Source organism: Gopherus evgoodei, chromosome 2 (assembly GCF_007399415.2).
Source record: "Gopherus evgoodei ecotype Sinaloan lineage chromosome 2, rGopEvg1_v1.p, whole genome shotgun sequence".
In the NCBI taxonomy this organism is placed as follows: Eukaryota; Metazoa; Chordata; order Testudines; family Testudinidae; genus Gopherus; species Gopherus evgoodei.
In genome coordinates, this window is record NC_044323.1 from 233,984,091 (window position 1) to 234,056,179 (window position 72,089).

Below are 72,089 nucleotides of genomic sequence, written 5' to 3' on the forward strand. Positions count from 1 at the left end.
TGAAAGGATCCTCACTGGTACACCTATCCCCAGCAGCAGAGTCTAAGTTAGATTGACAATGAAAAGGACAACAGGGCATGGCACTTAGAAGGAAATGGGACAAAAGAGGAAACAAAGAGAGGGCAAGTATTGTTTCTAAGAGGAACTGATCACGCAAGTTATGTATTGCACGTCTTGATTGTTACAGTTTGTTTGTCTCTGAGGGGTTGTGTTCACCACAACTGTACACAGCGGGTCCTTGTTCCTCTGGCCAGAAAGAAAAGGGTTGTTGCCCCTTTAAGAGGTCCCTGTGCAACTGATAGCAGAGCAGGAGGAAGGGGAAATTTACCAGATAGAGCAGGGAAGAGCAGAAAGCAGCTGGAAGAGTTATGGGGGGCATGGCCCTGCCAGCTGAATAGAAGAGTGAGCTGCAGCTCTGAAGAAGCCCTCTCTGACCTGGATTGGGCTGGCAGCACCCACTCCCCCATCCAGGAAATCTAAGAGAGGAGCGGGTCCCTTCATAATCATCTGTGGACTTTACGCTAATCACCCCTATTACTTTGGTGACTGAGAAGGAATTTTTCCTTCACTGCCAGATTAGCCAAGGCAGGGCCTGTTTTTTCACCTTCCCCACAGCATGTGTGGGACCATGTGGAGTGTGGCAGAAGATTAGGTTATAATGTTGCAACTTAATATATAAAACTTGTGGCAGATGTCCAGTGAATGTATTTTGTGTGGAAGGGGTCTGGTTATCGGATAAAAGGATTGGCAGAGGATTTAAGGGAAAGCATCCTTTAAGGGAGCTGCAGAATGGGGATTGGGGCTCCTACATGTGTTAAAGCAAGGAGCCAACCCCCTCCTTTTATTGCCCCTTTAGCCCTCAGAAGTGGGGTTGGTAGTGGGGTCCCAGCAGCAGGATGGCTGGGACCTGATCAGGGATTACTTGGAAATAATTAAGAAGAGGCTGGTGACCTGCACTGTACAATTTATTGTCAGGTGCTCACAGGTATTCTAAGTTAATAAAGTTGTGGTCTAATTAAACCACATCCATTGCCTGTTATATTTCTTCCAGCATGGCTAGACAACAGTTTAGAATACGTATTTCTTACTTTAGGAGAAGTTATCACTTGCATGTGTTCACAGAGAATGTGTTCTAAGGGAGAATTTGAATGACAAGAAGATGGCTGGCTGGCACCTAGGAAGCGGAAGGCTGCTCCAAGCATAAGGGAGAGTTTAGGAGAAGGCACAAAGAGAAGAATGGGAGAAGATTATCAGTGGAGGACTTAAGTAACAGCAAGTGAGGAAAATTATGTTAGCAACCAGATTTTGGATGTATTCCAGGGAAGTGAGAAGAAGCAGCAAGGAGGGTAGAGAGGAGGACATTACAGAAATTAAATCAAAATGACCCAGGCACAGACAGGAATTTCGAAGTCATGATGAAAAGGAAGGACAGATATTAGAGATGTTTTAATGGAAGAACAAATAGAGCAGGTCTGGCAACAGCTTTAATATAGGAAGAAAAGACAGAGGGGTTGAATATGATTCTCAGATTAGTTTAGGACCAAAAATTAGGTTTTGTAGAAACAGAGTTTTACAAAATCTAGGATCAACAAAAACATTGTGATTTTTTAAAAATTTCAATTAAAAAGTTTGTGAGGATTCAGTCCTAATGAGAAGCATCATAAAAATATATATAAATGCATCTAGAACATTCCTCTGCAATGTTTGCAACATAAAAAATGCAACATTGCCCTAATGCCAGCAAGTAAAATTGATTAGAAACTGATTATAAACAAAAGTGAAACTGGCTAATATGTTTTCATTGACCAAGTAGTGTGAAGTGTACACACACACACACAAAATCAAGTATTCGATAGCCCAGCCAGTGCTAAAGAAACCATCACTCAGTGCAGGTGACCTTCCTTCCCCAAAGCAGCTAAGCAAAATAAACTAACCAAAGGGGGGGAAAAAAGGGCCTCCAAATCATTTGAGTACAGGTTCAGGCTGAAACATGGTACTACGCCTGGGGAATTCTGCACAGGGCTGCCCGGGGGTGGGGGGGCAAGTGGGGCAATTTGCCCCAAGCCCCGCAGGAGCCCCCACGAGAGTTTTTCGGGGCCCCTGGAGAGGGGTCCTTCACTCACTCCGAGGGCCCCAGAAAACTCTCGCAGGGCCCGGACCCCCGGAGCTTCTTCCGCTCTGGGTCTTTGGCGGTGGGGGGTCCTTCCGCCCTGGGGCGGACGGACCCCTCGCCGCTGAATTACTGCCAAAGCAGGACCCACCACCGAAGTGCCGGGTCCCGCTTCGGTGGTAACTTGGTGGTGGGGTTCCTCCGCCGCGGGTCTTCGGGGCACTTCAGCGGCAGGTCCCAGAGCAAAAGGAGCCCCCCACTGCTGAAGTACCTCTGAAGCGGGGGCTCCCTGCCGCCGAAGACCCCAGGCCCCCTGAATCCTCAGGGCAGCCCTGATTCTGCACCAAAAAATTAGAAATTCTGGACACAATATTTTAAAATTCTACATATTTTATTCATCAAAGTAACACAATATAATCATGCCAGTTTCAGTTATTTTGGTAATTTATTTCAAAATACCATCAGCAAGTACGTCTGTAACAATACAGACAACAGAAAAGATTCAGGAATTTTTTTTTTTTGACAAATAGATTTTTTATTAGGTATGTTAATATAGAACTTTGAGTAATGATTCATTTAAACTACAATACAAAAACAAGTTTCCCGCATCCTTTAGAAGCAATGCAAAGGCTTAGGGCACTCAGAGGAAACAGAGCTGAGGGAGAGGGAAGTAATTGCTGGGAAGAAGCCTGGGAGTGAACCAGGTTGTTGGGTGTGGGTAGAAGTATGGAACAGGATTTGGGAGGGGGGGACAGGGGAGACTGTTAGGGAATTGGAGAGCCTCCCTCAGGCAGACCCTGGTTGACCCCTAGCCTCTCCAATTCATACAGGCATAGCTGCCCTGTCCCCCTGTGTCCTGCAACCCCACTCTCATTCTGTCCCGACCCAATGTTATCCCCCCACTAGCCCTCAGCAGCCCTGTGTTCCATCTCTCCATATCTCGTGTCTCCTCACCTAACCGTGCAGGCAGAGTGCTGTGAGGAAGGGAGCCTCTGCCCCCTCCCTTTCCACAGCCAGATGCTCCAGCCGGTTAGTCAGCTGTCTTCTCTTCTGGCACCACATCAGCTCCTGGTGGCCGAAGGGTGTAATTGCAGCATGACCCCTCTCGTGGTTTTCCTTTGCCTCCCTGTCAGAATCAATTATTCTCTTGGGGGGGGGGCAGGAATCGGCGTGGGATGTTAATTCTGTGCTTGTGCAGTGGCGCAGACCTCCCCCAGGATTAAGGATACAGAGACAGAACTTGTTGCTCTAGTGTATGACCTTGTCCTGTGCACAGAGTGGCACAATACATCTATATTCATTCTTTGACCTGTCTTTAGTATTAGATAACCACAGTCTACACTCAGTTCTTCCTTTAAGAAACAACAGAGGTACATGGAAATATACTTAATGGCCCAATACAGTTCTCTTAAAACCAACTCAGAGGGCGAGACTCAAATATGAGACTCTTTGACAAATTCACTGAGTTCAATGCATTTATACCAATAATGAATTTGGCCCATAGAGGCAAATTTCTGCTATTGGAATCAGTGATTTATTTCAGAAAAATATATTTTAACAGTAGAAAATTAACACTGATTCAGATCTGAGATTCTTCTACTGACAAAACTATTGAAGTCAATGGGCGTTTAGCCAGAAGGACTGAGTAAAAACTGAAGGCCCAGGTTTTCCTAACACTTGGGAAAAATTCATGGTGGGGAGAGGACATTCTCTGAGTTTCAACTCATCAACTTCATCATTCTTCGGTTAGGGATGTTTTTTAGTATTGAGCTGTCTGTAAAAAAACTCTTGGATTCCCTAATAGCTTTGCGGATTCATACAAGGCAAGGGGCACCTCTGATTATTTTAAAAAGCCACTTCTAGTTATGCAGCTGGATGTTTCATTTTAAAGTGAGTTTGTTTACATATTAATTTAATATTTCAGCGGAAAGTTGTAAATTTGATTGTTGGTGTAAGCCAGGTGGACACTACTACTTTTTTTTCCCCATCTAGATGTAAAATCACCACAATCTGAGCAAGCTTCTCTCCCAAAATATGTTGGCTCTTCGGGCTTTTCCTTGAATGACCTATCTACCTAGCATTTTGTCCAGAAGAACTATTCTTCCTTGTTAAGCTCCTCATAAGCCCCTCCTAGTCTAGCTGACAGGATGAGTGAGCAGAATAACTCTGCACAGGACATAGAATCCTAGACTCTGGCTTCCTGTCACACTTTGTTTATAAAAGGAAATAGTATTTCAACTGGATTTTTCATTTTCGAGAAGGACGCTGCTGGGTAATAAGGTTTTGGTTGAGTCTAAACCATTTTTAAAAACTTCAGTTCACAATTGCACACAACAAAATGTCACCTCCCTCTAATAACTGATTAAGACAGGCAATGCTGAACTTCACATACAGTCTATCTGACAATCTTGCCCCATTAATACATGCTACAGAATCATCATCCAAACAACTAGACTAGCTGTCTCTATTAACATCTGCTCCTGCTTCAGTACATGAATTATCCTCTTGGGTTATCCCATCTTCAGCTGCTTCTGCACGATGGCATCTCACAATTTACCTACTCCAACATTTCATCTTTCTTTAGCAACTGCTGTTTCTGGAAATAATTTAATCAATAAAATAATATAAAAATAATAGCCAGAGCACCCTGAGTTGCTCTTTCCAGGATGGACTGTGTGTAAAATGGGAGAACAGAGGGTTGTGGGTTGACAGGGAATTCCTAAATTGACAATTTCTCTAAAATATAATGCTTAAAGCATTCGGTACTATTTAACTGTGGACAGATTACTTATTACTGTTACCCTAGCCTGTCCTCCTTCCCCTCATACTTTATATTGTTTCTCACTTGTTTCATCTTGACTTTAGTTAAATAGCATGCTTTCAGGGGCAGAATCTATGTCTGTTCTGGGCAATCCCAATGACAATCTTTGGGTTCTACTGCAATATGGTTAATAATTAAACCCCATCTACATCTGCTGCATTACCAGCACTGTAACTCTCCATTGGGCCATCTCCATTAACACCTGTCTCAAGGGTTCTTGAAAGCCAAGGTGTTTTGCTCCGCTTATGGGTACCACACTGCACGTTTGTTGTGCCTGACTCCATCAGCAGTGCTAGAGACATTACAGAAAACCACTATCTTCATCATGCTCATGATCAGTTGAACAGTGGAAATTTCTTCTGTTGTGTCATGATTCACAGAAGTTGGGATATTAGTGAAAAAAAAACCTTTAAAACCCATATACTCTCAGATCACAATAAAACAGTATATGATGAACAAGAACACAGTTGGCAAAGAACTCCCTGATAGACACTAATGGAGCATCTGATATTTTCAGTCACTTTAGCCAAATCAATCATAATGTGATTGAGAGAAATGGAAAGATCCCATATAAAATACTGACAACTCTTGTTCCTGGACATTGTAGACCAACATTTTGTGGAAGCTGGGATAACAGTCCTATCTTAGAGAATTGCTTTGCTCAGAATGATGGAATACTGCATAAGAGTGTTCATGCATTTGTTGATGTTGATAAGAAGGGGTTGTAAAATCTTTTAAAATATGGTTCCAAAATGACCAAAATAAAAAACCTATTCAAAATCAGATGACTAAGTGTTTGTCAAGAAATAACAATACACTTACTAAACTAATCATTTCAAAGTTTACAAGTGGATTGCAGACAAAACAACAAGCAGAGGGGATAAAGAAATAAATTACCCTTTGCTTAAGGCACTTGCACAATGCCAGAAAGAACTTTCAATCTATAAAGATATGTATTTTTGTAAGAGGCATAACAGAGAAGAGAGTAAGGCCATGTCTACATCTAAAATTTTGCAGCGCTGGTTGTTACAGCTGTATTAGTACAGCTGTACAGGGCCAGCGCTGCAGAGTGGCCACACTTACAGCAACCAGCGCTGCAAGTGGTGTTAGATGTGGCCACACTGCAGCGCTGTTGGGCGGCTTCAAGGGGGGTTCCGGGACCGAGAGAGCAAACCGGGAAAGGAAACCAGCTTCGCCGCGGTTTGCTCTCTCGGTCCCGGAGCCAGCCAGCAAACCGCAGGGAAGGAGACCTGCTTGCTCGGGGTTCCGGGACCGAGAGAGCAAACCGGGAACGCCGCGGTTTGCTCTCTCGGTCCCGGAGCCAGCCAGCAAACCGCGGGGAAGGAGACCTGCTTGCTCGGGGTTCCGGGACCGAGAGAGCAAACCGGGAACGCCGCGGTTTGCTCTCTCGGTCCCGGAGCCAGCCAGCAAACCGCAGGGAAGGAGACCTGCTTGCTCGGGGTTCCGGGACCGAGAGAGCAAACCGGGAACGCCGCGGTTTGCTCTCTCGGTCCCGGAACCCCGAGCAAGCAGGTCTCCTTCCCCGCGGTTTGCTGGCTGGCTCCGGGACCGAGAGAGCAAACCGCGGCGTTCCCGGTTTGCTCTCTCGGTCCCGGAACCCCGAGCAAGCAGGTCTCCTTCCCCGCGGTTTGCTGGCTGGCTCCGGGACCGAGAGAGCAAACCGCGGCGTTCCCGGTTTGCTCTCTCGGTCCCGGAACCCCGAGCAAGCAGGTCTCCTTCCCTGCGGTTTGCTGGCTGGCTCCGGGACCGAGAGAGCAAACCGCGGCGAAGCTGGTTTCCTTTCCCGGTTTGCTCTCTCGGTCCCGGAACCCCGAGCAAGCAGGTCTCCTTCCCTGCGGTTTGCTGGGTGGCTCCGGGACCGAGAGAGCAAACCGGGAAAGGAAACCAGCTTGATTACCAGAGGCTTCCTCCTTCCACGGAGGTCAAGAAAAGCGCTGGTAACTGTCTACATTGGATTACCAGCGCTGGATCACCAGCGCTGGATCCTCTACACCCGAGACAAAACGGGAGTACGGCCAGCGCTGCAAACAGGGAGTTGCAGCGCTGGTGGTGCCCTGCAGATGTGTACACCTTCAAAGTTGCAGCGCTGTAACTCCCTCACCAGCGCTGCAACTTTCTGATGTAGACAAGCCCTAACTGATCTGCATACTTTAGCAACGGTTCTCAGTGGACTGGTAAACTTAGGCTTTGTTGTCACTAGAGTTAATGTAATGGATGGATGCTCTTCTTGAGCTCAGGAACTCATTCACATGAGCACGCAGCTACTCTCAATGTCCACTGCATGAGTCAGTGTCTAACCTTGGTGATCAACAAATCTAATGAGGTTCTCGCAATTTGTGATTATTGGAGGACTATTGCAAACACCGTTACTCAGCAATAACTCAGCAAAAAGAGTGAGCTAGCTGGAATGTCATGTCAGAATGCTTCTAATCATATAGCAAATAAATTTATCTTCACATTTACTGACACTCAGTGGGTTGATTGATATGATGCTGTCATTTTTCCATATATTATAGATCAATAGAGTCTGGATACTCTGGAGAACATAAAAGGTTGGAATACATCTGGAGATGCAAATATTCACCTTCATGCTTTACAGGTTACAGAGTTTGTCTTCTCACTCAACATCCTTGAAGCAGCTTTGCAGGAGACAAAGAATGTCAGAATCACAACTGGCTGCTTTGTAGCCAACCACCATTCAGAGGCTAAAATAGGAAAAGAACTAGTTAAAAATTACTTAGACAAGTTAAATGTCTTCTAGTCCCCAGGGCCTGAAGAAATACATCTTAGAATACTCAAGGCACTGACTGAGGAGATATCTGAAACATTAGAGATTATCTTCAAAAAGTCATGGGAGATGGAAGAGATTCCAGAGGACTGGAAAAGGGCAAGTATAGTAACAATCTATAAAAAGGGGAATAAGAACAACCCGGGGAATTACAGACCAATCAGCTTAACTTCAATACCTGGAAAGATAATGGAGCAAATAATTAAGCAACCAATTTGCAAACACCTAGAAAATAATAAGATGATAAGTAACAGTCAACATAGATTTGTCAAGAATAAATTGTGTCAAACCAACCTAACAGCTTTCTTTGAAAGGGTAACAAGCCTTTTGAATAGAGGGAGGAGGTGGAAGTAGATGTGGTATATCTTGTCTTTAGTAAGGCTGTCATGGTATAATTCCCCACTCTGTACCTTAGTGTCCAAAAGATGGGGCACCAGCATGAATTCCTCTAAGCTCAATTACCAGCTTAGAACCTGTAGCACTGCTACCAACCAGGAATTCCAGTTCCTGGCACACTCTGGTCCCCCTAAAACCTTGCCCGGGGACCCCCAAGGCCCAGATCCTCTGGATCTTAACACAAGGAAAGTAAACCCTTTCCCCCACCTTTGCCTCTCCCAAGATTCCCCTCCCTGGGTTACCCTGGAAGATCACTGTGATTCAAACTCCTTGAATCTTAAACAGAGAGGAAAATCCACCTTCCTCCCTCCTTCTCTCTCTCCCTCCCAGACTCTCTCTGAGAGAGAAAGTAATCCTAACACAGAGAGAAATTAACCTTTCTCTCTCCCTTCCCTCTTTTCTCCCCACCAATTCCCTGGTGAATCCAGACCTAGTCCCCTGGGGTCTCACCAGAATAAAAAAACAATCAGGTTCTTAAACAAGAAAAACTTTTAATTAAAGAAAGAAAAAACAGTGAAAATTATCTTTGTAAATTTAAGATGGAATATGTTACAGGGTCTTTCAGCTATAGACACTGGGAATACCCTCCCAGCCTAAGTATACAAGTACAAAGTAAAATCCTTTCAGCAAAATACAAATTTGAACTCCTTCCAGCCAAATTCACATTTGCAAATAAAGAAAACAACCATAAGCCTAACTCGCTTTAACTACCTAGTACTCACTATTCTGAACTTATAAGAGCCTGTATCGGAGAGAAACCTGTTTGTATGTCTGGTCCCTCTGAGGCCCCAGAGTGAACCACAACCAAAACTAACAGCACACACACAAACTTCCCTCCCTCAAGATTTGAAAGTATCCTGTCCCCTGATTGGTCCTCTGGTCAGGTGACAGCCAGGCTCATTGGACTTGTTAACCCTTTACAGGCAAAAGAGACATGAAGTACTCCTGTTCTATTAACCCTTACTTATCTGTTTATGACAAAGGCTTTCGATACTATCTTGCAGACCTTCTTATAAACAAACTAGGGAAATATAACCTAGATGGAGCTACTTTAGATGGATGCATAACTGGTTGGAAAACCATTCCCAGAGAGTAGTTATCAATGGTTCACAGTCAAGCTGGAATGGCATATCAAGTGGGGTCCCGCAGGGATCAGTACTGGGTCTGTTCAATATCTTCATCAATGATTTAGATAATGGCATAGAGAGCACACCAAGCTGGGGGGGATTGCAAGTGCTTTGGAGGATAGGATTAAAATTCAAAATGATCTGGACAAACTGGAGAAATGGTCTGAAGTAAATAGGATGAAATTCAATGAGAACAAATACAAAGTACTCCACTTAGGAAGGAACAATTTGTTGAACACATACAAAATGGGAAATGAGTGCCTAGGAAGGAGTACTGCAGAAAGGGATCTGGCAGTCATAGAGGATCACAAGCTAAAGATGAGTCAACAGTGTAACACTTGCAAAAAAATGCAAACATCATTGTGGGATGTATTAGCAGGAGTGTTGAAAGCAAGACATGAGAAGTAATTCTTCCGCTCTACTCCATGCTAATTTGGCCTCAACTGAGGTATTGTGTCCAGTTCTGGGTGCCACACTTCAGGAAAGGTGTGGACAAATTGGAAAAAGTTCAGAGAAGAGCAATAAAAATTATTCAAGATCTAGAAAACATGACCTATAAGGTAAGACTGAAAAAAATGGGTTTGTTTAAAGACTGAGAGTGGACATGATCATAGTTTTCAAGTACATAAATGTTGTTACAGGGAGGGGTTAGAAAAATTGTTCTCCTTAACCTCTGAGGATAAGACAAAAAGCAATGGGTTTAAATTGCAGCAAGGGAGGTTTAGGTTGAGCATTAAGAAAAACTTCTTACCTGTCAGGGAAGTTAAACACTGGAATAAATTGCCTAGGGAGGTTGTGAAATCTCCATCATTAGAGATTTTTAAGAGCAGGTTAAACAATCACCTGTCAGGAATGGTCTAGATAATACTTAGTCCTACCATGACTGCAGGGGACTAGACTAGATGACCTGTCAAGGTCCTTTCCAGTCTTATGATTCTATTATTCTGAAATGGTGAAATGGAAATTCCAAGATCTCAGGATGAATTTAATAAACTGATTACAAAAGCAAAAGGAATGGAGTGATATTGGCTTAGAGTTTTCAGTGGTCAATATTGTCACATGACAGCAGCAGTACTGACATCTGTACAGCAACATTATAGACATTCACTATTTCTTTCCTTTGTGGATACTTTACTCATACAGCTAAATTACTGATTTGGAGCTTACAGTAAAGTTGCCTCCAATGTTATTGTTGTGCTGCCTGCGTATTCCAGCAAATATAACTGCAACAAACTTGAACAGTATGTTACACACATTAGATCCCTACTGAGTACCAGTAATGGAGGAGATGCTGGCAAGTAAAGGAGACCATACCAAATACATAGTTACTGAAACTCTAGCTACATATTGCTAAGGATGCTCTTCCTCTGAGTACAGTTACTTATTCACTAAGAGTGGACACAAGACATGAACAAACCAACAGAAGATATAATTGACCTGCTTTGCAAGGAGCCAGGATCACAAACACTATTGTTTGCATAGAGTACTAGGTATAACGGTGTGAAATTGTCTGTCTTTCACAAAGATATGGTTAATCTGTATAATATTTATTTATTTGCATGATGGCACCACCCAATCACCACACCCTCTCATTTCTAAAGCCAAGATCTGCTACTGTTCAGAACTCAACCTTTTGCCACCCATAAGGATTTAGCAAAATACGGAGAGTACAGCAGAGCAATACAATACTGTCTTTGGCAATTTGGGAAGTGGGTGAAGATTACTGTGAAGCCCAGCTGGCTCCCACACACAGTAACCTTCCAGGTCCATGAGTGAGACTATGGGTTTTGGTAGGAGGATGGAGATACCACATAGGCACAACTCCTTGCAGTTTTCTCTCTGCACAATAAGTTGGAGGAGAGCACAGAGCCTCAAGTAAGGGCTTTAGGATTTGGCACTCAATTTCCAGAGTAAAAAATGGACTTATCAGTTTTCTGAAATATTTCCATAGCATAGACTCTCAATGAGACAAGAAATCAAATTAGTAGCAATAGGCCAAAGTCACAGAGTGGATCTGGACTAACCCCAAGTTCAGAGATGTTTGTTTTGTGGGTTTTGGTTTGAGCCCATTTGCACTATTAGTTATTACTTGTACTTCAGTAACACTTACATACCTCAATAAAGAACTAGCACTACTTTGACATGCACTGGACAAACAACATGATGACTGCAAAATTCTTAGCAGAACAGCCACTAATATGAATGCAGACATCTTCTTTGTCTAAGGAAAACAGAAGAAAGCTTTTTGAGATGCAATCATACTCTTTCTCAGATGACAAAGAGATGATTTTGCTTTTTTGGCATTATCTTTGATTACATTAAAATGTAACAGTTACAATGCAAAACATCATACTGAATTTCCTTCCAAATATGTTACTTAGGGCTCATTTTTTCATATGGTAATTTGTGTTGTAGCTGATAGGATGGAGTCAACATTCTTGGGGCAAATCTCATAAAACAGAGTCACCAGAAATATGATATTATAAAGTATGCAAATTGTATTATTGTAAAAACATGACCGTGTGCATGTCCTAGATAACTAGGATTTTTGGAAGCAAAGTACCATTTAAGTGTAACAGAAATCTTTCAAACTCTTGGAAGCTAAGTGTCACAGTTCTGAACTTTTATTTGTTGATTGATTTATGCCTCAAACTGTTCCAGGGATGGCTAGGAACTCTGAAAATCTTTTACCTTGCCATCAATATTGAAATTGCCTCCAAAGCTTCAGTACAAATTAGGAATAAAAATACTCAAGAGAAAAATAGCAGCAAGCATAAGGTGCTCCAAACTGTGAAATTCAAACACATTTGAATAGCCAACTTGTTCATTGTTTACTCCTTAAAATATGGATAGCACAGTCAAGGGAAATAGAATAAAAAATGTTATTAAAGCTAATGTTAAAAAATGTATATAATACATAGGTTGAGAAAAGAGTGTTTGTACATCTGGGTATAGTGCTTAGATTAACCACAAATACAAAGTTTGCTTTTAAAATCATAAGATACATATAGTGCATAATCAGCAATAACCCAAATTTAGGTGAATTAATTTAAGAATACAGTTTAGATATCTAGCTTCCATGCATTCCATACATTACTCATGAAAAAAGTTATACAGAGGGATGGTGGCGGAAAGCAAAATATATCAGTGAGTGAAGACTGTCCCTCAGTAATTGAGAATTAGGTTGGTTGTCCATTTAGAAAATACAATCCATAAGGAAAGTATTTGCTGTACTACAACAGGTTAAGGTAGAAAGCAAGATAAGTTAAGCATCCTGGCCACATGAATAACTGAATTTCAGCACCATTATAAACATTTTTAATGAAAATCTCTCAGATACTCTGGTGGTGGGAGCTACCACGGAATCCTTAAGACAGATACTATAGTAAAATCAGTCTAAGCAGAATTAAGTTAATGAGCCCTATCCCTCAGCAGATGTAAATCATCCCATTACAAGGGAAGTTAGTATCGCTGTACCAACTTACCCCAGGCTGTGGATATAAACCTTACTGTTTACTTAAGTAAGCATTTTGCACTGGGTGCGCATGTGTAGGAAGGCACCCACCTTCTTTTCTACTTGTGCCAGGCCTTTCAGTGAGTCACACACACTTACAGGTCCTTTCATTCAGGGGAGCACAGAGACTTCTCTCACAGTACTCCCCAGGGCCCACTGTGCCCAGAAAGGGTAGATGCAGTGGGCAGATGCAGTAGCAGCGATGTGCACCCTGTGCAGTTTATATAATGCCTATAGTCTGAGCAATGTTAGTGAAAGGTAACGTTATCATTCCTAACAATCTGTCAGTCATTCATGCTGATTTCCACCTCATCTCCCGTATTAGAAAACTTGCTGCTATGGCATGGCGACATCAATTAATGGGATCAGCCCCACAATACTGTCACAAGCCCCAACAATAAAATGCTCCCTTTATTCCCCCCCCTTCTTTACAGCATAGTTAATCAGCTGAGTATTCCTGACACACCTTTATTATTACTTTCCCCCCGCAAGAACATAATTCCATCCCACACCAAGCACCCCTTACAGTGAGGAATAAGAGTACACCCAGAGCTACATAGTGTTTAAGAATGACGGCGGAAGTATTGCAGTCAAGTGTTTGATTTCACCAATCTGAATTTCAGGGAAAAAAAAGAGTGGGCATTGTCCAGTTAGTATTTCACACTAGAGAGAGGCAGTTTTGTGAGGCTTACAGACAATGTTTAATTCCACCCCTGGGCCAAACAACCTCATGAGGGGCTGAATCTCCTCTCTCTTCCCCAGGTGAAACTCAGGATTAACTCCAAAGGCATCAGTGGGATTATATTGGTACAGCTGGTCCAAATGAGATCAGAATCAAGCCCAAAAAATCTGTTTCCCATTAATATTTGTTCTTTCACCTATTCAGATTTATATTAGAATCATTCCATTCAGGTGAATGGGTAGCTTGGATCTATAGGAAGTGGTTATTTTCCCCTTGTTGAATATGCAGTACTATCCATAAGAATCATGTGTAGGGACTAAAGGGTGGGAGGGGTATAAACCCATAAAGGTACATGCAAACACTTTTTTTGTTGATACTCATGAACCTTTAATTCTGTTTAGGCCATTACCTGAAATCCTGAGTCACTTCACATTCACTCAGTATCAGGGAAAAGCTATACTGAAATCTATGAGATTTTTGCCTGAGTAAGGACTTCAAGATTTGGGCTCTTATGAGGTTTAGATGCTTCTCCTTTCACTCTACAGTTGTAAACACAGCGGTAGTGCACTGAAGTCCCCCTGGTATTATAATGTTCTTCTTGTGACAATTTTGCAATGTCTCTACAAGAAGCATTGTATATCTTTTTATTATGCTGATGGAATCTAGATTCAGGCACATCTGCACTAGGACTGGAGCCTGTTCCTGAGTTAAGTATCAGGGGGTAGCTGTGTTAGTCTGTATCCACAAAAACAACAAGGAGTCCAGTGGCACCCTAAAGACTAAGGGTATGGCTACACTTACAGTTTTGCAGCGCTGGTAGTTACAGCTGTGTTCGTACAGCTGTGTAGGGCCAGCGCTGCAGTGTGGCCACACTGACAGCTACCAGCGCTGCAGTGCTGGTTGGGAGTGGTGCATTGTGGGCAGCTATCCCACAGAGCACCTCGTCCCATTTTGACGCTGTGGCTTGTGGGAAGGGGAAGGAAGTGTGCGGGTCTTTCCGCTTCCTGTTCCAACGCCCCGTGGTGCTTTGCTACACATTCCGAGCAGTTTGCCGGCATTGTGATTCTGCAGCGCGAGTTCTGAGATTTTTGTTATAAATGGAGCCTGAGCTGCTGAGGACCTTGCTGATGAATGTTGCCAGCACATCACGCATGGCAGTGGAGCTATTCCTTCACCTGCAAAGTGACAGTGAGGAGTCAGACGATGATATTGAAACGCCTGATGCTGAAGACACTCAATTGCTTGTGGCAGTAACAGACGTGCTCAGCTCCGTGGACCAGCGCGTTTGGGCTCGGGAAACCAGCACTCAGTGGTGGGATCACATCGTCCTGCAATCCTGGGATGACGAGCAGTGGCTGCAGAACTTTCGGATGAGAAAAGCCACTTTCATATCACTGTGTGCTGAGCTCGCCCCTACCCTGCGGCGCAGGGACACGAGATTGAGAGCTGCCATGCCAGTGGAGAAGCGGGTGGCTATTGCAATCTGGAAGCTGGCAACTCCAGACAGCTTCCAATCGGTGGCGAACCAGTTTGGAGTGGGAAAGTCCACCGTTGGAATGGTGCTGATGCAAGTTTGCACAGCCATTAATCGCACCCTGCTAAGAAGAACTGTGACTCTTGGGAACGTGCAGGACATTGTGGATGGCTTTGCAGAAATGGGTTTCCCTAACTGTGGAGGGGCAATAGATGGGATGCATATTCCTATTCTGTCACCACCGCACCTGGCATCAGAGTACGTTAACCGCAAGGGGTATTTCTCCGTGGTTCTGCAAACGCTTGTGGATCACCGTGGGCGTTTCACTGACATTTACTCAGGATGGCCTGGAAAGGTGCACGATGCACGCATCTTTCGGAACAGCTCCCTGTTCAGGAGGCTGAGGGCCGGGACTTTTTTCCCAGACCGCAAGATCACAGTAGGGGACATTGAAATGCCCACTGTGATCCTTGGAGACCCCGCTTACCCCTTAATGCCATGGCTCATGAAAATGTATACAGGGAAGTTTGACAGGAGCAAGGACCGGTTCAACTACAGGCTGAGCCGGTGCAGAATGACTGTGGAGTGTGCTTTTGGCCATTTGAAAGCCCGCTGACGTTGTCTTTATGGGAAGCTAGATTTGGGGGAAAGCAGCATCTCCGCTGTTATATCCGCGTGCTGTACCCTCCATAATATTTGTGAAGGGAAGGGTGAAAGATTCAGTGAGGAATGGAGCTCCGAGGTTCGATGCCTAGAGGATGAATTTGCACAGCCAGAGAGGAGGGCTAATAGGGAGGCCCAGGAAAGGGCTTCAAGGATTAGGGATGCTTTAAGGGAGCAATTTGATGCTGAGAGCCAACAGTAATGTTTGGTGCCTTTGCTGTGCTTTGTTCTATCTTGGGGTACAAAATTTACCACTTCCTGCAATAATAAAACGTATTGAAAAAGACATAAAATTTTTCATTCAACATAGAGTACATAAAAGGCAAGGGGGGTTAGGGTGGTGGACTGTACATTCAGAGGTTTGAATATGTCCTATTTGGATTACTGTTCAATGTCTGCTGCACTTCAGGATTACTATGCTGCAGGTAATGGGGGTGGAGTGCACAGGGTAAGAATTATAGTTATCAGGGCTGGTAGGTGATCGTACAGGTGTTGGGGGCAGATTGGGGTAATAAGAAACTGGATGCTGGAGAAAGGTGTTTTGTGCAAATACTGGGGAACAAGAAAGAGAGCTTTGGGAGGGCTGTGGGTTACCACGGTACATATCTGCCTGCATGGCTACAAGAGACTCGAAAGACTCAGTTTGGCGAGCCAGGAGGCTTATCATCTGCTCTGAGGTTTTTTTGCTAGTCAATTCCTTTCTGTTTGCTTCCACTCATGCATTTTCTCTCTCCATTCAAACATTTTCTCTCTCCATTCCTGTGTCTTCCTACTTTCTCTGTTGTAGTGATTCATAACTGATTTGATCAATTCTTCTTTTGATTTTCTGGGATTTCTTCTCAAGTTCTGCAATCGACGTGAGACAGGTGATCCGGCTGCATTAGTCAAGGTCACTAGAAAAAAGAAAGATAGAACCATGTAATACACAGAGGCTACATTGTTTATTATCACACAGTGAAGGAGTTTTTAGACTTTTGGTAGCATCCTTCGCACATACCTCACATAACACAGAGAGGCCAGGGAAGCTAAGTCATGGCGAGCAATGGGGTGAGTGTTTTTCCCCCGAGTTCCCCTTGGGAGGGGGACTTGACCGATGGGTCACTGGAGTTTATCTGCACTGGGTACAGGACGTAGCTGGTGTCCTGCACAGGGGACAGTAGTGAACAGGAAGGTGGCGAGCTGCTGCTGGGGGGGGTGGGGCGTTAATGCCGTCCTGCTGGTGAGGGGGGGGGAAAGCACAGCTGTGCTGGCTGCCTGCTGGGAGGGGTGGGGGGAACACCGGAGCGCATCGCGGGGCTGGCTGCCTGCTGGGGGGGGGTGAACACCAGAGCGCACCGCGGGGCTACCAACGTGCTTGGAACACCGGATCGCACCGCGGGGCTGACTGCCTGCTAGGAGGGGTGGGGGAACACCGGAGCGCATCGTGGGGCTGGCTGCCTGCTGGGGGGGGGGTGAACACCAGAGCGCACTGCGGGGCTGGATGCCTGCTGGGGGGGGTGAACACCCGAGTGCACCGCGGGGCTGGATGCCTGCTGGGAAGGGGGAGGGGAGACCAGAGCGCACCGCAGGGATAGCTACGTGCTGGGAAAGGGTGGGGGTGACCGGAGTGCACTGCGGGGCTGGGGGGTGGGACCGCGAACCTGGCGCCCTGCACTCAAGTATCCCTAAATTCTCAACAGGGTTTCCTACTGCCAGATATATCACTGCTGCGTGTTACCTGGGAAGAGAGGGAGTGTCTTCTACAGCAATGTGGATTCCGCCCTGGCCCCTATGCAGCTTGCCTGTGTGCAGCCATGGTCCCCCCACCCCTCGCTGCACAGTGGATCGGACGAGTTAGCCTGACCGGGACAAGGACTACGGTGGCTCTCCCGATCAACTTGAGAAAGCAAATTGCAAACGCTCTGGCTGAAATTTTTCAAAAGATTACCGAGGCAGATTACAGAGACATGATAGAGCAAATCAATGGGCTATTCCACGTTTAGGCATGCATGCAGGCAGCCATAACCCAAACCCTCCTCTCCCAAAACATAAAAATCTACTTACCCCGAGCACACTCCTCAGTTTCTTCCTCACCAGCAACTTCCCGCTGCTGCGACTGGCTAGCCTCCTCCTGGCTTGAGAAGAGCTCCTGGCTGCATGCCTCCTGGGACTTCGGGATGTCTCCCTCCACGCCAGTAGCCTCACTGTCGGCTTCCTCTACACCCTCCCCCACTTCTCCCTGCTCTGAACTCTCCATCGTGGTCCTCGGATTGGCAGTGGGGTCACACCCAAGTATGGCATCCAGCTCCTTGTAAAAATGGCAGGTTGTGGGGGCAGCTCCTGAGCGGCAATTTCCCTCATGGGCTTTGCAATAAGCATTCCTCAGCTCTTTAATTTTGACCCTGCACTGCAACGCATCCCGTTCATGGCCCCTTGTCAGCAAGGACTGTGATATCTGCCCATAGGTAGCATAATTTCTCCTTCTGGAGAGCAGCTGTGCTTGCACAGCCTCCTCACCCCAAACACTGATGAGGTCCTGCAGCTCTGAATTGTTCCATGCTGGGGCTCGTTTGGGGCGTGGAGGCATGGTCGCTGATTGATTGACTGATTGATTGCACTCCACACCTGGCTGAGCAAACAGGAAGGGGATTTTTAAAATTCCCGGGGCATTTAAAGGAGGGGTCAGCTGAGCCCAGGGCACTGGAGTGTGCATGATTACCAGAGAGGCTTCTAAGGTATGCTGGGATACCTCCTTATGCCACGGAGGTCAATAAAAGCGCTGGTGGGTGTCCACACTTGCTGACCAGCGCTGGATCACCAGCACTGGATCCCCTACACCCGAGGCTCGACCGGGTGTACAGCCAGCGCTGCAACCAGGGAGTTGCAGTGCTGGCCGTGCTTTGCAAGTGTGGCCATATCCTAAGTTGCAGCGCTGTAACCCCCTCACCAGCGCTGCAACTCTATAGTGTAGCCAAGGCCTAACAAATTTATTTGGGCATAAGCTTTCGTAAGTAAAAAACCTCACTTCTTCAGATGCATAGAGTGAGTTAGTGAGCTGCATCTCACGATGAGCAGGGTTTAACTACCTCTGAAGTACTGTGGATTAAGTACTGCACTCATATGCTTTGCTAATAGGGTTGTTTCTTGAATTTGTCTGGTAAAATGGGTTCTAGTTCAAACCCTCTGTGACAATTTCTCATGAAGATACATCTCATCCCACTGAAATTACACTCTTTCAACTGAAATTTGTCATATTTTGTGACAATATTTAAACTGCAAGATCATTGTGGCAGGGTCATATCTTGTCTATCTAAGGCACTTACATCTCACCAAAAGCCAGGGAGCCCCTGTCAACCATCAACAAATACAAAGATAGATACATAATATAGCTATTGAGTCAAAGTGGTTCTAAATATGTTCTCACACTTAGATTGCTCTTATATCACTATAATGCCATTGTCTTTCCTAGAGCTATTCTTGATCTAACACTAGTGTAAATTAGAATTATGCTCATAATCTATATTGAATTTACAATATATGGAAATCATGTATCTATTTTATTTCCACCTGTCATTTACTTTACAAACTATATTGCATGTGAATATAGGCTTGTCATTCCCCCTCCCCCAAATATTAATCTAATTGTTTAGAAAACTTTCTATACAATATTTACATAAAATAGAAACATATGTATCTGGTTTTCAGTTTTTATTTTGTTTAAAATTTCCTGGGAATTTATCATGTTTATTACTAATATTTAAAAAATGTGTGAAAGTCAGTGCAAAAAATGAATTTCATATTTTTCTGGACATATATCAGGATTAATATTGGGGGACAGGAAGACAGAAAAAAAGCAACAATAGAAAAAGTGAGACTACTGAAAGCGCAAGCACTTAATGCTGTGGTTTATTTGATGAACTGCAAATTAACAGTACATCCACATGTGCTTATGTATGTATCTTCCACTACATTGCCTTACATCAGCAGTCACACATTTACACTTAGACTCATTTTTACAAACATAACCATATCTACCCAATGTAATGTATTGGGTTTTCTTGACATAATCAGTATTTTCACGCACTTAAGTGGTCCAAAATTCAGATGAAAATAAGTAAAAATTAAAGTTTTTGTAAAACCCAGGAATTTTTCAGTAAAAAAAAAAAAAGAAAATCAGTAAAAATTGAAAATGAAGGGCTTTATATTAGGATGTTAAGCAATTTTAAAAAGTTAATCACAATTAATCACACAAAAAATGAATTGTACTGTTAAACAATAATCGAATACCATTTATTTAAATATTTTTGGATGTTTTCCACATTTTCAAATATATTGATTTCAGTTACAATGCAGAATACAAAGTATACAGTGCTCACTTTATATTTTTTATTACAAATATTTGCACTGTAAAAAACGAAATAAATTGTATTTTTTCAATTCACCTAATACAAATCCTGCAGTGCAATCTCTTTATCATGAAAATTGAATTTACAAATGTAGAATTATGTACAAAAAAATCTGCATTCAATAAAACAATGTAAAACTTTAGAGCCAATAAGTCCAATTAGTCCTACTTCTTGTTCAGCCAATCACTCAGACAAACAAGTTTTTTTATATTTGCAGAAGATAATGCTGCCTGCTTTTTGTTTACAATGTCACCTGAAAGTGAGAACAGGTGTTCGCATGATGCTGTTGTAGATGGCATCACAAGATATTTACATGCCAAATGCGCTAAAGGCTGATTTTCTTTTTTGGTGATTTGGGTTCTGTAGTTTCTGCATCAGAGTGTTGCTCTTTTAAGACTTCTGAAAGCATGCTCAACACCTCATCCTCATGCTCATGCTCATGCTCAACACCTCTCAGATTTTGGAAGGCATTTCAGATTCTCAAATCTTGGGTCAAGTGCTGTAGCTATCTTTAGAAATTTCACATTGGTATCTTCTTTGCATTTTGTCAAATCTGCAAATTTGACAAAATCGTTTTAAGAAAGTGTTCTTAAAACAAACAATATGTGATGGATCATCAGCCGAGACTGCTATAACATGTAATATATGGCAGAATGCAGATAGAACAGAGCAGGACTTATACAATTCTCCCCCAAGGAGTTCAGTCACAAATTTAATTAACGCATTATTTTTTTAATGAGCGTCTTCAGCATGGAATCTTGTCCTTTGGAACGATGTCTGAAGCATGTGAGGCATATGAATCTTTAGCTCATCTGGCACATAAATATCTTGTGACACCAGCTACCACAGCGCCATGTGAATGCCTGTTCTCACTTTCAGGTGACATTGTAATTAAGAAGTGGGCAGCATTATCTCCCATAAATGTAAACAAATGTGTGATTGGTTGAATGAGAAGTAGGACTGAGTGGAGTTGTAGGCTCTAAAGTTTTATATTGTTTTGTTTTTGAGTGCAGTTATGTAACAAAAAAAACTACATTTGTAAGTTGCACTTTCATGATAAAGAGATTGCACTACAGTACTTGTATGAGGTGAATTGAAAAATACTTTCTTTGATAATTTTTATAGTGCAAATATTTGTAATGAAATAATATAAAGTGAGTACTACAACACAGAATAAAAAGTGTACAATTGAAATAGATACATTTGAAAATGTAGAAAAACATCCAAAATATTTAATAGATTTCAATTGGTATTCTATTAACAGTGCAATTAATCGCAATTAATTTTTTTAACTGTGATTTTTTTTGAGTTAATCCCATGAGTTAACAGCGATTAATCAACAGCCCTACTTTATATATTCTGTATGCTACTGATTTTAAATACTTTTTGATACATTTTGATAAGCTGATGTGTTTATCAATTTCATTTTTATATTAATGAAGGGCATTATTTTTCCATTACTGATATGATCTTAGGAATATGTTATTATAATAGAAAAGGGGGAAAAAATCTACAAAAGTTGTAATTTCTTAGACTAAAACTCTGCCTTCGGAAGGTTAATTATAATATTGTACTGTGTGTGACGTAGTGGCATAATGAAAATGCTTCAGTACTGGAGGATTACAGTACTGTACACAGTCCTAGCAAATAATGAATAATTGAAATCCAGTGTTTTTATGCCTCACTGGAAAAAAACAATGTTTAATGGCACATAAAAATGTATTCAGCTTATTTACATTAAGGTTGAATGATCAGCTGACCAAAGCAAAAATAGTGATTGTACCTTGATTTAAGTGGTGAAGAACATTCAAAAATATTCTTAGGAAGCAAGATGTACCTGCATTTAATCAGTACTTATTAAAATTTTATTCCCTATAGCTATTCAACAGGATCTGTGGTATAAAAACATAATTACAAAAGTCAGATTTGAGCTCATTTGACAACAGAAGGGTTTTATGGTGACCTATCTCCAAATGTTCCTATTTGTAATTAAATGCAGCGATCAGCAGTAAGGATTTTGAAGCTGTTTTAGTAGTTCCGCTATTCTGCTTAACATGTGGCACCCGTAATAATTAAAATGATACTAACACATGCACAATTTTATGGCCCTTATGGTGCAACCCATTATGCCAAATAAGGGCCTCTGTTTTCACAGCATACTGCACATGGTCTCATTACACCCACTTTTCTTTTCCTGTCTTCACACTAACAACTGTTAAAGTGAATCAACACACGAAACGTACTATAACAGCTTAGTGTTTATGATATGTGTGCTGTTAGTCAGTGAACAGGAAAATCTAAACATTTACTGTTTATGTAAAGAATAGCGTTAGTGTTAGCGAATTGCTTGGGTCTGCTTTCTTTATTATCTAAATCACAACGGTAATGATGGGTTTCATGGCATCTATGTTTTCCCTTTGTTTTGCTTTCCTATGCAGGTGTCTATAAATGTCAGAGGAACTTTGCATTTGCAGAACTTGGAATATTTCTTAGGAACCATTCCATTTTTCTTCATTAAAAGAGTATGAAAAATATTTCTAGTATAACCTCCTTTAAAAAAAATTTCAAATAATTTTTGCTTCCTCCTCAATGGATTGTGCTTGGACCAGTTTGGTTTATCCAAGGTATTAAAAAGTTCAACCGTTTTTATGTGGTGCCTCAGTAAAATTTATAAGAAACTGGGAATTCTAGATTAGTGCTTTTTCATCATGAATAATTTTGTAATTACGCAGCTACTCAAAGATCTCCTACACTCATTTTACAGCCATCAGTTCCGAATGACTTTCAGTCTCTTTGGTCTGGGATGCATTCCAAAGTAGGTCTCATAGGTGGAACCCCAATGGATTGGACTAAATCTATCCTCTACATTTTATATTGTAGCTTTGTGTGAACATTAGTTGAAAGTTCAGCTAAAGAGTAACAACCTGTCCTTTCATTTTCCTCCCCTTTTCCCCCTGTGGACTGCCACTTAATCCTAACAGTTTCAGGATTTTGCTCTGTTATTAGTGGTAGGCACTGAATGAGAATGGCATAACAACTCAATTGATTTCAGAGACATAAAACCAAAATCATCACAAAATTAAAGTGGTTGAACTCCAGATATCATGAACATGTCAACAGGAAAAAAAAAGGTGCATAATGTGTGAGAGCCATGCACTCATTAAAACATGCTTTTTAAAAAGAAAAAAAAGTGGAATTGTGAGATTTTGAACATACTAAAGAGGGTATAACATGTGAAAAGTGTGTGATAGGCAAGGAACATCCTAAAAAGTCAGAAGGTTTAAAGCAATCTGAACTACCTCATGACTGGAACATCAGACAGTGCTGTACTGTATTATTTCCATCATCACCCCTCACTCCAAAGTTTGGTGGCATGATATTGCCCAGGATACTTGAGATTTTGCTCATGGGGAGAAACTGAAAAGAAAGAGGAATGATTGTTTTTGCCCTGTTTGGCCTAAAACTATCTTGCTAAAAAGAGATGAACAACAATTAAGGAGTAAGAAAAAGAGATAATTACTTCTGCCTGAACTTGAGAAAAGTTGAGTTCCATGAGCCCTTTTCTTTGATTAAAATGAACGTTTGTGATCAGCATTACTTTTTACTACCCCATGATCAAAAACAAAATAACCCACTTTGTTTGTTTCTTGCTGCAAATGAATTAAATTAGACACCATTAGGAGCACTAGCTGTTTATATCCTTGTTTCAACAGTGGTAGTATTTGAAGTTTCCTGCGGTAAGTTCATTACTCGTATTTTGTCCAGAATTAGTGAAGCGTGCTGAAAATTGCTAATGACAGATGTTTCTCCACTCTGTCACACTTCTTGTATCATTTGATTTGGAAAGCAACATACGGTGTTCTGCTCTATCAGTATGTCACAGACTGTCTGTAAACAGCTGGTCATAACTCAGTTCAGTGAAAACCATTACTTTCCAATGAAGTGCTGGACACCCTCCAAATTGCATTTTGGCATGGCCTGGGCTGCATAATTCACAAAGTTCTTCTGTTCTGAGGTTACCTAAGGAAGGATTTTCCCCCTTCTACTTGTTTATTGTGTTTCAGGAAAACAAAGCACCTTTTAAAACAGTAGGCAGGAGATCAGCAGCATGAGGAATAAAAAAATCTTTTTCTTCTCTCAAGAGCCCATAGAAGCTGTGACTGGTGCTGTGTTAAAAAAAATAAAATAAAATAAAATAAATCTAATGCTACCTCACCATTTCTGTTTGTGTCTCAGGTTGAATGGGGTGTATTATCGGGGTCAGGGCACACAAGATGATGACAGATTGAAATGTCTCCTATCAAACAGTTGTCGCATTCTAACAGTGCTATGACTATGGGGCTATTCCCCGACTCCTAATCACAATGAATCCTATTAAAACATCTCCTTGCAGTTTATGCACTGGTCAGAGCCAAAGAAATGCATTTCATTTATGCATGTGAGAAGCACAAAAAATCAGACCCAACATTCATGTCAAATGTATTGACACATAAGGTGTGAGATTTATTTTTGCAAGTTGTAGGTTATTTTGGTTTTGTTTTTTGTTTTTTTTGTTTTTAACCACAGCTTGAATTATTTTAAGAGACCTTAATATTAGATTATTAATTTACAATTTAATTGAATAATCATCACATGTTCCATAAATACCAATACATTATTAGCTATCAGTTTCTGTGGCATAACAAGTATGCAATTATGATGAATTTATACAGCATGTCTTAATAATTCTATTTAATTTACAGTGATCACCACATATTTTAAATTTAAATCAAATCTCTATTTCAGCTGCTCGGTTTAAAGCATGATGGTAGACATAGGCACCAGCAACACCTGCAGCCTCTGGAGACCTCCACAGTAACTGGAGACCACCAAGCCAAGGGAATCCTTCCAGCTACTACAAATAGACAGATTGTTTCCATGTAGAAAATTAAAGTGATAAAACGAACATTTGTATTCAAGAGCCTTGAAACACAAACAAAGATCCCATTGGAAAGGGAAGAACAGAGAAGAGACAAAACTCATGTTGAGGTTTCTAACTGTACCCACAACACCAAAAATGTAACACATGAAAAGGCTGAAATAGCCACAGATTAGAACAACCCAATGTCATCTTATAACAATGGATTCTCCAGTGTATGCCTAGATAAAGCCCTGATCTGTCACAGGATGCCGCCAAATGTGGATCTGAGAAACAAACACACAGAATACAAGAATTTATAGAATACTCCTAGAAAACAATAGGTTGATGTCTCAGATTAGTAAGAAAAAAAACCACATTAAATCTTTTATATTTCTTTGAAATGCATCAATATGAAGAAAGAGCTCTTTACATTTGGTATAGTACAAATTCCTTATTTTCTCATTGTCTTGTTCAGCACTGCTGAACAGATTAACTTCATTGAGAAATACCCTGGCAGAAGTACTCCCAGAGTCTGGTTGATGATATCACAATTTCTTTATTGGTGTGAGATTTTTTTTACTCCCATTGGAGAATACAGCCAATTGGGATTATCACATTTGAGAGGATTCAAGGGAATCAATGAGGAGAAAAAAAGTAAAATTACAAGAGAAGGATCTTAGCTCCATTTTTGTCACGCTACAATTAGATTATTATTTGTGTAGCAGCAGGCAAAGCTCTCTATAGGCAGACAGGAACACAAGGTCCTTGTCCCAAAAAGCTTACATCTAACTAAACAACGTACAAATAGAGAGAAAGGAATGGGATTACTAAAATTCACTAATTTTAAAAAAATAGCCTCTCTTCATTTGATTCAACTAAATAGCAATAAATTTGATACTAAACTGCTCAAGATAGTTAAGACCAAAGCAGACTGTGAAGAACTTCAAAAAGATCTCACAAAACTAAGCGATTGGGCAACAAAATGGCAAATGAAATTTAATGTGGATAAACGTAAACTAATGCACATTGGAAAAATAACCCCAACTATACATACAATATGATGGGGGCTAATTTAGTTACAATGAGTCAGGAAAAAGATCTTGGAGTCATCGTGGATAGTTCTCTGAAGATATTCACGCAGTGTGCAGAGGCGGTCAAAAAAGCAAACAGGATGTTAGGAATCATTAAAAAGGAGATAGAGAATAAGACTGAGAATATTTTATTGCCCTTATATAAATCCATGGTATGCCCACATCTCAAATACTGTGTACAGATGTGGTCTCCTCATCTCAAAAAAGACATTCTAGCACTAGAAAAGATTCAGAAAAGGGCAACTAAAATTATTAGGGGTTTGGAGAGGGTCCCATATGAGGAAAGATTAAAGAGGCTAGCACTTTTCAGCTTGGAAAAGAGGAGACTAAGGGGGGATATGATAGAAGTATATAAAATCATGAGTGATATGGAGAAAGTGGATAAGGAAAAGTTATTTACTTATTCTCATAATACAAGAACTAGGGGTCACCAAATGAAATAAATAGGAAGCAGGTTTAAAACAAATAAAAGGAAGTTCTTCACGCAGTGCACAATCAACTTGTGGAAGTCCGTACCTGAGGAGGTTGTGAAGGGTAGGACTATAACAGCGTTTAAAGAGAACTGGATAAATTCATGGTGATTAGGTCCATAAATGGCTATTAGCCAGGAGAGGTAAGGAATGGTGTCCCTGGCCTCTGTTTGTCAGAGGATGGAGATGGATGGCAGGAGAGAGATCACTTGATCATTGCCTGTTAGGTTCACTCCCTCTGGGGCACCTGGTATTGGCCACTGTTGGTAGACAGATACTGGACTAGATGGACCTTTGGTCTGACCCGGTACGGCCGTTCTTATGTTCTTATGTTAAATAGCAAATATAAAGGAACGTTTACATTAAAATGGAAAAGGCTACCACTGAGTATCCTGTTACTCATAAGTATACATCATGCCTCCTTCAGATGAGGGAAGAGTAACATTATTCACTCCTTCAGTGAATCTCATTAGAAAAGTTTAGATGTCTTCTGCTTGGGTGGATATTCAAATCAAATACAAGTCAGAGATTTGCTGTCCTATATAAAAATCTTGTACAAATCAGGAACTCTGTAAAATCTTGCAGGAAAAAAACATTTTATAAAAACTTCGCTAATGAAGTCTCACAGGAGTTTGCCATCAATCAGGTGATGGTGCCTGGTCTACTTTCTGATAAGTAGCAGGAGAGGAGGGAAGAGAGATGGGCTTCAGTGACTTTCAACGGCAGCTCTGAAAAATATGGCTCATCTCAAATTATATCTGCTCAATAAAAAGGAAATGTAACTTCCTCCTCAGAGAAAGAGGTATTATTGGATAAAAAGAAAAAAGAAAATTAGATCAGACCAATTAACCTCTTTCAGAAGATACTAGAAAAAGAAAGAAACCACTGCTTGTACTACTTAATAGTGGTATAAACATGCGTGAAAGCCTTTTGCAGGCTATTTTAATGGATATTGTCATGTTAAAAATTCATATTAGAGTGTTTCTTATTTAGGTTACAAATACAAAAAACTTAAATTACAACAGTGAAAAAAAAAAGTAAAAGTCTAATTTATTCTTTCTTATTTGTGCTGTTTATTTTTTGCATTTATCTCAACTTGGACCCTGAAATTTAATTAGACATCTAATTTTTTACAGCTATTTTTCTTTCAGTTTCATACTATGCCCCTTCTGCCCTAGCACAATGCTACAGTGTTTGTAATCAAACAGTACAAGAGAATGTTTGTTGAAAAAAATCTATTTTTGTTTGATTTCTTTTTTGTTTGTTTTACAGCAAAATTATTAGTCATTATGTTTTGTGAAGAATTGTGCACAAAAGATAAACTATTGGCAACATTTGACCTGAAAGTATTTCATTGAACTATGCTGGTTGGTCATGCTGGCCTGCTCTGTTATTAGTACAAATGGAATCCTAAAAATCCTACAAAATCCAACGGAAGATCCCTCATTGGCTTAACACACTTGCAATCAACTCAATCATTTAACTATATGAATGCCTGGAGTCTTCCCACTCAGTTCTCTTGGGAGCTGTGGTGTTCTCATGAGGTTGGGAGAAGCAGAATTCAAGTGTAGTGAATCTAAAGGTAACAGATTATTTAGCTGGTAGACCATAGACTGAAATCTCAGTGGTTGACCTTAGCAATCTACCTCCTAGCCTGACTAAAACAGCTGCTCTAGCATTACTGAGCACAGTTTTCATAAGTTCTGACCTAACTAGGTTGAATACTAGGTAGCCAATACTGTACATTATTAGGTTGAGTTTTAGGTCCTATGTTTACCATATGGGCCCATAATTCATTTGTACCAACTGAAACATGATACACCTAAATAAATGAATGCAATGGGGAGAGAGAGAAAAGATTCAATATAAACAGGAGGCTTGTTTTTGAAAACCAGCTAACGCAGTTAGATTTTGTTATAGAATTAATACTTGTAGTGAGGTTAAAGCAGTAATACTCCAACCTGAATAGAATCATAGCCATTTTGCCACCAAACAACCTCTCAGACAGCTACAAAGGATGTGATCTGCATCCTGAGCAGTAATGAGCACCTGTTGTATTAATTTAGATGGATTAAATGGGCCAAAGGTATTAACAAAAGCTAGTCACTGTCCAACATTAAACAAGGTCCAGGGTTTGGTATACAGAGACCTCAGCCTGGTTAGTACCATGGCAAACACACCATTAAAAATGCCTTTAACCTTTCATTAAGGATATAGAAAAGACATTCTTTGCTCCCTTTCCCATAAGCTGGAGAGAGTTTTGGAAAGAAAAAAAACACCTTGTTTGACGGCCTCTTATATGGCATCAAAAATGGTAATAATTGTCCTTTTGGGTAAAAGAGAAGTCAGTTGAGATGAGCTGGACCTGGCGCTGTAAAAGTCTGATCCCATTTCATCACAGGTGTTTTGGGGGATTCAGCTGGTGCTAATAAAGGTAGTGATGTTATCTGGGTCCCTCTCTCAGGCCCAGTCTCATTAGGATCTCAGAAGTAGGATGACAAAGACCCCGGGTCCCAGGAGATGGTGAAGTTTGCTTCAGTATCCTCCATCTGCTCTTATTTCCCCCCCAAAAAAGTATCTTTCTTTAAAAAAGAGAGTGATGGGTGTAACAGCCCATCACCTCATTATTTGTCCCTCAATTAGGCCTAATATCTGACATACCCATTTTGTTTCATTAATTTCAGGTTCCACATCTTTTGTTTTACCAAGTATGATTCCAGTGCAGTTCTCGAGTTATATCAGTAGGCCTTTCTAGGGGAATTCAGTCTGTCTCCTTCTCACACCTTTTCCCATCAACATTTGTTAATATAGGTCATTGTGACACCTTATGAACTTTTACAGTTTTACACATACTTTTTACAGTTGAGCTCACAATTAGAATAAATTTGTAGGTCCAAATATTATAGCACGCCAGCAATTTGAATAAAGCCAGTATTCTAGCAGGAAGAGGCTCCAGCTTTGGTATGATCTCCTAACACTGCAGTATAGTGTGTCCGGGTATTCCGTCAAGGATTGCTTTTATTCAGATTCTCACACTGTGCGTACACTGTTAGATAAATATTATTATATATTGATACAACTTCATCATGAAACCATCACTAAGAATTGTTGAGACATTGTGCCGTGATTACTTTGTAGCTCTTCGACTCAGTTTGTCACAATGACCTGATTTTTATGTCACCCTTGTGCAATGACAGAGCAATTCCACTGAAGAAATGGAGTTGTAATGGTATACGTGAGACGAGAATAAGGCCAAAGGCACATTTTCTCTATAAGAAACCACCTACAAGGTAAGGCCATTGACCATGATGTTACAGATCAGTGCAATTAACCCAAATAATGTGAATTTGAACATTAACAGGTGGAGTGATTACAGACTGAATTATGTGTGGCATAACCCGACATCCTCAACTTCATTTCTCATCATAACCTTGTTTTGACCTCGTTGTTGGGTTATACCACACATTATATATAGTTTATATTCACTGTTCTCACATACTCTAAGAACAGTGACTATTTATTGAACTAGTAAAAACTATGCTTCCAAATGAAAGCATTATCAAGGCATGAAAGAAAAGTACATCTACATATGAATGTATAGAGACAAAATGCCATAAGGGCCAGATTTGTTTGCAAAAAAATATGGAGGCAATCACAACGTGACACAAAGGTGCTCAGTGCAAGGAGGTGCTGTTTCATGTATCTCATAAAATGTATCATTTTGCCAGAGTGTGTCAATCTCAGCACAAATTGCAAAGAAATATAAAAAGGAAAACATATTCATAATTGTACAGCTACAAGACAAAGCTCTGATGATGTTACCAAAACAGAGGTCATTTTGGGGTCTCGTGAATAAAGCAGGCTTAGGCAACAGATTGGTGTGTGAAACTGAAAATAAACAAAGTGAATTTCAAAATAAATACGGGATCTAAATGAATTACAATCATACCAAGTACATACAACATTATTAATATCAAATGCTACATTTGTTTCATATAGTACATAAAAATGAGCTCAAGAGGCAAAATCATACTGTCATGTCTGTGTAGACATATGCTAGTCAACAGTGTTTTAAGGAGTGCTTAGTTGAAAAAGAATCAAGTGCAGATTATCAAAAAGGTGGATAACGTTGTTCACAAACAGTATGCAAAAGATATTGTTAATTCATTTCATGAGGTGTTTAGCAGACTGAGATGCTTTAAGAGTATAATGCATCACAGTACTAGTATGCCACCAAAATACATGCACCATGTAAAGTCCTGTTGGCACTGACAAATGACGCTAGATGTTATTGAGCTAATTTAAACCCCAACTGGTTGAGTTAATAGTATTGTCACCATAAAAAAACCCAATTTGGTAAGTCTTTGTAGAGATCTAAAAGATTTGAATTAGGTTGTCAAATGTGACAACTACTCAATGAGAGAGCTGTTAAGGTCAAGGTCTAGACCTCAACATTCAAAAGTATTTTCACTTTTGGATACAAACCAAGAGTTCTGGTTGGTCCAGCTTCATAGGGAAAAAAAACATCAAATTCAGCACCTTCTATTGCCTATTTGATAAGCATGCATATAAAAGACTTTCTTTCAGGACTGGTTGAGCACTTGAAAATTCCAAGATCTTTAAGAATCTGGATAGGGTGGAGTCACTTTTTTTTATTATGGTTTATCATTTATATTTCAATAGCAGCAGAGGACATCAGTCAAGGCAATCAGGGCCCCAACCCTGTTCACACATATAGCAAAAAGGTGGTCTTTGCCTGGAGGAGTGCACAATTTAAGTGCTATTAACCCTACAATGACACGCTGCATTTGGCTCTATACCATGCCAAAGAAAATAATTAACTTTGGTCATTTCAATGGGAATTTTTGGTGAACAAAGCATACAGGAATAAGCTCCAAGATGTTACATATTTGTTCCAAGACTGATTCAACAGAACGTTTTGGACACCAGACATTTGGAGGTAACTAATCACTGTAATCTGGATACCAAATTTGATAAATGTATTGAAGACGAGACTACTGCAAGAAAAAAATAACTAATATGTATAGAGTTTATCGGATTCAGTATGAAAGATGAAGAACATTTTGACCTAACAGGGACTACAACTACAAGAATAACCACATGTGATAGATTCTACTCATGTCATTTAATGCTATAGGGAAGAATTCAGATACCATGGCATTTGGGTGTAGTAAAATACCTGAATAGAACAGAATAAAACACTTTGTGAAATAATCATCTGCATAATTCCAACATGGTACACGAAGAGAAGATTTTTGCATATTAGAGCTTTTTAAATATTCAGACTACAATAAGGCAAACAATTGTGAATTTGGGACCATTAAAAAAAATAGACACACACAAGAGTACATCCTAGTTTTAATATATTTGGAAGTATTGTATTCTCTGTTCTGCAATATAAGTGATTCTCTGTGGAGACCTCTGATGTGTGAGATTATTATATAGGGCATTTTTCACTTCCTTTTTCTTGTCATGTTGACAACCTCTTAATATACCAATATAGAGTTTCATAGTATAAATCAATTTTTTCATTTCCCCCATAAAAATGGTTAAATATTAAACAGTTTATCCATCATTAAGATGCATTCTGCCACAGAGGGAACAACATAATGACAGCTACTTTTAAAAAGTGACATCATTATACCTGACTCCTTCACTCCCCAAATCCACCCATAACAAGAGAATTTGGGTGATTCACTTTTAGAGGGATGTTTAATAAATAATTAATTAACAATAACTATTTTGCTTTCATCTATGTTATATTAGGCTGTTTCAAGGGCAGTCGCATCAGACTGCTTCCTTCTTTCTTTAATTACTGTTCTATATAGTTATAAATAGCAGACAGAAGGTGAGGGAAAGTGACAAAACAAGTTATTCTTAAGTCTAACATAAAACACTACTGGCTAAATATGTACAAGAAATTATAGAAGTAAGTGTTGAACTATATACACGTTATACAGAAGGAAACATCTTATATATACACTCAGCAAAAAATTCAGAAATAACTTCTTAACCAAAAATGATAACTTGTCCTTATAATTACTTTAAGAAGCATTATCAGTGTCCTCCTGCAGAGATTAATACCCTAAAGACATTCTCTTGGTATGTTTCCAGTCTCATCAGGGAACTTCCAACAATCTCCCCTTTTAATTTGTCAGGTCATCTCAAAGGAGGTTTTTAGTAGATCTCTGTCTCTGTTAGGCTATTTAGAAGATGGCAATTTCTCCCAATTCATTCCCACTCAACGAGTTAGAGCAACAAAACAATCTCTCAAGTCAAATTCCAGAGACAAACTAAATACTGCAGCACTTGGACTATCAATACAATGAAGCATGGAAACTGCAATCATCAGTTGCCATAGAAATGCCATATGGACCTCTCCTCAGGTTCTTCAGTACCTGGCTAGAACACATTTACATCACAATATCTAAAAGGACACTGCATTAAATCAATCTTTGGCCACAGGTACCAAAACAGGATTTGTACACTCATTTAATTCTTGCCTTGTTTTGTTTAGGAGTAGGAGAACTTCAAAGGGTTTTGACTGTGGCTCAAAACACTTTTCAAACATTTCTGACTACAATACCCACCTACAGAACCATCCATTAGTATTCTTCTGTGCATCATCCCAAAACCGCAGCCATATCACCAATAGATTAGCTTTGCATTAGTCTTGGCACTGGTAAATGCCAACTCTAAACAATAAGATCACCAGAAATTATTAGAGAAACCGTTCACATAGAAATCAATGGATTTTAATGATATCCTAATCTTATGCTGCCCTTGCTTTTATATATCTCATTTGAGGGCAAGATAGCGCTAGGAACTGGAATCCTAGAGAATATGAGTCCCTTTTTCTATGCTCTGTGACAGGAACAAAGGAATAGTTAAACTGGATCACACTGTGGTCCACCAAACCCCATATCCTGCCTGAGAGTGTCCTGGTACAGGTGCTTTAGAATAAGGAGCACAAAATCCCATAGTGAACAATTAGGATAACTCTTGCCTTAGAGAAATTTTCTTCCTAACCTCCATCAGTTGTTGCTAATCTACTGAAGTATGAGAGTTTCTCTCTCTTTTAAAAATGTTTATCCTGTTTAATATAATTGTGGATATACTTATTCTACATAAACATCTAATCTTTTCTTAAATCCTTCTAAATTCTGGAAATTAGGAATAAATATTTGGCTATCCCATTAGAAAGTGATGGAAACCAGGAAGTTACAAAACAGTTGCTTATTTATCTATCAAAACATATAATTTTTAACTAGAATTAAGTGGGCTCCCTACAGCATGGAAATTTCAATTCTCAACCCTTCCTAATGGGAAAAGCAGGCTCTTTTAGCCCTAGTTTGCATCAGCAATCAAAATGGCAGCTTCCTCTTTAACTGTTTTTTTATATTTAAGAGATTTCTTTTTCTTCTTAAGGTGTCTTCTTTGCACAGGAATTTTCTAGTAAATACTTTAATGATGCCTGGGCATACTACAAATGATTGCATACAAAGGAGTGACAGCATGCATCACGTATTCTTCCACAATCTCTAATCCCACTCTGAGATTACCATAACACAGAAGCCACAAGAAAATGATTTGTCTAAATCAGGGTAGTTTAATACAAGCCTTAATGAGTGAAATTATTGAATGGGGGCTATTTCGCTGATTGGGTAGCCATCAAAATATGCCAACATTATACATTTATTAATTTTTAATATTTCAGTTACAAATTAGTTTACTAATTCAGTTCAGTGGTAGTGTTTGATTACTATTAAAATTTAAGGTTTCTCTCTCTCACTAAGGGGACAATCTAATGCCTGCTGAAGCCCACGGGCTTTGGATCAGGCAAAGAGATGCACTTAGGTGTATGTCAGTATTTACACAGAGGGGGACCATGATGCTTCTCAGGGTACCCAGAGTTATAAGGCACCTTGCTCTCACTCACCCTTAGCATGAGGAAGCCTTGTCTGTGCCTCTCTGTGAGTCAGCTCCCCAATTCCACCAGCCACAAGTAACACAAGCACTCCCCTCTAGGCCTTGCTATTACTCTACAAGTTAATGATTGGCACCCTCCTGTGATGGGTTGGGTAACAGAGGCCCCCTGGGGACTGTCACGTGATATGCTGAAATTACTTCTCGGCCCATTTTCCCTGCCCGCCTGGGACTTCCAGAACCCTGTCTTATTGAGCCAGACACTCTAGCCTGCTGCAACACAAACCCCGGGTCTGGTCCATGCCTCCAAAGCTGCAGACTTAATTGAAAACAGCTCAGCAGGTTACCTGTCTCCAGCACCCAGATACCCAGTTCCCAATGGGATCCAAATCCCACCTAAATCCATTTCACTCTATATAAAGTTTATACAGGGTAAACTCATAAATTGCCCACCCTCTCTAACACTGATAGAGAGAAATACACAGCTGTTTGCTCCCCCAGGTATCAATCACTTACTCTGGTTTTATTAATAAACAAAAGTGATTTTATTAAGTATAAAAAGAAGGATTAAGTGGTTTCAAGTAATAACAGACAGAACAAAGTAAGTCACAAAGCAAAATAAAACAAAACACGCAAGTCTAAGCCTAATACATTAAGAAACTGATTACAGGTAATATCTCACCCTTAAAGATGTTCCAATAAGCTTCTCTCACAGACTAGACTCCTTCCTAGTCTGGGCCCAATCCTTTCCCAGGTACAGTCTTTCTTAGATCCAGCAGACATCTCAAGTAGTAAGCAGGGATTTTCTCATGACTGACCTCCGCTTTTGTCTTTTTTATAGCTTTGGCAGAAGGTGGGAATCTTTTGTCTGTGCTTGTCCTCACCCATACCTCATCAATGGATCAAGTACAAGGATTAAGATGGATTCCAGTATCATGTGAATGGTATCCAGTATCACTGTAAGACCCCTACTCTCCATTCTTCCTGGGTTGGTCCACACATACACAGGAAGGCATGCAGGTAAATAAACCATTTACAACCAATTGTCCTTGTCAATGGGAGCCATCAAGATTTTAAACCACCATCAATGGCCCACACTTTGCATAATTACAGTGGGACCTCAGAGTTATAGTTCATATTTCTAGCTTCAGATACAAGAATGATACACACATACAAATAGGAGGAATATATTCAGTAGGTTATAACCTTTGTTACAATACCTTACAAGAGACCTTTTGCATAAAGCATATTCCAGTTACATCATATTCACACTCATAAGCATATTTCCATAAAACACATGGAGTGCAACAGCACACCTCCATCCCTCGAGTCGTCTGAGTGTCCTCCTAAAGTGTCCAACTACTGACCTATTGCACATGAGCAATATTCACTGATTCACTGCTTACATCCCAGTTTACAAGTTCCACCCCAGATCACTGCTCAGCTTAACACTCAGGATTTTGCTAGGTTCGTAGTGAAATCAAGTATGAGTTTACTTAACTAAGCATAGAGATTCAAGTAGTAGTAAGCAGAAGTATTGGAAACACATGGTTACATATAAACTAAAATCATAATATGCATCCTAGAATCTTGACTTATGTAACAAGATACTCTCCTGTCTTGTAGTAATGCTCACTCAAAAATCTTGCAGTGCTTTACAGCTGTGACATGCTCCCCCACCCCAACTAGGGCTGCCAACTTTCTATTTGCAGAAAATCAAACACCCTTGCCCTGTCCCCTACCCTGCCCCACCCCTGCCCCAAGGCCCCGCCCTCAACTCACTCCATCCCCCTTCCCTCCATCGCTTGCTCTTCCCCACCCTCATTCATTCACTCATTCATTTTCACCAATCTGGGGCAGGGGGTTGGGGTGCAGGCTCCATAATAGGGCCAGAAATCAGGGGTTCAGGTTATGGAAAGGGGTTCAGGGCTAAGGCAGGGGGTTGGGGTGTGGGATGCGGTTCAGAATGCAGACATGGAGGATGTTTGGGTACGGGAGGGGGCTCAGGCTGGAGCAAGGGGTTGTAGTATGGGATGGGTTGGGGTATTGGCACAAGGGTTGCCAGGTGGTGTTGCACGCTGCCTCTGCCTGCAAGTGCTGTCCCCGCAGCTCCCATTGGCCAATGGGAATTACAGAGCCAGTGCTCAGGACGGGGGCAGCCCGAGGAGCCCCCATGGATGCCCCTGTGCCAAGAAGCCAGAGGAGGGACATGTTGGCTGCTTCCGGGAGCCACGTGGATCCGGGCAGGCACCCTGCCTGCCCCCACTGCAGGCAGACAAATGGGATTTAATGGCCTGGTTAGCAGTGCTGACTGGAGCCACCAGGGTCTCTTTCCATCTTGGTGTTCCAGTCAAAACCAGATCCCTGGCAACTCTACCCCCAACAGACAATCGCGCTTTACATTTTGCTTCTCTGTGAAGGACCCAATGTGTTTCTTTTACAGCAGAATATACCATAACAAACCTTCACATCTCTTATTTTGCTGTGGGTCAGTATGAAAATAAGTCTATATTGTGGAACATAAAATACACTATACACAAATAGCCAGCCAGGGAGATAGATGTCTGTTACCTCCTGCCTGGAAAGAATCTTTCTGAGATGTCACCTCCTGTTGACCTGCCTTAACTCCAAGACCATTAAGAATATAATTTTTAGTGTAGATTCATAGATAGGTACATACATAGATATTCCTTAAATATTATCCATACATACATTTTGCAACGATTATGGTGACCAGTGTGCTACTAGCTCTCAGTAGAGACCTCACATGCCACCCTTCAGTGAGCTACTATGCATATAGCTGACCCTGGGGATCACTGTACAACCTTACGCAAACCGTAATGGTCGAGATGATGCTGGAACAGTGGAGAGCGCACAGGTAGCTAGGACAGATCAATCCAGGTATAAGCAATGCAGTGTGGGATAGCAGCGGGAGAACTACATGAAGCAAAATAGTTCATTTGACGTGAAGATGAACCTTATAGCAACATAAGGGATTCTGAACTAGTTATGTCACTTCCAAAGTGATAATTATGATATCAGGATAGGAGGTAAGAAAGTGAGATAACATCATTTGTGTGTGGATGCAAGACAGTTTATTGTGAAAAAGGAATACTGAAAAAAAAATTTTCCCATATCAACTGGGCCTAGCAGACTTTTTACCTCCAGGCAGTCCTTTTAAATTAGGACTATCTTTTGGACAATTTAATCTTTATTTACTGATCACAGACAATATATATGTAATCACGACTTCTGCAATATCTGATTCAAAGTTTCACTTCATATTGTTGGAGTTAGCAGGAAACAGAGCCTTAAAGAAAGCCAAATAAGTATCAGGGTTACTTAAGATAAATTCTTTAGGTTATAGTAACTAAATCTGCTAATCTCTTCATCTTGGTCTATATTTTAAAGTTATATTGGCATATCATTTCCAGAGGGTACTTAGCTACATCAATCAGAAGTGTGGACCCACATAGCTGTGTGGACAAAATCCCCAGTAGATGCAGCTATGTTGACAGAAGAGTGCAACAAGATTAGTAACTTGTCTAGAAATATTTTTCCCTTTGAGACCAAAGGGAATTACTAGAAACCAAGTTCAGGCCTCTCTCCTTAACCAGCTATTCACTGGCCTTAAAGAACTGAACAAAAATATTACTTGAGAATAGCTATTAATAATGTCCCCACAACTAACTTTTAGCATCTTAGCCCAAATTAGATGGGTCAGATTCAGGGACAAATTATTAGCCAAGGACTTTGGGTACAATATGGACAACTCAGTTAGAATGTCTATTCTAAGTGCAGCTGCAAAAAGCAAATATTAGGTCTGAAAAAGACTGGAACAGAAAACTCTAAAAAGTTACATATAAATCAATGGTAGGACCATCACCTGGAATAATGTGGTCAGTTTCAATCATACTATGTCCAAAAAGATAAAACAGCAGCAAAAAGGGGTTCCGAGCGGGGCAAACTACGATGTTTAGAGGCATGAAGTGACTTCCATTGAGACTGAAAAGAATGGAGCTACTTACTTTAGAAAGGAGATTAACAAGATAATATGTGATAGGAAATATGCAAAATAATTAATGGTATGCATATGGAACATGGTGCTTGCTATTTATCTGAAAGACGCCTAAAAGTGATCAAAGGAAATTCTTTACATAGTGAGCAATTAATCTGCGAACTCATTGCCACAAGATGTATTGAGGTCAAGAGCTTAGGAGGACTCAAAAATGGATCATATCTCTATATAGCTAATGAGAGCATACATTCAAAATGTACACTGCATAGGAATAAACATTTTTTGGAAGAGATATAAACTTTCAAGCTTAAGGGCATAAGCCAACCAGTATTTGATAGAATTCAGGATGAAGCTTCTCCTGTACCAGTTATTCCATAATTGTCCATTATGACATTTCTTCTACCCTACTCCAGTATCTGCTGTTAGCCACACACTGTCAGATATAGGATACTGGACTGGGATGGACCACTGGTCTGCTCTGGTATGACAGTTCCTCTGCAGAAGTGATAACTGGACAGTGTAGAAGAGGTAGTATATAAAACTACAGCAGGACTACTATGGCCAGGGTTTCTCAAACAGCTTCTGGGGCACATCCCTAAATTCTTATATTCGTAATACTATACCTTCTGAGGGAGCATCTCTAAATTATAATCTCCCACAAACATATCTGTACAAAATGCAGTGAGAACCTGAACAGAAAGGCAGTATACAAGTGAAACCTGCCATATTATTATATTAAACAAAATTCACCTGTCTTGATTTTACAGCTCTCTTTGGCCATAGTACAGGGTTTCTCAAACAAGTCGCTGGCTTGTGTAGGGAAAGCCCTAGGAGCCGGGCCGGTGTTTACCTGCCCCGTCTGCAGGTCCGGCTGATCGCGGCTCCCACCAGCCGTAGATCGCTGCTCTGGGCCAATGGGAGCTGCTGGAAGCAGCATGAGCCAAGGGACTTACTGACCGCTGCTTCCAGCAGTTCCCATTGGTCCGGAGCAGCGATCCACGGCCAGTGGGAGCTGTGATTGGCCAGACCTGCAGACGGGGCAGGTAAACACACCGGCCCGCCCGCCAGGGGCTTTCCCTACACAAGCGGCAACCTATTTGAGAAACCCTGTACTATGGCCAAAAGAGAACTGTAAAATCAAGACAGGTGAATTTTGTTTAATATAATAATAATAATGGCAAGTTTCACTTGTATACTGCCTTTCTGTTCAAGGTCTCAAAGCATTTTGTACAGATATGTTTGTGGGAGATTATAATTTAGAGATGCTCCTCAGAAGGTATTGTATTATGATAGGGATTTAGGGATGTGCCCCAGAAGCTAGGGTGGAGAACACAGTGTAGCAGTGTACAGCAGTTCACCAAAGAAGCTCTTTGTTGGTTTTATTAAAAGTTTTATTCCTTTTTCATTCACTGGTTTGTTGTTTAATTAACCCCAAGATCATTACACACTTTACAATCATGACACAAGCCTCACAATATCTGTTTGAAATGGGAGTTTTAGACACCAATGAAATGCAGCAGCAGCCTGAGACAGTATAGAAAACACCACACAATAATTCAGGACAGGAAGGGAAGAACACTACATCCAAGTGAAACTGCATGGGGAATTTAGATAGACTGAATCAAATTATCTGAACTAGCATTTGGCCACTGCACTGACGGTAACACCGGCTAACTCCTATGAAAATGCCATAGCATCTTTAATGACCATATGCAATCAGGACCTTCGTTTTCTATTTCTTCTGAAATATGGCACCTCTATAGCAGCACAACACTCCTTAATAGCATGCAGTAGCATTGATTCAGTGCTCAGAATCACAATAATCCAAGTGTTAGTGATTGCTCAGTCCAGATATTGTTTGCTGGAAAAAAGAGAAAGGGCGAAGAGGCAAATCAGTACATTTGGTTTCATTACAGAGAAGGTCCTTAATTTTAGACAGAAATTTACCACTCCCCCAAACATATGACATGTTAAAATATCACTACTTTTTGTTGTAAATTATTTACCCAAACTACAATATTATGAATTTGAAGGACTAGGAAATGCTATTATTGTATCAGAGGTTCTCAACCTTTTATATTCTGTGACCCCCTTTTCCTTACAGGATCCCTCTGCCTTCTAGCTTAGATCTAGTGGAGACCCCCTTCCAATTGCACTATATCAGAAGGGCTCAGTGACCATGACTCTCTGACACCTCTTTGTGCCCCTTGGGTGCTTTTACTAATTAATCCTGTGCTAGCTGGCCAGGAAAAAAAAAAATTAATCCCACCTGCAGAAACAAGACAAGAGTTTCTGTCACAGACCTGTGCAGTGACTAGAGCACAGGCCAGCGAGTCAGGAATTCATACTGCTCCCATTTTTGCCACTGACTTTGTAACCTTGGCCAAGTCACTTAATTTCTCTGTACTATAGCTTCACTATCTATAAAATGAGGATTATAGCCACTTCACAGAGGTGCTGTGATGTGATGTGCAATGCTTGTGAAGTCCTTAGAGGCACTATAGGACGTGCAAAAATATTTGTATGCAGAAGAGGAGCCTAAGACTTAACTTTCAGTGCTCTGGGAAGCAACAGCATAAAACCCTCAGATCTTAGATCATTTCTAGCTTCCTGTGGTTTTGTCTCTCATATTTCAGCACATGATCCAATGGTGTGCTGAGCACCCACAACTCAGCGGACACTGTAGATGTTCAGCTACACTTGGAATGTGGGCTGCTTTGGCCCATATTTGGCCACTGGCAAGTTAAGAAGTGTGTTGTGAAAAGAAAATGACCCTAGAATAAAGAAGAAGGCAGTATTCCATCACCTGATGATTGAGGGGCTAGTTTCAGTCCACAAAGGCCCTTCAATGTATTTGTTTTAATTACTCGGATGAGTATCTGGGTTGTTAAAATTTTAAAGGACTCCACCACTAAGGAGGGGGATAGATCAGTGGCTTAAGCATTAGCCTGCTAAGCCCAGCATTATGAGTTCAGTCCTTGAAGGGGCCATTCAGGGAAGTGGGGTAAAAATCTATCTGGGGATTGGTCCTGCTTTGAGCAGGGGGTTGGACTAGATGACCTCCAGAGGTCCCTTTCAACCCTGATATTCTATTCCATGATTTCTCTGTATTTCCTGTATGCCACCTATCTTTCACAGGACTTTTCCCCTATTCCCTACAAGGGCAAATCCATTTAAAAGTTTGCAGATGGACTGCACCAATTCTCTGCTATTTTATGTTCACGGAGCCAGGGTTATACTGTAGAGGGGGATACTATAGGTTACAGGTAAATGTAAGTTTATGTGGCAGTGAGGAGCACTTCTGTTTTTCCAGAGAAGCTCTCAAATAACAGGAATCAACACAGACCCTCATTCAATAAAATAGAAATTGTCACCATTTTGCTGCGCTTCCGCCAGAGCAACATATGGTGGCACAGCTGACAAATATAATCTTTTTCTTTTTTTTTTTTCATTTCACATGCACATTTCATTTTGTGGAAGACTAAGACTTTACATAAATTGTCTGTTAACCCCTTGGCATCATGGCATTCATTGCTTGGGATGCCTTGTGCTCTCAGATGCCTGAATCCTGGCACGTGGGGGTTAACCCAGTTGAAGAGTAAATGAGTGGTCTGAGGCCTTCAGCACATGGCCAGCTGAATCTTTCAAGTTTCCATTAGGAAAAGGTTGTTTTCTCCTCTTCCCCCTCCATCTCCCCCCCCCCATCAGTTTTAGGCAAAGCTGTCTTTATTTTAGCAAAATTAAAGCATATTGACACAAAACTGAACCATGTCAGTGTTCTGTCTGCAAGTGCCTTTTAGTTTCCCAAATAAGTCCTACGTGGCTAGCTTCTGGCCACCCATAAAACACATTTGCCTCCACCTTGCCAGCACAAAAGTAAAACCTGCTTCTCACAACCATGTAATTTGCTTTCTGACAGTTTGCAAATGTGACTGCAGCAAACAGTTGCTTTTAAAAGCTGAGAACACCTGCACAAGCTGACAGGAAAAGGTTGGGTTTTAACTGCAAACTTCTGACATACTGCACTTTATCACATAACAATTTTGAAAAAAAAAATACTACATAGAATAAAGTGCCTGATCCCATTTATTAAAACTAAGCACATCAGAGAGCTATAAGGGGAAAATCTTTATAGGCATATACCAAGTGTTCAATCTCACTTAAATTCTCTTTTTAAAACCTCTACCCTTGCCTTTGCTATAAAGGCAGATCTGTTGCAATAATGAAGATACAATACTTTATGACATCTAAAAACCTGAGAAGCAAATTCACTGTACAAATAGTTTGCTCAAGGTAAATCATGTTGTTGCTTTTTCCAGTGCAAAACACATCCACACAAACTGTAGTCAGTGCCAAAATGTAAGATATTGGCTGAAGGGATCAATTTTCAGCAAAAAAAATTTCCTGCGTAAGCCCTTAATTCTCACTTGAGCCCATGATCTGGAATTTGACTTTTTGTTAGCTGACATAGCCTGAACATTTCTTTTCTTTTTACGCTGTTCATTTCACAAACTGATACTTTCAAATTATATCTAAGCAAATTATCGGATCCATCTCCATGAGAAGCTGTATCATATTTTATTACATACTGTAAACAAAACCTTTTGGGGAAAGAGGCACATTATGTCTTTTACAAATCACTGCATTTTTCCAGATGTATGGGATGTTAGAAAACTGACACAAAAGATGTGAATCGACTTAACGAGCCCGCCCAGATTTTCACCAAAATGTTCTGTTGATTCATTTGAATAAATTTGACCTTCCCTGTTTATTGCCTTCTTGTAGGGGGAAAAAAAATCAGTCTATAGCCAATCATTGCAATGACCACAAGTCCACTCAGGCACCTTGACAGCTGAATCACCATCTCACATCAAGAGATTTAGCCTCTGGCATCTGGCTGAGCTGATACATATTAGTTGGTCCTTTTTACACATTAAATATCTTTACAGTTTTCATATTTTTGCCATTTTTACACTCTTCTACTCTGCTTTATGTAGCACTTGCAGAACAGGAAGCTAAGATACATACAGCACAATGCACACCATTAGCACTTCACAATTCTTTGCTGTCCATATGCAAAAGTGGCTAAGGGACTGGGCTTGGTTTTTAACGTTTTAAAAGAACCAAATTTAGTTAAAAATAGAAATAAATTTGTGACAAACTGACAAAAGCCTGGAAATTCAAAGTTCAGCTGGAACTGTCTTTCAATCATGCCCCAGTGAGGAGAAATGGAGTGAACTGGTGAAAACCCAGGACAGAGTGTTCCTCTTAACTTAAACTCCCTGGCTTTTCTTGCTTTGTGGATGGAGTTTGTACTTTGCACATTTTCAAGAAGATTAATACAGGGAAGGCTATAAAATTCATACTTGAGCATGATTCTGCAACACTTACTCACATGAGTAGTACTTACACATATAGTATTCCCAAATGATTTCAGTTGCAGCAATGATTTCACTGGTAGCCACTTCATTGGAGCTACTTGTTGAAGGAAATACTACTCCATCTGAGTAAGAATTGAATAGAACTGGAATCATTCTTTTGTTTGAAAGACCAGAATGACTCAGGAAGGAATTTGTTCCATGGTGTACTGACAGACTGTGGGCTTTAGACTGGGGAAAAGGTTCATGCTTCTATGGAGTGCTGAGGAGAGGCTGTGAGTACATCCTATAGAAGTTTCTGCAACAGCAGGAGCAGGCACTGTTGATCTTTGTCCTCTACATATCTATGTTTCAATGTCCCGCTTCTTATGGGCCTGGAGAATGGAAGCCTAAGCTCTGTGCAATGTTGCAGCTTTCAATTATTAACCATATGTTAAGTTTATAACATGTAAAGCTGCCGGCCGTAGCATTATGAAATCTAATACAGAGCTACAATGTTTATACATCTATTCTCACTGAAAGCCATCTCCAAAATAGTCAAAGCGTTACTACACATGCTGACAGATCCAAGATTTAACTCACTTTAAAAATTATGTTTTAGAAGAAATGTTTCTTAATCTTGAATAAAGTATCTCAGCCACCGAGAACAAAGGCTGTAACAGATAACGTTATCACCTCAGCTTTGCTAGGTGACTGTCGCAGCAAACCCAGGATATCGGTTTGTTCAGACTGATCACAAAACTCATATAGTTAGACAAGGTGTTAATTCACCTCTCTGCAGTAGGCCAGTTAAACTGTACAACTTATAAAAATAGACATAAGTGTAATTTAATTGTTCATAGACCATGTGTTGACATATGTTCACTCAAGATGGAGAGGAGATTTATACATTGTACCGTCCATTTGCATTGGTGTTGGAGAGCAGTATTACAGGCTTCAAAATGAAATGGAGGTCACAGGCAGGGTAAAGGTAGCATCAACTACATGGATGAGTGTGTACACCTGAAAACCAAAATTGGAAGGATTTAATCTTATCAGAGACTATGTCCATTTAAAAATGTTAATTATTTAAATTTGTGATGCAAAGGGCCCAGTAAAACTACAAAATCTGGATGAAAATCTAAGCAAAATGTGTCAGCATTCCCAGCTGATTCCCACTGGCCCTGTAGGCGCGGAAGTTAGGAGCAAAAAAGATATGTAATATTTAGATGGAAGATCAATTATCGTTATGGAAGAGACTGCAGCTCTTCAGCCCTTGGGCGCCCTGGAGAAGCACAAAGGGCCTGGGTGAAGGCTACACTGCCCACTAGTGTGGGACAAGGCACACTCTATCCTTCTGTGAGCCTGGCAACATGACTCTGGTTTGGTCCTGTGTAGCAGAGTGCTTACCCTGCCCCTGCCCTGAAGGGTTAAAAACAGCCCTGGGAGGGGGCTGTGGCTGGAGAAAGCAGCTTTTAGGCTGGGCTGATTGGGGAAAGTGGCTGCAGCTGGGGCCATGCCCCAAACAGACTCAGTGGGCCTGTATAAAGAGGCTGGGAGCCCAAAGCCCAAAAAGTCTCTCTCTGCCTGTAGAGGGAGATGGGCCTGGCTGTAGGGAGCTATAGGAAGAGTACCTGAGTGGAGCAGGGCTAGGGAAAGGCAGAGGAGCTGGGGAGCTCCAGCCTGTAAAACCCTGGCTGCGGCCTAGCATTGGGCTAATAGGTACTGGGAGTTGCAGAGGGCAGCCCAGGGGTAGGCCAAGGAAGCAGGTCCAAACCCTCCTTGCCAGTGATGAGTAGGCTGATACTGCAGTCCACCCCATGGCGTGGGGCTAGACAATGACTGGCAGTAGCTGTATACTGAGGCAAGGTGGGGATAGAGAGTGGGGGTTTCCCAGGGAAAACCCCTGAGAGAAAGGGGTTACTGCCAAGGGGCAGCACCCCATGTAAAAGGGCACTGAGTCCAGGGAGGGACACGGGGGTCAGAAGACAGGTGGATCACCGGCCTGCAGAGGGTGCTCTGGAGCTGGAATCGAGCTAATTTCCAGATGTCACCAGCAGGAGGCGCTGCAGGGGTGAGTCTGGCCTGTCTACATCCTGCCAAATGAGGATATTTTTAAAACCTGGCAAATATCCACACAATTTCCTGTAAAAGCAGACAGCTTCCTGAGATTTTTCAGTGCAAGACCTACTAATGTTCATACTCATTGTGGCACACCAAACATTTCCTAACAGCCTCACTAATGTGGAACTCAAACAATACTGGGGCTTATTTTCAGAGTTTCCCCAGGCTCTACTCATCAGAAATTCTCTCTCTAAGTGGCCTTTCTAAAGGCTGCACAGACTCCTTTTTCTGTAAATTGTGAGTCTCCTGTAAATCTCATTGTGTGGCGGCTCTAATTGCAATTGTGATTCTGCAGAGTTGTGCTGGATCCACACAACTCAAATTATGGTTTATTGCGTCTCTCTCTCTATTAGCATTTGATGATCATCATCAGTAAGTACATTAATGTCTACCTTCAACCAGTTCTACAAATCTTACAGATAAATGTTCATTAAAATAAGCTGAACAAATCTTAACAAGAGATGATCAAAATGTCCTGAATTTCAATTTTTCAATGCATTCTTTCATTGAAAGTTCCATTTTCAATGAAAAAAACTTGAGGAACCTGCTCAGATTGTATCTGTTCCCCCAATTAAATGAAATATACTTCCTCTGCCAACCATCTTGTCAAAAACAACATTAAATTTGGCCTGATAATATGATCACAAATTATATGAAAATTAAAACCAGCTCAGAGCAGGAAAAAAGCTTCCTTTTTTGTTGCAAATAACATTTATATATTGCTTTTCATAGGTCTGATAAAAAAGAACTTGGGTAAAACTTAAAAAATATCCAGTGTAAGATATGGTATCTGTACAGTATAAGCAGCAAAGTGTCCTGTGGCACTTTATAGGCTAACAGACGTATTGGAGCATGAGCTTTCGTGGGTAAATACCCACTTCGTTGGATGCATGAGTCATGTATTCGATGAAGTGGGTATTCACCCACGAAAGCTCATGCTCCAATAGTCTATGAGGTGCCACAGGACTCTTTGCTGCTTTTACAGATCCAGACTAACACAGCTATTCCTCTGATACTGTACAGTATAAGAACTTTAAAAATCCTATCGCTCTTTAAAACTGCTTAAAGTGAGAACTTGAATTATCTATAAAAACCTTCAATAAGAAAGTGCATAGGACTTCATCAACAGCTGTGCTATAGATGTTGTGACACCCATTTTAATTTTCACCTATTGCAATCAGTTCTTCCACCCCATCTATTGCAAAGGGGGAATACAGTGAGTTAGCCTCCACAGGTGAAGGAAGCACCAGCAACTCAAGTCTTGTTTATATTCACGGACTGAGTGAAGCCTGAGCAATGGCAGTAAATGTTTCCCCACACTGCCCTCCAGGGACCACCACCAAGGGTAATTTAATTTCCATGCCTATTCAATCCTCTGTCTGTCTGCTGGCATTGCCAATAAGGACACTGTATAGGCATTTGTAAAATACCTATCCTTGCAGTATTAGGAGTTGGGACAGCAATTAATACCAGTGGAGAGCACAGTAGTTGGGATCCAGATGCTTGTTGATTAGCAGCTAGGCTGAGACCACCAACACATTTCAGATAAGTCTCTAAGCAGACATCAAATGATTGATCTTTTGGCCACTACCAACCTCTGCCAGATTTGAACAAGAGGCTTAGATGTGGTGGACGCAGTGTGTTCTTATCAGTTCCCCTGAGCCATCCACTTACCTTATCTGGTATTTTTTTTTAATTACCAATCTACCCAAGGATAGCCAAAAACTACAAAAGAGCAATGTAATCATTAGACTACAGCAGTTCGTGCTTTTTTCTAATGTTAAAGGTTATCTTAGCAAACACATATTGTAGCTAACAGCTAAGAAAAAAATATTCATTTCATATGAAAGGAGGTGATACCCCCGCCCCGTGCCTAAATAGCCCTATTTTATTTTTATTTTTTAAAACAGTTGAGCTGTTAAGTTCTATGCTAAGGCACGTATGCACTTTGGAAAGGTAATTTGAAAGCGAGTTGAGCCATGACAAATAGGGACAGCTGGCCTAATTGAATCATTTGATCTAAGACAGCTCAACTTGGTTATCTTCACTGCAGCCCACATTGATATTAGTGAGTGAATCATTAGCCATGAAATCATGTCGACTTTCCCGACTGCAGCGTTCTTGACATGACAGGGAACGCAGCCTGCCTTTCATTACAGCACCAGTGAGTTCTTTAGTCTGTCGCGAAAAGGGGAAAAAAGGGATGTCTTGGAAAACTTTCAGGCTCAACAACAGAAAGCAATTTGCTCCAGCATACATCTTATAACAGTTAAAGAACGACAACCTGAGCCACAACAGAAGTATCTGTGAGGCACAGTAGACGGCATGATCACATAGGTTTGTTCTGGCTGTACATTCAGCCTTCTATTGAATACACAGTCTGCTGCTAGAATACAAGTACATAATTTAATAGGTCTTATTTGTTTTGTTGCAAACTAGCCTGATGTTAGCCATACTAACAAACACTTGCATGCTTTATATATGAACTATCTTGCAAGGGTTATTTATGTGAGTAATGTCTAATGTCATAACTAATTTTTATGTTAATTAATATAAAGCTAGAATCATGGCTTTTGTATTTGGTCTGCTATTTTTGGTTTTTCAGAAACTAACAAGACTACTCCTAATGTAATTGCTAGTTAACCTATTCTAGCACAAAAATAAGAATCCAAATAACTTTGCAAATATCTCAAAGTATTTAGGAAGGTATCTCATATCGTTAAAACCTTCCTTGATTTGCATATCAATGGCCTGATTCTGCCGCCAGTTCAATAGAAATTTTGCTGTTGCTTAACAATGGAAACAGGGTCAGGCCCCATTTCCTTAACAAGCGTAGGTGGACAAAATCACCTCACGATTTAAAATCAGATCTTTGGCAAGAACTGACAGACATAATTTGGGCAAATCTGTGAGCCTTATGAAATTGGGATTACATCCAATTAAGGAACAGTGACAGTGGCAGATTTCACAAGTCAGAAAGATTTCCCAATTTTGGATGGGGACAAGCCTTAGACCTCAGAAAAGAGAGCTAATATTGTGACATTTTGATGAGGACACCCAGAACTGTGAGTCAATGTGTTACTGCTCTGCCTCAGCAAGGAGATTTGCCTCCTGTGTGTCAGTGGTCAGTTCTCTGACACACCAGCTTGTCTCCCTTACCAGCAAACTCCCAAGGACTCTGCCAGTCCAAACCTTGCCTTGCAGGCAACAATCAGTGAACACCAATTCCCAAGTTCCCCAGAGATGTCTCCCTGCAGTGTCCAGTCCCACTCACAGAAATTAAGTTTGCTGCCTCCAAAGAGGCAGTGTAGAAACCAGCCTGTTAGGTTTACAGTACTGAAGACTCTCCCACCATTGTTAATACACTGCACTGAGATGGTTTTGTAATCAAACAAGAATGAGTTTTATTAATAAAGAACAGAGATATGCATGATACTAAGCAAATATCAATGAGTTTTGTTACAAACAAAACAAATCAAAATGCTTGCTAGTGACTAAAATGATTTCAGCAAATTGCAATCTTTGCCTAAGCATGTTTCTCACTTACACTGTGTTTCCAGCAGCTCTTGCTTTGCAAGCCAAAAGGGTCCAGATTTCATAGGCTCAGAGGGTGCTGTCCCTTTGTCTCCTAAGAGATATAGAACTCAAATGTCTTTTTTGCTCCCCTTATAATACTCAAAATCCATTGTCTCTGTCTCAAGAGCCAGGAAGGTTTCCTGCAGTGCACATTCTGTCCCCCAGCATGATTGTTGAAGGTCTTCTTCCCTGTTCATTTAGCTTAAGGCTTTGTGTACCTGATATGTAAATGTACTTCCATTGTTCTCTGCCTATAACTAAGCTGGCCAGATAGGTGACTGCATTCCATCTAGGGTAGGCTGCATTTATGCTCTGCCTCCCAAACACATTTTAAGAACATATTTCCAGCACACATCTATATACTCATTGTGCAAAAACCCGTACATACATCACACAATGATTTCAGGACTAGCGTGTCACCAGTTTACATGATACCTTACAGGATACCTTTGGTATACCTATTATGGAATAAGTGTTTGAAGCAATGAGTGTGTCAGGCCTGATGTCAGTCAGACTATGTGGGGCCTTCTCCAGTTGGCATTGAGGGACTCCCAGGGTCCAAACATACCTTACCTTAACAGTGGTCCTAAAGAGAGAAAACTCAGTGACAGCAGCTAAAAGGAGAAGTAGGAGCAGGATGTGGAAATGTTGTAAATCAAAAATAAGTATCCTAAAAAGGAGCTGAAAGTCTTATAATAACCTCAAAGTCTTATGATAGGCTATTTTCAGCAGGTCTTGTTTTATAATACATATGGATATAAAAGATGAGTACAGAACTCATTGCAAGAGCTTGTAATCATAGGGTATTTATCAGTTTGGTAAGCAAAGAAACTACCACCCCAGATCTGGAATAACATTCTGTGCCATTAAGGTCTAAGGAGATAGTTATTTACCAGAAGAGGAGCACCTTGCCACTTTACTTTTCTAGAGATGAAAATATAACATCAGCAGCAAATAGACTGATGCTAATGAATATACAAACCAAGTGACCAGTTAGCTAAACTAACTTGTCAAAGTAGACATTATATTGGGTGATTGGCATTTGCCTGGGATGGCTGTTTGTGTGCAGCATAAGCAAAAGTGATTTTATGTAGGTTACCATACATCATAACCCGCTATTCTGTCGATGCCACGTGTTACAGAGGCTCTCGTTTATAAATGTTTTTAGCAGTTCTAGAACATTTTACTAGCCTTTTTATACCACATAGCCTATAAAGCCAGGTTCCCTTAGTTCTGTGAGTAAAACTCAAATTTCTGAAGGAGAGGAAAAGCGTCTGACGAAGTGGCTTTTCACCCACGAAAGCTTATGCTCCGATACTCTTCATCACTTAATACATTTTAGAAACTTCTGAAAATGGCCAAAAAGACCTTTTCTAAACATAATATTGTTGTGTGTGGCTTGATCTCTTGATATCTTCCAAAGTGACCTACCCAGCAGCCTTGTACTTTTGGAGGAAAGAATTCCTGACTTTCTAGTGATACAGAAAGCCCATTTCTACCCATGATACTGGACTTTAAACCAGTCACTGGTCCATGACTGAATATTTCCCATTCTGAACCATGGGGAAGTGTAATTTGTGGGTAGAAATTTCAAATTTGAGAGGAAACATTTTTCTGGCAGGATGTTGTAAATTGACTGTTGAGAGGTTTGGAATGTTAGCAGTTGTCCCAGGAGAAATGAAGACGTAGGCAGAGTGATACAGTCAAAAGCACATAAGTTGTATGTATCATGATTATCACCACTACATAAGGCTTGTCTGTATATTTGTGTATGTGCATGTGTATGCACGTGTGTACTATATATGTAATTATGGCCAACTCCAAGGATTCAAATATGGCCTCAGAAATGTTGAGATTGGCTTCAAAATAACACATGTTGCACTTGGGTCAGATTTTCTCTGTGACCATGAGGGTAAGAAACTTGCTTATCTCATGTATTCACATTTTTCCTGCAGGGGCTTTAAGAAAAGCCTCAAATAATGCAAGACTTGCAATAAAGCCATGAGTTAGTTTACCTATCTATATGTAAACACAGCCATACAAGAATTCAGCATATTGTATGAATTTTATGCTTCTGGTGTACACTGTAAAGTATCCATATAGTATTATTATTGATCATATTTATTACAATAGTACCTAAAGATCAACCAAGAATGGGGTTGCTTCTGGAAGGCACCGTACAAACAGAGTAATGGATAGTCACTTCCCTGAAGAGCTTAACACCTACAATCTCACTACTCAGTAAGGAGAGCTGGGAAACATTTTTTGTAAAAAACAAAAACAAAAAACCACTTGTTGTTGTTGTGAATAATGTAGATTTGATGACACCAAAATGTTTTGCGAATTTGTGTCAGTTTCACTCAATTGTTGGAGAGGGGATTCCCCCAAACCAAAATGTTTTGTTCAAACATTTTCAAAATTTTGATTTTTTTATTTAAGCAGTTTTATTTTCAAAATTAAAGGAAATTTATTTTTTAAAAATCAAAAATTTAGAGTGAAAAATGAACTGAAACATTTCTACTTTGTCTAAACAAAATGCTTTTTTTCTTTTTTAAATAAAGCAATTTTTGGTTTTCATTTTTGATTGGCCACAAATTTTGGAACATTTATTTTTGATACGCTCTGGAATGATTTTCCCCCCAACATTTATCTGAATTGACAGCGAGTTGAAAAATCTGTTATTCACTAAGCTCTACTGGTAAGTCTTACCATTATTTGTTATTTGTCAAATGCTTTGCAATGCTATTTTCTGACTAAGGCAGCTATACCGGTGTATTTCACATGGTTCCATGTTCCATGTCTGTTACCAACAGTGGTACAAGATCTATCCTTTTACAGTAATATTCTTTTCCCTATTATATTTAAGCAAAGAAAACAACAACCTGTACAATACAGCTCAGGGCAACAATGAGTACAATAAACCTGACTACTAGACAAGACTACATAAGAGAAAAGGGGGCCAAACCCTGAGTCGGTGTAAATTGGTGTAAACTCCAAAAACTTCACTGAGGAGGTGGTCTATGGTGGCTGTAGCAAATAGTCCATTTCCACATCTGTCATACCAGGCCTTTTGCTCTTTTTGAGCATCCTTTAGGTTTTCTTTAGCAAGGGCTAAAGAGTGTTGGAGGGTGTTTTGTAGGTTGCTTACAAAGTCCAGAATGTTAGACCCTGGAGAAGGCGTAAACCCCTCCCATGGCTGCTTCACCAACTGTAATGGCCCCTTAACCTCGTGACCATACACAAGTTCAAACGGTGAAAACCCTAAACTGGGATGTGATACAGCCCTGTAGGCAAAAAGCAACTGCTGCAACACTAGGTCCCAATTATTGGAGTGTTCATTGACGAATTTACGTATCATGGCCCCCAAAGTTCCATTAAACCTTTCCACCAGGCTATTGGTTTGATGGTGGTAAGGGGTGGCAACCAAGTGGTTCACCCCATGAGTTTCCCACAGTTCCTTCATGGTCCCTGCCAGAAATTAGATCCTGAATCTGTAAGGATGTCAGAGGGCCAACCTACCCTGGCAAAAATGTCTGTTAGGGCCTGGCACACAGTGTTAGCCCTGGTGTTGCCTAGAGCTACTGCTTCCGGCCATCGGGTAGCAAAGTCCACGAAAGTCAGTATGTACTGCTTTCCTCTGGGTGTCTTTTTTGGGAAAGGACCCAGAATATCCACAGCTACTCGCTGAAATGGGACCTCAATTATGAGGAGTGGCTGGAGAGGGGCCTTGACCTGGTCTGGGGCTTTCCCACTCTTTGGCACACCTCACAAGACCGGACATACTTGGCAACGTCCTTGCCCATCCCCTCCCAGTGGAAGGACTTCCCCAACCGGTCTTTGGTTCTGTTCACCACCCCAGCATGGCCACTGGAATGATCATGGACTAAGCTTAAGAGCTTTTCCTGGTACTTAGTTGGAACCACCAACTGTTTTGCGGATGCCAGTTTTCTTGGTGTCCACCAGAAAGAGTCTCCTTGTATAAAAGTCCTTGTTCTACAACAAACCGGGATCGATTAGAAAAGCTGAGAGGCAGTGGGGTGCTCCGTGCCGCCGCCCAAGTCTTCTGAAGGCTGTCATCTGCTTCCTGCTCAGTCTGGAACTGTTCCCTTGAAGCTGGAGACACCAGTTCTTCCTTAGACTGTGGACTTGGGCTTGGTCCCTCTGGAAGCGATGTAGGTGATGGGGTTGTTTTCGTTGCTGGTGAACCGCTCTCCGCTGGTGCACCAGGGGGTATTTCAGGCTCTGGCTGAGCCTCTTGGGTGTGGTTGTCTGCTGCTTCTGCCAGTTCAGGCTCACTGGCGCCCTCTGGGGTTGGGGTTGAAGATGGATTTGCAAGCACTGTTGTCAGTGCTGGCAACGGTTCTGGTGCTGGCTGATTTTCCAGTTCCTGGTCTGGGACTGGAAGCACTGTGGCTGTTTCCGTTGTTGGCATGAGATCCGGGTCCACTACCTCTGTCTGGGTCTCTTGTAACACAGACGGGGCCTCTGTGGATGGCTCAGGAACAGGAATGGGTCTGGAAGCTTGCCTGGTTTGGCTGCGGGTAACCATTCCCACTCTCTTGGCCCGCTTCACCTGGTTGGCCAAGTCTTCCCCCAGTAGCATGGGGATGGAATAATTGTCATAGACTGCAAAAGTCCACATCCCTGACCAGCCTTTGTACTGGACAGGCAGTTCAGCTGTAGGCAAGTCTACAGCTTGTGACATGAAGGGGTAAATTGTCACTTGGGCCTTTGGGTTGATGAATTTGGGGTCGACGAAGGATTGGTGGATAGCTGACACTTGTGCCCCCGTGTCTCTCCACGCAGTAACCTTCTTTCCACCCACTCTCAAAATTTCCCTTCGCTCCAAGGGTATTTGAGAGGCATCTGGGCCTGGGGATCTTTGGTGTGATGGTGGTGTAATGAACTGCACTCGGTTGGGGTTCTTTGGGCAGTTGGCCTTTATATGTCCCAGTTCATTACACTTAAAGCATCTTCCAGCTGACTGGTCACTGGGTCAAGGTGGGTTACTGAAGACTGGTGAGGTGGAAGAATAGGGCGTCTGTGGCTTTCCTTGTGTTGTAGGTGGGGTCTTTGGCGGCCCTCGGTTGTAGGGTTTATTGTCGGTGTGCCCTCTGGGGTATTCGTTTCCCTTGATAGTAGCTTTTTTCTTTTCTGCCACTTCCATCCATTTGACTCCAATCTCCCCTGCCTCGATTACCGTTTTGGGTTTCCCATCTAGGATGTACCTCTCTATTTCCTCAGGAATACCATCTAAGAACTGCTCCATTTGGATCAGGAGATGCAGCTCGTCCATATTGTTAACCTTTGTTCCTGATATCCAGGCTTCATAATTCTTTGCAATGTGGTAGGCGTGTCGGGGGAATGACACATCTGGTTTCCATTTTTCGTTTCTGAATCGCCGATGGGCATGTTCAGGTGTTATCCCCATTCTGCATCTGGCCTTGGTTTGAAAAAGTTTATAATAGTTCATTTTCTCCTTAGGCATTTCAGCCGCCACTTCTGCTAAGGGTCCACTGAGCAGTGGCCTCAATTCTACCATGTACTGGTCTTCAGAGATGCTGTACCCAAGGCAGGCTCTTTCAAAATTTTCTAAGAAGGCCTCAGTGTCATCACCTGCCTTGTAGGTGGGAAAATTTTTGAGATGTGGAACAACAATGTGAGACAGGTTGTTAGGATTGGCTGTGTTCTGTTGCTTAGCCTTTTCTAATTCCAGGGCCTGCTGGTAGGTCTCCCTCTGGAGTTCCAGCTGTCTTTGGTGCTCTGAATCTTTGGCTGCTTGCTCTCTTTTGTAGGCTGCCTCTCTTTCTCTTTCTCTCAGCTCCATCTCTTGTAGTTTTTTTTCCATGTCTCGCCTATGGTCTGCCTCTTTGATTTGTTTCTCTGCACCAACTTTTGTTCTGGAAGTCATGTTTCCTGCTTTCTTGTGCTGAGGTACCCTCCGGTGTTTACTGCCTGAATTGCTGGTTTGTAGAACTGATAAATGAATTTTTTTAATTGTTCATTTTATTAATGTAACTTCTGTTCACCATTCACTACACTTGCCTACACTGTAACTTCTGTTCCATATTGTAATTCAAACCCTATTTTAAAACACTCACTCCATTTTGTAAAAGCTTCCTCCAACCTTCATTTTTGCAAACCCTGCTGTAATCTTATTAGTTTAGTTTAGATGTGTGAATGAGGTATGTATGAATGATGGAATCAACCTCCAGCCCCAGCCTGTCCTGATGAGATAAAGTTCAAATACCAACGGCTGAAGACCTAGACAACAGCCCTAAACAAAGTAAGAAGCATCCACCCTAAAAAGAAAAGGACAACAGAACAACAGAAGGAAGATCAAAGCCAGGTTCAAGGCTGAAAGTCAAGCCTGCAATTAATGGGTGATCAATCTAAACCCAGAGGCAGCGTGACACAGCAAGACCTATAGACTTTGAATCCAAACTAAAAGCCTATAAAAAAGAAGGGTGAGATGAGAAACTCTGGGTAACATTCTGCTGCCAACATGGAAGAACATCGGTGCCTGCCCAACAGAGATCCAGCTCAGCCTTTTGCCCAGCTTTCCTGGCCAGTTAGCTGCCACAAGCTACGAACCCAAGCTGCAAAATCAAGCCATGAACTTAAGCTATCTTCAGGACTGGTAACTATGCAGCAGCTGCAGAACACCTGATGAATGTGTGGGCTTGTCTACATCAGAAAGTTGCAGCGCTGGTGAGGGAGTTACAGCGCTGCAACTTAGGAGGTGTACACATCTGCAGGGCACCACCAGCGCTGCAACTCCCTGTTTGCAGCGCTGGCCGTACTCCCGTTTTGTCTTGGGTGTAGAGGATCCAGCGCTGGTGATCCAGCGCTGGTAATCAAGTATAGACACTTACCAGCGCTTTTCTTGACCTCCGTGGAATAAGCAGGTATCCCAGCATACCTTAGGAAGCCTCTGGTAATCAAGCTGGTCTCCTTCCCCGGCTTGCTCTCGCGTTCCCCGAACCCCGAGCAAGCAGGTCTCCTTCCCTGAGGTTTGCTGGGTGGTTCCGGGAACGCGAGAGCAAACCGCGGCGAAGCTGGTCTCCTTTCCCGGTTTGCTCTCGCGTTCCCCGAACAAGCAGGTCTCCTTCCCTGCGGTTTGCAGAGTGGTTCGGGGAACGCGAGAGCAAACCGCGGCGAAGCTGGTCTCCTTCCCTGGTTTGCTCTCGCGTTCCCCGAACAAGCAGGTCTCCTTCCCTGCGGTTTGCAGGGAGGTTCGGGGAACGCGAGAGCAAACCGCGGCGAAGCTGGTCTCCTTCCCGGTTTGCTCTCGCGTTCCCCGAACAAGCAGGTCTCCTTCCCTGCGGTTGCAGGGTGGTTCGGGGAACGCGAGAGCAAACCGCGGCGAAGCTGGTCTCCTTTCCCGGTTTGCTCTCGCGTTCCCCGAACAAGCAGGTCTCCTTCCCTGCGGTTTGCAGGGTGGTTCGGGGAACGCGAGAGCAAACCGCGGCGAAGCTGGTCTCCTTTCCCGGTTTGCTCTCTCGTTCCCCGAACCCCCGAGCAAGCAGGTCTCCTTCCCTGCAGTTTGCAGGGTGGTTCAGGGAACGTGAGAGCAAACCGCGGCGAAGCTGGTCTCCTTTCCTGGTTTGCTCTCTCGTTCCCCGAACCCCCGAGCAAGCAGGTCTCCTTTCCTGCGGTTTGCAGGGTGGTTCGGGGAACGCGAGAGCAAACCGCGGCGAAGCTGGTCTCCTTTCCCGGTTTGCTCTCGCGTTCCCCGAACCCCCTTTGAAGCCGCCCAACAGCGCTGCAGTGTGGCCACATCTAACACCACTTGCAGCGCTGGTTGCTGTAAGTGTGACCACTCTGCAGCGCTGGCCCTATACAGCTGTACTAATACAGCTGTAACAACCAGCGCTGCAAAATTTTAGATGTAGACATGGCCTGTGTGTGTGTGTGTGTGTGTGTGAATGTGTGTATATAGGTATTAGGTATTATAGTGTGTGTGTGTGTGTGTGTGTGTGTATAGGTAATAGGTATAATGTGTGTGTATAAGAATTAAGATATTAGTTATTAGTCATAAATTGTTATAATAATAAATGTGGCATCTTTGCCTTGTCCCCTTTAAAAAGATCCTGCTGATTTTTATTGGTCTAATATAATTGGTACAACAGGTTCTCTGTTGGCTTCCTGGGGCTGCTTAGCAACAGAGTCCTTTTTAACTTACTAGCCTCTCCCAAAAGAGTTAAAAAGCAAAAGAAAACTCTTTCATTTACAAATTGTGTCCTGGCTGGAGTGTGTTGCTGACCACTTAAGGCTGCTTTGTTTAACAAACGACCGTCGTTAAAACTTAATAGCCCTCCCTATGCACAGCGAGAACGGAACAAGGAAGAAAATTCTCTGGCTTGCAGTTTAAAAAAAAAATAAACCCCTTCCCTCTGCTATTAACCAGCTAGCAGAGAAGCAAATTAATAATCTTACTGGCTTTTGGATTCTTATCTATCCCACTTAGCTGCCAACCATATCATAGCATTCCTTCTCAGATCTGAACCTTAGAGTTCAGAAAATGAGATACTAGCACCTGAATCCTCAAAGCTTAATTACCAGCTTAGATCTGATAGCACTGCCACCACCCAAAAATATACTGTTTTGGGGCACTCTGACCTCCCCAACCTTCCCTGGGGACCCCAAGAACCCAGATTCCTTGGGTTCTTAAAACAAGGAGAAATAAACCATTCCCCCCTACCTTTCCCCCTCTCAGAATTTCCCTTCCTGGGCTATCCCGAGAGATACTGATCTAACCTCTAAATCACCATACAGAGAAGCATCTCCCTTCCCTTCCCCAAAGAGGCAAACAGATTGAAAGAAAACAAAGAGAGACTTATCTCTCCCCCTCCCATCTCCCCCCCACCCATCCTGGTGAGTTATCCCAATCCCCTGGAATAATACAAGGGAAACAAGGAAGAAAAAATCAATCAGGTTCTCTAAATAAAAAAAAAAAGAAATCTTTTAATAAAGGAAGGAAAAAGTAAAGAATTATCTCTGTAACTTCAAGATGTAAATATTACAGGGTCCTATAGCTGACAGACACCAGAAAGAGACTTTCCCCCTAGTACCAATACAAATCAGAATATTCCCAGCAACTACACATATAAAAGTTAACCAGCCAGATCTACAATTGCAAATAGAGTAAAAACAATCAAAAAGCCTAAACCGCCTGTTTTTACTTACTATATGAAAAGAAACTTAGAGAGCCTGTAGTAATGTCTGGTCTCTCTCAGACCCTTCGAGAGAAGAACACACAAAGAACATACACAAAAGCTTTCCTCTGCCCAAATTTAAAAGTATCTTGTCTTCTGATTGGTCTTCTGGTCAGGTGTCCATTTCCCTGCTTGTAACCCTTTACAGGTACAAGAGACATTAACCCTTAACAATCTGCTTATGACAGGTGTAAACTCCAAAGACTTCACTGAGGAGGTGGTCTATGGTGGCTGTACCAAATAGTCCATTTCCACCAGCTATGACTCCTGTTTGTTTATTGCTAGTACACAAATGAAAACATGCCACACTAGAGTAAAATATAAAGTGTATGTGTACGTAATACAATTTATCCAGCTCCATATTCTTTAATGCTTGATATGGTTTTAATTTTCTGCCCAAATTACTTTTAAAACAATGGATACCAGGGCTGTGTTTTTATTATAACTTTTAAAGTAAAAAGAATATAGTCCAAACTGAAACAGTTTTCCGTAAAACATTCCCATTTTCATCAACATTCATAAAAGCTACTAGTTTAAAAATAATGAGGAATTTCTATACATTAGTTATGGTTTTCTGGCTGTTTTACTGTCTTGCTTGATGTTTACAATAACTCATACAGCTAAACAAAAAATAGACAATACCTTCCATCTAACAGAAACAATTTGGTTTAAAACACAACTTGTGTTTCTCTTTGGTTGAATCTCTAGTTTCCCACACCTTTCCCTCCTGGTTTACCTATCAGTCTACTTTCTTTTTCTTCAAAGTTGCTTAGAAGGTAGGTACAGAATCTCCAGCTCACAGGTCTCCTCTACAAGATTCTCTGAGACAAAAATGTCTTCCCCATATGCACCACTTCTGCCCTTTGGTTTAAAAGATCACTTATAAATGATTTAGTAATTTTAGGGATCTTATTCAACAAGTTAACACCTTTTAAAAATTACAGACGCAACACAGCTCTAATTTCCTGAACCTTCCAATTTTTTCTACCTTAAAGTAATCTGGATCACTGGAAAGCTGGGCGCATGAAAACAATACACATTTTAATATTGCTAAATGTACACAACAAGGACCAAAGTCCATACTTATACAATGGGGGACTCTGTCCTGGGAAGCTGTGACTCTGAAAAGATGTGAGAGCCTTGCTGAATAATCAGCTGACATGAGCGACACTGGGGCCAAAAGGGCTAATGCAATCCTTGGCTGCATAAACTGGGGAATCTCAAGTAGGAGTAGAGAAGATATTTTCTCCATATTTGATATTGGTGTCACTATTGTGTCTCATTCTGGTGTCCACTAGTCATGACGTTGATAAATTGGAGAAAAGCCATGAAAATGACTGAAGGATTAGGAAACATGCCTTATAGTAATAGACTCAAAGAGCTCAATCTATTTAGCTTAACAAAGAGAAGGTTAAGGGGTGACTTGTCTCTAAGAATGTACATAGGAAACAAATATTTAACAATGAGCTCTTTAATCTCGAGATGCTTTTTAAGCTCAAAGTGTGCCGCTTGCCTGGAGCTACAATTCAGTATGTGACAGAGTGTCTGCCAAGACTGATCAAGCCCTCAGATGGCTATCCCTTCCTATTTCTCCACGTGGGCACCAATGATACTGCCAGGAATGACCTTGAGCAGATTACTGCAGACGACATGGCTCTGGGAAGAAGAATAAAGAAGTTTGAGGCATAAATCGTGCTCTTGTCCATCCTCCCAGTTCAAGGAAAAGCCCTAGGGAGGGACCATCTAATTATGAAGGTAAATGCGTGGTTACACAGGCTGTGTCAGAGAGATCGCTTTAGATTCTCTGACCATGGGATGTTGTTCCAGGAAGGATTGCTAGGAAGAGATGGACTCCACCTAACAAAGAGAGGGAAGAGCATCATCGCAGGCAGTCTGGCTAATCTAGTGAGGAGGGCTTTAAACTAGGTTCACTGGGGGATGGTGACCTAAGCCCTGAGGTGAGTGGGGAAGTGGGATACCGGGAGGAAACACAAGGAGGAGAGTGCAACAGGGGAAGCCTCCTGATGCATACTGAGAAAGTAGGGCAATCATTATCTGAGGTGCCTGTACACAAATGCAAGAAGCCTGGGAAACAGGAAGAATTGAAAGTCCTGGCACAGTCTAGGAACTATGATGTGATTGGAATAACAGAGACTTGGTGGGGTCACTCACATAATTGGAGCACGGCCATGGGTGGGTATAAACTGTTCAGAAAGGACAGGCGGGGAAGAAAAGGTGGAAGAGTTGCACTGTATGTATGAGAGCAGTATGATTGCTCAGAGCTCCAGTATGAAACTGGAGAAAAGCCTGTTGAGAGTCTTTGGATTAAGTTTACAGATGACAGCAACAAAGGTGATGGTGTGGTGAACATCTGCTATAGACCACCAGATCACAAGGATGAGGTAGACGAGGCTTTCTTTGGACAACTAACAGAAGTTCCCAGATCACAAGCCCTGGTTCTCATGGGGCAAATCAATCACCCTGACAACTGCTGGGAGAGCAATACAGCAGTGCACAGACAATCCAGGAAGATTTTGGGGAGTGTTGGGGACAAAGTCCTGGTGCAAGTACTGGAGGAAACAACTAGGGGCCATGCTCCTCTTGACCTGCTGCTCACAAACAGAGAAGAATTGGTAGGGGAAGAAGAATTGGCAGCCTGGACAACAGTGACCATGAGATGATCAAGTTCAGGATCCTGACAAAAGGAAGAAAGGAAAGCAGCAGAATATGGACCCTGGACTTCAGAAAAGCAAACTTTGACTCCCTCAGGAAACTGATAGGCAGGATCTCCTGGGAAGCTATGTAGGGAGGTTCGGCCGGGGCTCGTCCCTCTTCGGGGCGACAGAGAGCCAGTCTGCCTCACTACTTGGGTCAGGTGTGTTGGGGAATTAGCTTGGCTGTGTGGCAAACGTAAGCAGCTCAGACCCTCAGGCAGCAGCTGAGCAAACAGGTTCAATAGCAAATCCCCAGGCTTCTGGCTCTGAGCAGCCAGGGAGGCGAGAGATGGTCACCCACAAGGTGAGTGGCAGAGGGGACACAGGCCCACTCACTCCACTGCATCCCAGCCTGGGGCCCTAGCAGAGGCAGATGGCCTGATGCTGTGTCAGTGGGGATCCTGACCACAACACACTGACATTGGCTCTGGCAGTGTTGCAGCCAGACTGGGGTCAGCTGCCCTCGGGCTACTTCCTACCTCCCCCTCTAGATGTACCTGGATCTGGATGGCATCCTCCATGGGGTCACACACCATGGACTCTTTGGGGTAGCTGGCGAGCGGTTTGTTTGGCAGGTCCTTGGGGTAACTGGCAAATGGTAGGCCTGGCAGTTCCTCAGGGTAAGGGGCGAGCAGTAGGGTAGCGTCTCTGGGCTCGGGCTAGCATCAGGCATTGGCTGGTCTGGTCAGTCCTCGGTTCAGCAGCCAATCGCTCTGGTCTCCCCACTGGAAGCTACATCACAGGCGTGTGGTCTCTCCGGTGGCTGAGCTTCAAGTGAGCTCTGGGCTTTTATACTTCCTGTCCTGTGCCTTGACCTCTCAGGGGTGGGCGCAGGGTTTGCTGGCTCCACCCGCTTTGGTGTCCAGGAAGGCTCATCCCCCTCCAGGGCAGCAGGAAGCCAGACCACTTTGCTACAAGCTAATATGAGGGGGAAAGGAGTCCAGGAGAGCTGGCTGTATTTTAAAGAAGCCTTATTGAGAGCACAGGAACAAACCATCCCAATGTGCAGAAACAATAGCAAATATGGCAGGCAACCAACTTGGCTTAACAGAGAATGTTTCAGTGATCTTAAATATAAAAAGGAAGCTTACAAGAAGTAGGAACTTGAACAGATGACTGATGAGGAGTATAAAAATATTGTTTGAGCATGCAGGGGTGTAATCAGGAGGGCAAAAGTAGAATTGGAGTTGCTGCTAGCAAGGAATGTGAAGGGTAAGAATAATGGCTTCTACAGGTATATTAGCAACAAGGTCAGGGAAAGTGTGGGACCCTTACTGAATGGGGGAGGGAACCTAGTGACAGATGATGTGGCAAAAGCTGAAGTACTCAGTGCCTTTTTTGCCTCTGTCTTCACAGACAAGGTCAGCTCCCAGACTGCTGCACTGGGCAGCACAGTATGGGGAAGAAGTGACCAGCCCTCAGTGGTGAAAGAACAGGTTACGAACTATTTAGAAAAGCTGGACATGCACAAGTCCATGGGGTCAGATCTAATGCATCCGAGGATGCTGAGCAGTGAGATGGCTGATGTGATTGCAGAGTCATTGGCAATTATCTTTGAAACCTCATGGCGGTTGGGGGAGGTCCCAGACAACTGGAAAAAGGCAAAGATAGTGCTCATCTTTAAAAAGGGAAGAAGGAGAATCCAGGGAACTACAGACTGGTCAGCCTCACCTCAGTCTCTGGAAAAATCATGGAGCAGGTCCTCAAGGAATCCATTTTGAAGCACTTGGAGGAGAGGAAGGTGATCAGGAACAGTCAACATGGATTGACCAAGGGAAAGTTATGCCTGACCAACCTGATTGCCTTCTATGATGAGATAACTGGCTCTGTGGATATGAGGAAAGCAGTGGATGTGCTATATCTTGACTTTAGCAAAGCTTTTGATACAGTCTCCCACAGTATTCTTGCGAGCAAGTTAAAAAAGTATGGATTGGTTGAACGGACTATAAGGTGTATAGAAAGCTGACTAGATTGTTAGGCTTAACAGCTCTATGTCTAATTGGCGGCCGGTATCAAGCAGAGTGCCCCAGGGGTTGGTCCTGGGGCCAGTTTTGTTCAACATCTTTATTAATCATCTGGATGATGGGGTGGATTGCACCCTCAGCAAGTTTGTGGATGACACTAAGCTAGTGGGAGAGGTAAATATGTTGGAGGGTAGGGATAGGGTCCGAAGTGACCTAAACAAATGGAGGATTGGGCCAAAATAAATCTGATGAGGTTTAAGAAGGACAAGTGCAGAGTCCAAGGATGGAAGAATCCCACACACTGCTGCAGGCTGGGGACCAGCTGGCTAAGCAGCAGTTTCCCAGAAAAGGACCTGGGGATTACAGTGGATGAGAAGCTGGATATGAGTCAACAGTGTGCCCTTGTTGCCAGAAAGGCTAATGGCATATTGAGCTGCATTAGTGGGAGCATTGACAGCAGATCAAGGGAAGCAGTTATTCCCCTCTATTGGGCACTGGTGAGGCCACATTTGCAGTATTGTGTCCAGTTTGGGACCCCCCACCACAGAAAGGATGTGGACAAATTGAAGAGAGTCCAGCAGAGTGCAACAGAAATTATTAGGTTGGGGCACATGACTTATGAGGAGAGGCTGAGGGAACTTTTTAGTCTGCAGAAGAGAAGAGTGAGGGGGGATTTGATAGCAGCCTTCAACTACCTGAAGGGGGGGTCCAAAGAGGATGGAGCTAGGCTGTTCTCAGTGGTGGCAGATGACAGAGCAAGAAGCAATAGTTTCAAGTTGCAGTGGGAGAGGTCTAGGTTGGATATTAAGAAAAACTATTTCACTAGGAGGGTGGTGAAGCACTGGAATGGGTTACCTTAGGACGTGGTGGAATCTCCATCCTTAGAGGATTTTAAGGCCCTGTTTGACAAAGCCCTGGCTGAGATGATTAGTTGGAGTTGGTCTTGCTTTGAATAGGAGGTTGAACTAGATGACCTCCTGAGTTCTCTTCCAAGCCTAATCTTCTATGATTCTTCTAGCAAAGAAAGGTGTAACATGATCCAATAGCTGGAAGTTGAAACTAGGCAAATTCAGATTAGAAAAAAGGTGTACATTTTTAACAGTGAGTAATTAACCATTGGAACAACTTGCCAAAGATCATGGTAGACTCTCCCTCACTGACCATTTTAAAATCAAGATTGGATGTTTTTTTCTAATAGATCTGCTTTAGGAGTTATCTTGGGGAACTTCTATGCTCTGTATTATATAGGAGGTCAGACTAGATGATCACAGTTGTCTCTTCTAGCCTTGGAATCTATAATTCTATGGAAGTGAGAGGCTTATTTAGGACTGAGCAGATGTGAATGCTAGCTGTCTGAGAGCAGCTTGATTTAACAGCTTGTTTCAGTCCGAAATATACCAATGCTGTTTTTATTCACTGATTAATTTGAACACCACAGTGTTAATCATTCTCAGTACTTTATGTCACCTGAATCATAATTATCATGCCCCAATGTACCTGTTTCCAAATACTGCACCATTTATCAATAAGGCAAACCCTGTGTATATTCAACATGTCTTAATTCCCTGCTTATTCTGCGCAATTACTGTGTAAATAATGCAGCATGGTGTCATAAACAGATAGCTAAGGGTTAATGTCTCTTTCACACTCTAATTTTTTGGGTGGTGGCAGCAGTACCAGGTCCAAGCTGGTAACTAAGCTTGGAGGTTTTCATGCTGACCCTCATATTTTGGACGCTAAGGTCCAAATCTGGGACTAGGTTATATGACATAAGTGGCAGCGTAGTGGGAAAGATAGAATCCAGAAGCCAGTAGGAATATTATATTTTTCTTTTCTCTGCTAGGGGCTTTTTAGCAGAGAGGGTTTGGTTTTCAAAGGAACCAGAGAGAATTTTTTTTTCTGCTCTCTCTCTGGCAGTTTTTGGCTTGCATATTAAGCAAGGAACCATTAAGCTGTGACAAACAGGTCTTTTGTGACAATAGCACTCCCATTGAGAGTCATTACCATTATACTCATGCAAATAAAGTGGTTTTTCTGGTTAACTCTACCTTGAAAAATTTAGCTAGACAAAGAAAGGGAAAAAGACACTGTTCCTAGGCAGACCCCAGGAGGCAACAGAGCCTGCAGTTCAGAAGATAAACACCGGAGGGCACCCCAACACAAGAAAACAGGAACCATGACTTTTAAGGCAAAAATTGAGGCTGAAGAACAAATCAAAGACGCCGAACACAGGCAAGAGATGGAAAAAAACAAACAGGAACTAGAAATAAAACAAAAAGAGATGGAGATGAAAGAAAGAGAAGAACAGATCAAACAGGCAGCCCATAAAAGAGAACAAGAAGCCAAAAATGCAGCCCACCACAGAAAACTAGAAGAAGAAGAGGTGGCCCACCACCAAGACATGAAAAAACAACAAAAAGAAAATGAAGAGAAGGAAAAAGAGAGAAAACATGAACTGGACTTAGTGCAAGCTGGACTGCATGTGCCAGCCAATCCTAACAACCCTTCGCCGATTATGGTTCCACCTCACAGGAAATTTCCCACCTACAAGGCAGGTGATAACACTGAGGCCTTCTTGGAAAATTTTGAAAGAGCCTGTCTTGGGTACTGCATCCCTGAAGACCAGTACATGGTAGAATTGAGGCCACAGCTCAGTGGACCTTTAGCAGAGGTGGCAGCTGAAATGCCTAAGGAGAACATGAACAACTATAAACTTTTTCAAACCAAGGCCAGATACAGAATGGGGATAACCCCGGATCATGCCCGTCGGCGTTTCAGAACCCAAAAGTGGAAACCAGATGTGTCATTTCCCAAACATGCCTACTACGTTGGGAAAAATTATGAGGCCTGGATATCAGGACACAATGTTAAAACCTTGGAAGAACTGCACCTTCTCATACAAATGGAGCAGTTCTTGGATGGTGTTCCTGAGGACATAATACGATACATACAAGATGGAAAACCCAAAAATCTCGCTTAGGCGGGGGAGATTGGAGCCAGATGGATGGAAGTGGCAGAAAGCAAGAAAGCTACGGTCAAGGGGAATGAATACCCCAGGGGGCACACCGACAATAAACCCTACAACCAAGGACAGCCAAAGACCCCACATACAACCCAAGTAAAGCCACAGACGCCCTATTCTTCCACCTCACCAGTCTCCAGTAACTCACCTCGGCCCAGTGACCCATCAGATGGAAGATGCTTTAAGTGTAATGAACTGGGACATATCAAGGCCAACTGTCCAAAGAACGCCATCCGAGTGCAGTTCATTACACCACCATCATCCAAGAGATCCCCAGGCCCAGATGCCTCTCAAATACCCTTGAAGCGGAGGGAAAATTTGAGAGTGGGCGGAAAAAAAGGTTACTGCGTAAAAAGACACAGGGGCACAAGTGTCAGCTATCCACCAATCCTTCGTTGACCCCAAATTCATCAACCCAAAGGCCAATTTACTTCATGTCACAAGCTGTAGACTTGCCTACAGCTGAACTGCCTGTCCAGTACAAAGGCTGGTCAGGAATGTGGACTTTTGCAGTCTATGACAATTATTCTATCCCCATGCTACTGCGGGAAGACTTGGCCAACCAGGTGAAGCGGACCAAGAGAGTGGGAATGGTTACACGTAGCCAAACCAGGCAAGCTTCCAGACCCATTCCTGTTCCTGAGCCGTCCACAGGCACCCCGTCTGTGTTACCAGAGACCCAGACAGAGGTAATGGACCCGGATTCCATGCCAACCACTGAAACAGCCACAGCAGCTCCAGTCCCAGGCCCGGAACTGAAACAGCAACCAGCACCAGCAATTGCAACCACATCTTCAAACTCAACGCCAGTGGGCGCCAGCGAGCCAAAACTGGCAAAAGCAACAAACAGCCATACCCAAAAGGCTCAGCCAGAGCCTAAAATACCCTCAGGTGCACCAGCAAAAAGCGGTTCACCAGCAACAGAAACAACCCCCTCACCTACATCGCTTCCAGAGGAACCAAGCCCAAGTCCACAGTCTGAGGAAGAACTGGTGACCCCAGCCTCAAGGGAACAGTTCCAGACTAAGGAGGAAGCCGATGACAGCCTTCAAAAAGCTTGGGCGGCGGCACGAAGCACCCCACCGCCTCTCAGCTCTTCTAATCGATCCTGGTTTGTTATAAACCAAAAACTTTTATACAAAAAAATTCTTTCTGGTGAACACCGGAAAAAATGGCAGCCGCAAAAACAGTTGGTGGTTCCAACTAAGTACCGGGAAAAGCTCTTAAGCTTAGCCCATAATCATCCCAGTGGCCATGCTGGGGTAAACAAAACCAAGGACCGGTTGGGAAAGTCCTTCCACTGGAAGTGGATGGGCAAAAACGTTGCCAAGTATGTCCGGTCTTGTGAGGTATGCCAAAGAGTGGGAAAACCCCAAGACCAGGTCAAGGCCCCTCTCCAGCCACTCCCCATAATTAAGGTCCCATTTCAGCAAGTAGCTGTAAATATTCTGGGTCCTTTCCCAAAAAAGACACCCAAAGGAAAGCAGTACGTACTGACTTTCATAAACTTTCCTACCCAATGGCCAGAAGCAGTAGCTCTAGGCAACACCAAGGCTAACACTGTGTGCCTGGCCCTAACAAACATTTTTGCCAGGGTAGGTTGGCCCTCCAACATCCTTACTGATTCAGGATCTAATTTCCTGGCAGGGACCATGCAAAAACTGTGGGAAACTCATGAGGTGAATCACTTGGTTGCCACCCCGTACCACCAATGGCCTGGTGAAAAGGTTTAATGGAACTTTGGGGGCCATGATATGTAAATTTGTCAACGAATAATAATTGGGACATAGTGTTGCAGCAAAAATGTACACGTCTGTTAGTTATATACTTAGTGGTATATGTAAAGGTGCATGTGTTGTATTAATCTGTTTATTTTAAAGTTCTAGAAGCAAATCGCCGCCAGTGAGCTTCCCCACTGTCTGCAATTTGGGGGGCGTGTCATAAACAGATAGCTAAGGGTTAATGTCTCTTTCACCTGGAAAAAAAAGTAACCTGAAGCACCTGACCAGAGGACCAATCAGGAAACCAGACTTTTTCAACTCTGGGTGGAGGAAAGTTTGTGTCTGAGTTCTTTGTCTGCCTGCCTGCCTCTCTCTCAGCTTTGAGAAGTGATTTCTGTTTCCTGCTTTCTAATCTTCTGTTTCCAAGTTGTGAGTACCGAGATCATAAAAACAATAAGGGTTATTGTTTTTCTTTTGTATTTACATGTCTATAGTTGCTGCAGTGCTTTGATTTGTATTCTTTTTTAATAAGGCTGTTTATTCATATTTCTGTTAAGCAATTGGCCCTGTATTTGTCACCTTAATACAGAGAGACCATTTGTATGTACTTTTCTTTCTTTTTTATATAAAGCTTTCTTTTAAGACCTGTTGGAGTTTTTCTTTAGTAAGCAATTCCAGGGAAATTAAGTCTGTACTCACCAGGGAATTGGTGGGAGGAAGAAGTCAGGGGGACATCTGTGTGTGTTAGATGTACTAGCCTGACTTTGCATACCCTCTGGGTGAAGAGGGAAGTAATTCTGTTTTCCAGGACTGGGAACGGGGAGGGTGGAGTCCCTCTGTTTAGACTCACGGAGTTTGCTTCTGTGTATCTCTCCAGGAACACCTGGAGGGGGGGAAGAAGGGAAAAGGTTTATTCCTTTGTTGTGAGACTCAAGGGATCTGGGTCTTGGGGTCCCCGGGGATGGTTTTTGGGGGGACCAGAGTGCCCCAAAACACTCTAATTTTTTGGGTGGTGGCAGCAGTACCAGGTCCAAGCTGGTAACTAAGCTTGGAGGTTTTCATGCTAACCCCCATATTTTGGACGCTAAGGTCCAAATCTGGGACTAGGTTATATGACACATGGGTATGTCTTAAACCAGTCAGAACATAAAAACAGCCATAATGGGTCAGATCAATGGTCCCTCCAGCCCAGTATCCCATCTTCCTACAGTGGTCAGTGCCAGATGCTTCAGAGGGAATGAACAGAACTTTGCAATTATCAAGTGATCCATCCCCTGTCATCCAGTCCTGGTATCTGGCAGTCAGAGGCTTAGGGACACCCAGAGCATGGGGCTGCATCCCTGACCATCTTGGCTAATAGCCATTGATGGACCTATTCTCCATCGAGTTCTTTTTTGAATCCCATTATAGTTTTGGCCTTCACGACATCCTCTGACAACTAGTTCCACAGGGTGACTGTGCTCCTTTTGTTTTAAACCTGCTGCCTATTAATTTCATTGAGCGACCCCTAGTTTCTGTGTTATATGAAAGGGTAAATAACACTTCATTATTCACTTTTTCCATGCCTTGTATGATTTCATAGACTTCTATCATATCACCCGCAATCATCTCTTTTCCAAGATGAACAGTCCCAGTCTTTTTAATCTCTCCTCATATGGCTCCTAACGTATTTAACATTTTTTGACTGCCATGGCACATTGAGCAGATGTTCTCAGAACTATCCACAGTGACTCCAAGATCCTCCTCTTGAATGGTAACAGCTAATTTAGACCCCATCATTTTGTATGTATAGTTGGGAATGTTTTCCAATACTCATTACTTTGCATTTATCAGCACTGAATTTCATCTGCCGTTTTGTTACCCAGTTTTGTGAGATCCCTTTGTATTTCTTCACAGTCTGCCTTAGACTTAACTATCTTGAGTAATTTTGTATTTTCTGCAAACTTTTCCCCCTCACTATTCACCTCTTTTTCCAGATCATTTATGAATATGTTGAACAACGCTGATCCCAGAACAGATCCTTGGGAGACACTGCTATTTACCTGTTTCCATTCTGAAAACTGACCATTTATTTCTACCTTTTGTTTCCTGTCTTTTAACAAGTTGCAGACCCATGAGAGGATCTTCCCTCTTATCTGCTTACTTTGCTTAAGAGCTTTTGATGAGAGACCTTGTCAAAGGCTTTCTGAAAGTCCAAGTACACTATATCCATGGCATCACCCTTGTCCCTATTTGTTGACCCCTCAAAGAATTCTAATAGATTGATGAGGCATGATTTCCCTTTACAAAAGCAGTATTGACTCTTCCCCAACAAATCATGTTCATCTATGTATTTGATAATTCTGCTCTTTACTACAGATTCAACCAATTTGCCTGGTCCTGATGTTAGATTTATTGGCATGTAATTGCTAGGTTGGCCTCTGGAGCCTTTTTTAAAAATTGGTGTCACATTAGCTATCCTCCAGTCATCTGGTACAGAAGCTGATTTAAGTGATTGGTTACATACCACAGTTAGTAGTTCTGCAGTTTCATATCTGAGTTCCATTAGAACTCTTGGATGAATACCATACGGGCCTAGTGACTTACGACTTTTAATTTATCAATTTGCTCCAAAACTTCCCCGATCCGGGAAAGTTCCTCAGATCTGTTACCTAAAAATAATGGCTGAGGTGTGGGACTCTCCCTCACATCCTCTTCAGTGAAGACTGAGATAAAGAACTCATTTATCTTCTCTTGTCTTCCTTGAGTGCTCCTCTAAGCAGCTCAATTATCCAGTGGCCCCACTGGACTTGACTGGCTTCCTGCTTCTGATGTACTTTAAAAAATTGCCATTAGTTTTTGCGTCTTTTGCTAGTTGTTTTCAAATTCTTTTTTGGCCTGCCTAATTACACTTTTACACTTGACTTGCCAGATTTTATGCTCCTTTCTATTTTCCTCAGTCAGATTTGACTTCCAATTTTTAAAGGATGTGCAAGTGAATCTAGTGGAGGCCTGTATCTCTTCAGGGCTGCACATGTCTAAAAGGGGCAGAAAAGATGGGAAAATGGGGCTTCTATGATGGTAATAAAAGTGCATTTAATTAATTTAACTTCAGAACATGTCTAAAATGTTTGGTTAATCATTTAGAATCTATCCTACTCCAGTCATAACTGACATGGCTCAACACTTATCTATCACATACCTGAAGATGTCAACTTAAGCAGCATTACTGAGGAATGTTTTTACAAGACTGGCCTCATCCTGCACATCTACTGTAATGCCATCCGTACAGTCCTAAATTCCCTGAGTATAATCCAGTTTTATTCTTTGCCCATTCTTGTTTTACCTGACTTAAGTATTGGAGATAATTGTGATTTAATATGAAGAAAATCATGGATCACTGAGAATGCAAGATTATATTCCACATGTACATCTTCTGTGGGATGCAGTTTAGGAATGAAGTTCCAGTAATCTATTTTTACACTTCTCTCTCTCAAGGATTAAAGATTGCATTCCAAGAAGAAATGATCCAATGAATGGCTCTTGACCCATCTCCTAAAATGTTGTAGAAGTACCAATAGAAGATTGTCAAATCTGGGCAAAGTATTTAAACAATTTAAGGAGACCGAGCTGGAACAGATTTTGCTGGGGGAGAGGCGCTGAAACCAATTGTTCCCTTGTAATGTCCAAAAACAGGAGTATTTACCTATTGATGAATAAAGGCCAGCATAATGACATAAGAATTGAGACTGGTAGATACTGAAACACCTGAACCTCCAAGACACTAACTTTAGTATCAACAAAATTCCCACAAGCAATCCCACCCGTGCACTGCAATCCAACAGGTATGAGTTGGGTACTCGGTCATCACTGGAGTTAATGGAGGACAGGACTTTACAGTACCTGTGACACCCCAAACATCAATGTTAGATTTTTATTTTATCTTATTATGGAATACATATTTTTAAAACTTCAGTGTTACTGTATCAGTAACATCCCTAAAACCT